The following is a 72,089-nucleotide window of genomic DNA, read 5'->3' as shown; positions in this document are numbered from 1 at the left end:
ATATAAAATTTTATGCAAAGAGATATTCGGATAGGCCAAAGTGTGGATGTTATTGACTCAATTTATGTTTTGGTTAATGTTTAACCATGTGATCTTGAATTAGAAAATTATATATGTTTTAGGACATCTTTTTAAACCATGTGATGGTTTAGTTTGAAGATCACATGTTTATAAGTCATAGATCAAAAGGTTAATCAAAACAAGTTAGAAATAAAAATCAATGGAAATAGCATATGGAAATTTCGGCCCTATGGAGTTTTAATAGTTGTGATTAGTTTTAAATTGATATTTGAGTTGAGGATAAAATTTACATGAGGCATGTAAATTTTGGTGACTTTTGGAGTTAGTATGCAAAATCCTTAAGTTATGGGTTAAACGGTCATTTTCCTACATGCAAAGAGTAAAATGGAAATTTTACTCTTTGAGTTAGTATTTTTCATATTTCAATTTATTAGTCATTTAGTTCTAACTTTTAGAATCACTAATTACAGTTTCTCGTGATCGCGCTTAAGGTTTTATAAGAAACGCGAAAATCGAGAATAGTTAGCTTTTAATTTACTAGCAGTCTAATGTGTATGTGTGCTAAGTAAAGGAACTACAGTGTATATATGTGTGTTATCATATATGTCATGTCATGCCAAGTCATCACGTAATTGTCTGTTATACAGAATTTATTCTGTCATCAATTTTTATCTGTTACATAATATATTCTGTCATGTATTGCTGTACATTACAAGTACATCATGCTAAGTATGACATCTATTACATGTATGTCAAGTCATGTAATATTCACTGTTGCAAGTATGTCATGTGAAATATATTGTCTATTATATATTATGCCATGTTACGAAATGTTTCTATCTCAAGTTGGTCATGTATTTCAAGTTATGTTCAAGTCACATTATGTTACGTCAGGGTTTCAGTCCTTTCGTATTCCAGTCACGTTTCATCTTGAGTTACATTCAGTTTCGTGGGGTCCACAACAACTGTGGCACACGAAGTATGGGGTCACAGCAATTGTGACGCATACACTACGTGAGACACAGCAACTATGACACGTAGAATACATGGAGCCACAACAACTGTGGAGTATGAATTTAACTGCATTGTGACACGTAGAATACATGGGGCCACAACAACTGTGCAGTATGTATTTACACGTAGAATACATGAGGCCACAATAACTGTGGAGTATGTATTTAACTACATTGTGATGTGTAGAATATATGGAGCCACAACAACTGTAGAGTATGTATTTACACGTAGAATACATGGGGCCACAACAACTGTGGAGTATGTATTTTTCATGATAAGTCAAGTTTTAGAACCAGTTCATGTTAAGACAAGTTTCAGATCAAGTTCATGTGAAGTCAAGTTCAGTTCACGTTTCAATTTAAGTTATGTCGATTATACTATATTGTACGTTAAGTTATGCTTTAATTACTTATGAATTTGATTATACATTCATACTTTTACTGTCATCCATGTATTATTAGCCTGTGTGGAAGTTTTTGTTAACTTACTGAGATTTGTAATCAAATCTCACTGTGGTAGTCCCAACTACCATTCCTCCCGAATGGTAGATCTTGTTACAGGACCTGAAGGAGGATCAGGAGTTGACCAATTAGACACAGTTGACTAAGTGACGGTGCAATCTCAATGTTAATATAGTAGTTAACGTAAATTACTACTTGTACGATGGAGTTGCATCTCTAGTACTTTTTGGATCATAACCATTTTGGACTAGTGTTGTGATCTTAGTTGTTTAATGGATTTTTATGTATGAAGTATGTTTTAAGCATTTGAGATATTTTCAATTTGGTGTATAGTATTGCTAAAGAAAAAATTTATCCGTTGCGAATATTGCATATTGTTAGATGCATGTTAGGAATATTGCATCTTATATATCACGAACGGGGGCAGGTAACCTTGTGTTGCATGTCTCGACGCTTCAAATGTCCGTCCGATCCCAAACGAAATTTGGGGGCGTCACAGATGTATTGTAGCCCAGTAACTGTTCACGCTACAGTACCCGCGGCTCACTTTGGGTTTTGGGTATTGTTATTTAAACCACTTGAGCCTCATTTGAGAGGGTAATATATTTTTTATTGAATTTTCATTGTGAGTGAGTTTTCTCCTCTTGTTCTTAATTGAACTCTTAAACTTATTAAAGGTAAATCATAACCTTTGTGGCGTTTCTTCTTATAATTTGGGTTCTTGAAACGGGATTTCATTGAGTCTAGATTTTAATATAATTTAGGTTCTTGAAACGAGATGTCAACGAGTCTAAATTCTCCATCCATAGACCTGAGTTTGACGTTTTTGGGTGAGTTTTTAAATTGATAACGTTCAAGGGATTCTCTTCCCGCGGGTTCATATCACCATGGTGTTTCTTTTATCCGAATGCACACACGGAATATTAGAATCAACTCTTGATTATTCTTCTATCTTGTGATTTAGGTCTATATATGCTTTCATGCATCTGTCAATTTTCAAAGAGATATATGCTATTTGACTCGTTGAAAATATGATAAGTAGGGGTGCTACCTGCCTGCTAAGGGCAGGTAGTCAAGGCTCCCTGTCCCTGTCCTCGCATAGGCGAGGGGGCGAGTTGGGCCCTTGGGCTTCGGCCTTGTCCCGCTTGGGCGGGTGCCCTCAGTTGGATGCGAGGCGGTGGATTGGCTCCCAAGCTATTTACCCACCATCAAACTTTGACGCATGCACACAAAGAGAGAGAGAGAGAGAGAGAGAGAGAGAGAGAGAGAGAGAGAGAGAGAGAGAGAGAGATACTTGGGGGTGGCGACGAGAAGGGGAAAGTTTGAAAGACCGAGCGGTGAGGATAGAGAGTGTGAGAGACCAGCAACAATAAGAGGATGAGATCATGAGAAGAGAAAGTGAGAAAAAGAAAGAAGAAAGAGCGGAAAGACAACCGAGAGAAGGTTAAGTTCTAACCTAAAACAAAATGACCTCATTTTCTTAAAAAAACCTTATTAATTTTATATTTATGGGCTAAGTGGACTTGTGAAACCCAAGTCGCCGAGTGAGGAAGTGGTAATCTCAGTTTGCAGGAAAATATGTTGGGAAAAAGGGTGCCCTCGGCTGGATGCCAAGGGGTGGATTGTCTCCCAAGCAGTTTACCCACCTTCAAACTTTGATGCATGTAGAGAGAGAGAGAGAGAGAGAGAGAGAGAGAGAGAGAGAGAGAGAGAGAGAGAGAGAGAGAGAGAGAGAGATACTTAGGGATGGTGACGAGAAGGAGAAAGTTTGAGAGACCGAGTGGTGATGATGGAGAGTGTGAGAGACTAACGACAACAAGAGGATGAGATCATGAGAAGAGAAAGAGAGAAAAGTAAGAAGAAAAAGAGGAAAGATAACCGGGGGAAGGTTAAGTTCTAACCTTAAACAAAATGACCTCGTTTTATTAAAAAAACCCTTATTAATTTTATATTTATGGACTAAGCGGAGTTATGAAACCCAAGTGGCCAGGCGAAGGCCAACCCAGAACCTACCCCTCACCATTCTTCATAGGCATGAAGGTGCCCTCCAGTCTGGCCACCCGCCCCAAGCGAGGGTCGAGCATAGTGGGTACAGGTACCTAGCTCCTAACCCTAATGATAGACTTTATATCTTCAGATGATTAAATATACACTTACATGATTAAAATACAGATTTATAAAAATAATATTTCTAAAAAATGATGGTTGCCCACTCCCAAGGGTGTGACACCCTGTCGGCCCCTTGCGGTCTTTGGACCACTCTAGGGCTAGATCAACCAGTACCTTGAGATGGCCAAATTTACTCTAGATGAGGAAGTTTAATGCTGGGTTAAATTTTCAATGGTTGCTCAAGGCACAATTGGAACTGTTGGTGGGAAAAATTGGTTTACAATGTGAAAATAATTTAACGTGATTTAGATTTTTTTATGAACCATACGATTTTTCTGCGTTAATTTGGAGATTGGCATGGAGGGTGTAAAGCTTAATTTTACACCATATCCTATCAGGAGGGACCCCCTTTATATATATATATATATATATATATGTATATATATTTTGCTCTAATCTTTGGAGAGAAACTTTAAAAATGTTCATGTTTATAAATAGTTAGTGAGTTTTGTATATGTAGATACATGTTCTAGGTTAGAGTAATGCTACTTATTATCTATTTTCTTATCATCTTCTTATCATATCATGATGTGACATTAGATCACGATTAAAAATTATTTATTTAATTTAAGTTGTGAATCTATCATTTAATATCACATCTCATAAAATGATTAGAATATAATAAAAAAAATGATGATGAATAGATTTATTCAGGCTATTATAAGCAAGGAACCAGCTTTATAATACTGATGTGGAAACAACGACGTCCCATTTCCATGCAAGATCAATTGATTCTGAAAAAGGAAGTTACTAATTTATTAATTTTGTTTCTTTCCCCTATTACTATATATGATTCTGATCTTTTAAATGGCTTTTCCAATATCTCCGACAAATAGAAAGAAGATAAAGAGCATTAAATCGGAAAGGTCAGCCTTAGGACCATCTTCCATCATGAAGATGATCTGTAACATATATACGAACATGTGTGGTCTTCTTCAGTACTCACTACTCAGCTTGCTGGCTAGCTATTATCGATATATCAATTAATATGATCCCTCACTGACAGTTACAAAACTTACTCTGTCATCTCATTTTCATAATATAATATATATATATATATATATATATATATATATATATATATATACATATATATATATATTCTAAACTCATACGTATTTTCTAGTACTTGTTGGAGAGATAATATCAAATTAATTTGTTGCATCTGTCAATTATATTTAATTATATCTTTCTATATATAAAGTGGCTATCTAACAGAATTTTATTAGTTTAACAGTTTTTATTGTTTTACCGTTAAAATTAACGTCATTAGTTATATGAATAAATTAAAGTGGCTTTCTCTCTCTTCTTAAAAGTTCTTACTTTTTTAATATCTCTCCCTAATCACTTATGAATAAATTCTTAGTTATTAAAATTTATGCAGCATGCATTGATCCTATAACCCATGCATTGATTATCATTTATTTATGAGGTATATTAGATATCTATATATATATATATCTATATAAATTATATACATATATATTCTATATTCTATTATATATATGATATTTTATATAAATTATAATTTATATATGTGATTTAAAATTTCTATTCATTCCTTATATAAACAAAGAGAAATGTAAAATAATTAAGTTTAAATCTATTTACTAACTACATTTATAAATACAATTATTCCAATAAAATACTATTTATTTATCAATTTAAATTCATTATGAACCATTAAAATCAAATAATAATATCTTATAAAAACCTTAGTATTTTATTTCTTTATAAAAATTATATCACATTTTAAAAATAATCGTTTATTAAACTAAGAAAATGTACTCTGCACATTACTTTACTGTTAACGATTTATCTTCTACGCTGCATAGTTTTGGTTCAATGTTCATTTTTTTTTATTCTAAATGCTTTAAAATTGATTTAAGTTTATCTTACTATTTGATGTTAGAATTTTTTTTTTCTAAAATCATTACATTATTAATCAAAATTTTTTTCTTAATAAAAATAATATTAATTCTTAAAAATAATATTTCTATACATTGGGCGAACATCCCTTAGACGTTGCCCAACTACTAGTTATATATATATATATATATATATGTTGCTATTTCAAGTTCATATTATCATATCTTCTTCAACATGTAAAACTGATCTATATGATCAAATTAGAATTTTTGTCTCATTTAAAATTTTATGGTAACTACATCTTATTCTCCTGTTTTATTTCAATAAATTAAATTAGAATATAATATTCACATTAGATTATTTTTCCTTTAAAGTTTGTAATTTTCTAGGTGAAACATATATAGTTAACAACAAACCACATGTTCATTGGATAGCTGGCTACCCAGTATGCAATTGCGATACTTTATTTTTTTATTTTCAAATATATGACGTTACTACTATATATTATTCAACAAACTATAAACTTAGTTTATGGTTTACATATATTACCTCTTTTTTATAATTCATATACAGATCGTTTCCATAGTACTTCAACATCTTCTCTTAATAATGCATTTAACTTCTTCTCTAGAGAGAGAAGCTCATCCTTCTCTCTAAGAAAAAAAGGGTTTTAAACTGTCGGGGGGTGGGGGGGGGGGGGGGGTGGGGTGGGAGCTACGGCTCCCCCCTCCCTCCACCCAGTTTGTTTGGTTTTGCTTGTTTTCCGTTTTTAATAAGCGTCGGTTGGAGGCGATCATGGTGGCCGGAAAGTGTTTTCACCACATGGTCAAGGATATGGAAGCTGTTTACCATTTTTTTTTTCAATTGGACGGGATGGAAGCGTTTTTACACGATGGAGATGGAGGGCTTTGACGTCCCTAGTCTAGGACTTTGAAGCCGTCTACCATTTTATTTCAATCGGATGGGATGAAGGCATTTTACACGATGAAGGTGGAGGGTTTCGATGTCGTTTTTTTGGCCGTGAGTGCGATTCGGTTGAAAGAGGGACCACCATGGACAACCACGTAGCTGGGCGTGGTGGTAAAGGGGAGGGCCTTCAGTGTGTGCAGAGCCATGGATTTTGAGTTCAGAAGCTTTGGTATGCATGTTGTTCTGGGGTGTTCTCTCGAGGGGTTCAGTGACTCTATTTTATCCATGGAAAACAGAGGTGATTTTTGGGATGAACGGCTGAAATGCATGGGGGTTGATGGAGGTTTCTGGCTTGAAGTCCAAGCTAAACTCACGATGGAGATTCTCTTGGATGGTGGCCAGATTGGGGGTGACGCACCGTTTTTATGTTTCTGGTTTTCTTTTCTTTGCTTGCAGGCTATTTTCGTTTGCTGTTCTTTTGGGTTTTTTTCTCTTTCTTAGTTTTGTTTTTGTTTGGTTTTATGTAAATAAGGCCCTCATTGGCTTTGGGTAGCTTAATAAGGGTTAGAGTTCCATCTCTATGGATTGCTTGTAGCTGCATTTCCAACAGAAATGGAGGATGTTTTGTTTGCAATGTCTCATCCCTGGGGCAAAGCTACCATTACTGACCCACCAACAGTTTTGCAGCGTTTCATTTATATGCTCGCATGCTTGTAGGCTCGTAGAAACGAAGATAATGCTTGCATCCATAGAAGCCTTGCGGACGAGCTGTAGCAGATGTGCAGACGAGCTGGATGAGCAAACGAGCAGCAGGACATCACTGCACGCTGTAGGCAGTGCAGAAAGGATGGCAAATGGACAGTACAGTGTAGTGCCTGCAGACGGGATGGGAAACGGACAGTACAATGTAGTGCCCTGCAGACGGGATGGGAAACGGACAGTACAATGTAGTGCCCTGCAGACGGGATGGGAAACGGACAGTACAATGTAGTGCCCTGCACGCTGTAGGCAATGCATGATGTTGGCAGTACAATGTAGTGGTTGGAAAACGATCAATATTGATGAATATATCCGAGGGAGATTTTTTAGTACCCGAGTGAGATTTTTGTTTGGGGCCATTAGTGTTTAGTACCTGAGTGAGGGATGAGCTGCTTGATTGGTCACAATCCGGGGTAAGAGTTGACCGAGAGTAGCGAGCAATGTTATGGCTAGTGGTCGTATGGCCGGTCTCTGTAGTAGAGGCTGCTGTCCACGCTTGAACTGGGTGCTTGTTCTGTTCTGGGCTCGTGCAGCTGATACTTGCGGTTGGTGTGCTACGGGGTTCAGGCTGGTGCTTGGGGTTCTGTTTTATGTTTTGTTTTGTTTTGTAGTTTTGCTAGTTAGTTTTTAATATCGTAGTTTAGGCTATTGGACTTGGTGTCCATAGTATCAGTGTGTTGTACTTCGCCTCTTTGGAAGGATGGAGGGTTCTCTCTCTTTTAGGAGAGTTTTAAAAGTTAAGACAATGTCCGCTATTTTGTGTGCGGGGATGCTTAAGAGATTATGCGTAGGTTGGCTTATAGTCTGAATTTTTCTGTATTGATAAGTCACACTTGTAACTTCGATTTATTGAATGAATTCAATAATCTTTCTTCAAAAAAAAAAAAAAAACATCTTCTCTCAATTCCAACACATGAAAATTTTAGATGTAAAATTACAGGTATTCAAGGAAGAATACAAGTTTAAAATTTGTTATGTTCTTTTTTATAATTCCTATATAGATCGTTTCCATAGTCCAACCTCTTCTATTAATTGCATCGTAAGCTTTTTTTTTTTATTTGGGTTTTTTTTTTTTAATCAATATGTTGAAGATGTTCCTAAAAATTTTCAATTCAGCTATTTATTCTAGACCTAAAAGTATCCGGCTCCTTTAAACTTATAATCCTGGCTTCGTCCTTAGTGTGATAGCACATACACTCACTAAAGCGTTTATACGGCATGATTTAATTTGAAAAAGAAATTTTAAAATTTTGAATTTTACATATCAAATTTTGCAGTCTAAATATATAGATGGTGTATTCTATATACTTGCTTAGAAAAAAAAAAAAAAAAAACTCTATAATTTCAAGAAAAGAATTAGCAGCAAAATTACAATCTTGGTGTAAATGAAGAGAACCAAAATGGAAATTTGCAGATCATTAATCTGTCTGTTGGTTTGAATGAAGGTTAGGGAAATCAACGACGGCATCTTTGATGCATGGCCGGGGGAATTAGATAGCTATATATGTTGGTCCAAAATAACTAGGTATGGATATAAAAATTCGTACTAGACAAGTATATAGACACCCAGGGACTATATTATTATTCGTATTTGTTACATATAATCATATTTGTATACTCTATATGTACTCTATTGATTTAATTGATCAAAACAATTATTTAAAAAAGTGACACAACCACTTATATTAGTGAAGTTAAACAAAGAATATGCAAAATGACTGCATATAGGGTTTTATATTTTTCTAAACTTAAAATTAAAATGGGAGGTAGGAGAGATCATGAGGGACAAATTAAATGGATTAATTTCAGGTGGTTTTAATATACTACAGATTAATTATGCATGCATGCATACTAACAAGTTAAAAATGGTATTTCCTCCTTTCATAAAAATGGGTGTAAGAACCCAAGACATATAATAAGAGTCGTTTTCGGTTTTACTAGTAAATTAGGGTGGATCGAGGACGGATCTTTCACAATGTTGATATAATAAAAATCTGTATTTATAAGAAAAGTTATCTATTCTTAAAATGATTTGTACAATTTTAGGCGAGGCACATTTGGGGAGTCGAATGAAATGAGAATTTTGTGAATAGTAATAAGATAGTTTGTGAATAATAGTGAGATAGTTTGAATTGAGTATTTTTTAAGTTTTGGGAAAGGAAAAAAAAGTTGAATAAAATATATTATAAAGTTAAAATATTATAAGAATATATTTTTATGATATTATTTTTGTTTGCAAATTTGAAAAAGTTAGAATTATTTTTTATTTTTTATTTGAAAGTTTGAAAAAGTTGTAATGGTTAATTTGAAAAATTTGTATGTGAATTATTTTTGGAAATAAGATAGTATGAGATGAAATGAGATAAAGATGAAAATTTTGTATCTCATCTGATACCTTAAATTTGCCCTTAGATCAGTCACTATAAAAAAACTAAAAATCTGTGGTAAACTATTTTTCTAGCAAAATTGATAATTTTATATCAAAATGAATTTATTTTCATCGCAAATTGTTATTATAATTACAAATAATTTGTCACAAATACTTATTTTTTTTAATATAGAAACACAATCATTTAAAAAAAAAAAAAGTAGGACCGTACGGTGTTTTTTTGAAGAAAGTGAAAAACACCCTAACTTTATAAAGAGCTGGTTTCGTATAATAATTATTTGTAAAGATAAATTATGTAGTGATGATGAGATGTGTGCAAGGAATTATCATATATATGTCGAAAACCAACCCTAACGTTGAAAATTAGGTGGTGCATGCATGGTAGTAGCTAGTACTGTTTGGCCTAACTCGCCTAGGGAAAATTTGAAGGGCCACAAACAATACGTACGTCTGCCTTATTTGAAATTTATATAAATTCCCCAAACTCTATTTACAGATTTGAAAATTTATATCGATCACATGCTGCGCCATCCGTGAAGGGGAAAGAAACTTTCAGATTAGGACTTGTTATATATGAGAATTATCGATCATTGTCCTTTCAATATTATGTTTAGAGAAATGCTAGGTAGGGTGATGGCGGTCCACCAAGCATTTGCACCGTGGGTCATCATCAATTCAGATCTACGGAAGAAATATCTTAATAAAATAAATTTATAAATTAACGTGATTTAATGTCATATGTTAGATTTATTTTATAGAGAAATGAATTTTACAATCTAATATATATACCATATTATATATTAAGTCAGGTTAGTTTTGTAAAATCCATTTGTCGATGGTGTATTTTTCTTTATAAAATTAAGTAATTTGACTAGCTTTCATGTATTTAGTCGATTGAGAATTTCTATAATTTCTTTTTAGCTCAAATACTTTATAATTCTTAGAAAGATAGATACGAGATGTGAGCCTCAATATATATAATGGACCCCATCATTTAATGCAATGGGGTTTGTATGCTGTTTATCTTTTTCTAAATTATAGATCAGATGGTCAGTATTTGAATCACATTAAAATTGTAAAACATCCCGATCATCACATGACATTCGTTGCAAACTTTCATTCGCATCTTCCCATTTATAGGCCGGTTTCAAGATTCATTAAATTGATGATGTTAGCTCTTCTTCGGTTCTTCCTCTTCAAGGATATTGATGCGTAAACATCGATCCCATGCAATTTGAATCCACAAGAAGTACTGCATGAATATTCTTGCCGGCTTCAATATTCTCTTGGTAAAGTGTTTCTAGCTAGCTAGGGTGTTTTCCAATCAGCATATACATGGTGGCCGGAGGGATGGCAATTGGGTTGGATTTTTTATTTTTAAGTTAATTGAAAATTATATCATTAACCCAACATATATATGTAAAGAAAAAATGTAATAATATTATTGAATTTAGAGTTTAATATTATATAGATTAGGGAACTTATTTTCTTTTAATGATTATCTGCAATGAAACATTTATGAAATGGGTACTTTGCAATTGAATATAAATGTTTACATAATATATATAATTCTTTAGATATTTTTGTTTTGTTTTTTTTTTTTAAATTGTATTTAGCTGATGTAGATCATACACATAACAGTGTGTTTACATGGCTTAATGTGATTTGGAAGAGAAATCTCATAATTTGAATATTAAAATTAAAATTTACCATATTACTATGATGCAGGGCTTCATATCATCGGTTTGATAATAAAATTACTTTTTTTTGTGAGCTTGTCTTTTTCGACTTACATAGGACTAATGGGAGATCAAATATATATATATATATATATATATATATATATATATTAATAATCTTTGAAACAAAAAATATGTGATGATCAACTAGTCAAATATATATATATATATCCCACTGTGGAAAAACTGAGCCACCAGATAATTAATGTCAGTAGCAGTCCCCTCAAGATAAGCTATAACAAGTCATGGATTGATGATATAAAAGTACTGAGCTGCCAACCCTTATCTTTTGATCTTTTTCTTCCCTTACAAGAGGTAGTGGAAGCCCCACCATGATCACCATTGTAGATCTTTGTCTCCTCCATCCAATACCGCTGCTTCTCAAATCGTTGGAAATTTCAAAGGACTCAATCATTTTCACTTGTGATCGAGATGATCAGGACTCTACAGCGGCCAGCACCCAGAATTCAAAATACCACTCGATCCATTCCATATATGCGCGCACACACATATATCCTTAATTTTACAGCAATATTCATAATAATATTAGATAGATATTCACACCTACCATGCTGATTTTATGGGGCACACCCTCAATTAATCCTTCCCCATTTTAGAGTCTTTTCCAACCTTCTTTCATCTTTAATTAAGAGCCACATCTTGCTCATTAATTGTTAATTAGTTGTCATAATCACAGGTTACATTATTGCCATTCTATTTTATCTGATTGGAGCATTAATGTGGGATTATGTGTCAGGCTATAACATGGTGATAAATTAGCATAATATTCCTTTCCAAATATTAATGCTGATGATCATGTAGGATTAGATTCATGAACTGATCTTACTTTTCTTATCTTTATCTGTACAAAAAGTCTTACATTTGTTGATCTATCATAAGAATATGACACTTTAGTTATCATTTAAGACTAGCCCAAAATGAATTAGAAGTCACAAGGTTTAGGTGTTTTCCCCCTAACTTTTTTCACGTATATGTTTGGGGAGATTGAGTGGATTCAAAATAGAATATTTTGAGAATATAATTCAAATAATTAATTTTATCATTTTCTTATAATCTTATTAACTTAAGATTTTGAGAGAAGCGATGATTTAGCTTTATCAAGAGTTTGAGTTCTAAGTTTACATTTTACGTACCTTCATTTAATTAAATATTTCATATGTTTAACCCATTTAAAAATGAGTCTGGTTTATAAGTGAGAGTGAGTGTTAAAATATAATTATTTAAATAATTAAATTTATTTCTTTCTATTAACTTAAACTTTTGAAATAATTGGTGATTACATAATTAGTGTAACTAATTAAGGTAGTGATCTTAAAGAGAAATTATTTATATAAATTTTAAATAGACAAATTCTCAACAAATCTTTATAAAAAAAAGTGAATTCATTTTAAAAAACTGTAAAAAAAAGGAAAATATATTAATTTTCAGTAAAATTCACTTTTTAACAAAAGATACATACATAATTTTTTTATTTAAAATTTATACCTAACGTTAGTACTCATTCTTAATTACTGCATGGCAGGTAAGTAAACCCCATTAATTGATTTATGTTTGGGTAGTACGGTTAGTAGCATGACTTTCTAAGAACCGTATACAGTACAGGGCCAGCCTTGTCCATTCCACATTGGAAATGACTCGAACCGGCCGGCCTCAGACTGCCAGTGATCGGTTTCATTAACTTCCCTGACCCACCCTTGTTACAAATATGGGTAGCTCTGATGACCCTTTTCAGTACTATGGAAATTTTAGAGAAAACGAGAGAGGCAAAAAGATTATGGGAACAGTGTCGTTCCAAGATATATAAATATATATATATATATCTCGCGCACACACGCTTATGGGTTTACATATATGCAAAATGTTTTAGTTACAAAGCTTTTTATAAAAATATACTCATAAATGTACGTATAATATTCTCCAGATTGGTGAGTTAAATTTTCAATGTGATAGTACTAATAAAAACGTGATACGACTGTATGCAATTGCGACTACATGCGTGGCCTTCATGTCGGCCATAACGTCTTAATTAACATGACATGTAACTTGGCCAAAAAAGATATGGGTAATATAATTAGGGTTTGGAACCCTTTTGATGTATATATATGTATCTATATTAATTTGTTGGACGTATTAGGATGTGGTGTCTCATTCAGTTAGGTGGGTTCGGCCAGATGTCGACCATATATAGATGGTCGATATTCGACGTGGACCCACAGATAAATAAGCACGTGGCAGCTAGCCTAGCCTAGTTAGCTAGTTACAAAATATTTACTGTTCAACCAACATGCCATTGTACAAGGATTGAAAGTAGTACTCAATAATGCTGAACCCTTTCCAGAGCCCACTGGTTTGGATTCCTTGCTAGCTATATATGACGCCATAGCTAGCTGTGTTTTCACCCAAAATGCATGATTATCTGCAAGACTGTCTATTGAAAACGCTTCACAAAATTTCATTGCAGCACCAAAAATGCTTGTAGTTTGCTTTCTTTCTTTTTTTACTGCTTTCTTGATTGGGCAGTGGACGTAATCATGCATGTTTAATTCTCATGTTGTTGGATCCGATAGATCAGTGTTTAGTTTAGACTGAGATGGAAACTGATCAAGAGAAATCAGATAAGAGAAAGATATTACATATATATATAAGGATGATCCTTTGCAATATTTAGATGGCACAATTCCGTACGTTATTTGATCGATGACGGCATGCAAAAACATACTGTTAAAAGATAAGAAAACATTAAACATCAATCCCTTAATTTACGTCTCAGCTTAAACAACTTAACCGACAACAAAAATCAACTGGTTGTTTCTTTGTGCTTTCTCTGACGTTATTATCATGTGTCAAGTTCGAGATCAGACAGATTGATTTGAGAAAACTGAGACGTTAACTCAATACATGATGTGTACTGGAACTGGTAATTTCATGCTTTATGATCTGCTCATCAAAAAGCTAGCCATCTGCATCTACACATCAAAAAGTTAAAAAGGGTATTAAACGAGAATTGCACTGTGATTGCTGCAGATCACAGCAGCATGTTAATCTGGTGTATGGCCCATCCATGTTCATGCTGCAGACTCTGCTCGTGGAAGTTGCTCCCTGGCCCACTGTTGCAACTAACAGTCAATAGTCCATGAATGGGAAAGGAGACTCTTCGCATAGGGTGAACAAAAATATGGCTACAGATCAATGATTCTCTGTCGAGAATATATAGGCTTTCATTTCTCTAGCTATCGATCTTTTGGTCCAACATAAATTTCAAATAATATCGTCATTTCTTTATCTTAGAATTAGTCGAAACAGCATTTCAAAAAAAAAAAAAAGAATTAGTCGAAACAAATAGTTCTTTTAACTTTGTTAGGCAGAAACATATATCATGTGTGCAGCATGCGCTCGTTCAACTTTTAAAACTTGGCTGCAAAAGGCTATTTGGCTTCTGTTACTACATACGTAATTGACTTTTTCCAGCTATTTCAAATTCGCTGAATGTTCGACGCAATTAACGCATCACTTTTACTCAAAGTAGCGATAGAAAAAAAAATTCGTTGCTAAAAATTCTATTAACAATGATTTTTTTTCGCTGCTAATACTCTAAACATCGTTGAAAATGTCCTGATCATTTTAAAGATAAATCATTAAAAATGATCAATTGTAGCAATTTACATCATCGCAAAAGAGTGTAAATTGCTGGAATAGATTCTTGTTTATTTCCAATGAATGTAGAAAAATCGTTGCAAATTTTTTTTTCAAATGTAATTGTAATGCTGCAAATATCCAAAATCGCTACAAATACTCAATATCAGAAGTAGCTTGCTTCCTTTGTTGCATTTAAAATTTTTCCCAACATGCAAAAATTGTTAAAAAATAGCAATTGCAATGATTTTAGAGCTATATCTGGTGATTTTTAGTCGTCGAAAATATGAAATTACAAAATTAAAAAAAAAAATTACTACAGTTTCAGTCGTAATTTTTTTCCACTTGTGTTAGAAGATCATAAATTGTATTAAAGTTTGGCATAAACTCTTTGGCTTAAATTATAAAATAAATCGATATGTATCATCCAAAACATAAATCATGAGGTATTAAGGAAAAAAAAATAGAAAATATCATATAGCTGGGAAAATACCATCAAGAAGATGGGTGTCACAAGAAATCAAACCATGCAGAAAAACCGTAGAACTTAGATTTCTAGCATGTTCAATTATTTATTACTGTGTAATAGATTATGTAACATATTACTAGATTATGAAACTTATAAGAACACTCTAGAAAAAATAGGAAAACTCTACCTTAATACATCATTAGGTAGTTCTTTCTTTCTTGGTTCTCCTACCTCTTCAAGGTTTTTGAATATTAGATTAAAATCCATGTAGAAAAAACCAGGCTACAACATATAGAACACCAATTCTCCTAAGCAAAGTTCAAGCATATAGAATCCCTTCAACATCTGCTATTGATCTGCAACAGCTTTAACCAATTAAAATAAAGCAATTGAATACAACTGATAAGTCCATAAATGTCAAAGGCAAGTGTCTCCATTCTAACAGTTTACGTCTTACCATGGTTTACTTCATATGGAGTGCCTGTATGTACAACTCTAGCTCACATTGGACTTGATATGTTTTGAGCTATTTATTCTGATAGACAGTTTGTGTCATGACTCTCTTTTAATCATCTTCAATCACTACAGAAATAGCAAAGACTTGGGGATGCTTGGATAATTTCCTTTGCTAAGTTAAATGGGTGGTAACTAGACCGATGTGATTACAATAATCTACAACCTAAGAAATATATATGTGCCCCTTTGTAACTTTTCTTAACTGCAATCCATGAACAGGTGGATGTACACAATGCATGTCTCATGTAATGGATCAATCGATGATAATTAAAGGTCTCATTTATCCTTCTTCCCCTGCCCCCCCTCCCCCCCCCTTTCCTTTTCTTATTTTTCTCCTCCATATCTAATACACTAGTCATTTGGCCCAAAGGCCATTGGCCCATGTTGCTTGGACCAGTACTAAAAATGGTATGTTCTCCCCTATTTTCTTTTGGAAAATGGGAGAGAACATACCATATTGGTTCTATGCAAAACTTTCGTGTTTTAATAAAAAAAAAATAGTTTACACCACCAGATATGGATCCAACCACAGTGTTTCCAACACATAGGCCTAATCAAACTGGTATAGTTTGCAATCCATGCAAATAGAAGTAAATATAACAAAAAATATCAATGAATCTTAACCAATAATGGCTTGTCTTCTCAACTCACTATTTACAACAAAGAAGATTTAACAACAAAAGGTTGTAAGGCACACACTTACCCTTATTGTATGGCATTCTAAGTTAGAAAACAATTTCTTTAATAAGTTGGACTAATATACAAGGCATAAACATGCACAAATTAGCCAATAAAACCAAATGCTTAAATCCTAAAACAATCCATTAAATGGAGAGGAAGGTCTATAACACTTGTTGCTATATTAAATTGAGGAAATGACCACCAAAATACAGTTTTTTATGCAAGCCCACCAAAATGGATAATGATGCATTGTGATTAAATGTTTCAAGGCTTCTGATAGAACTTTCTAAGCAGAGTTATGCTATATACAGTCACTTTTACGTACTCATTTATTCTACTGATGTGATTGATCAAAGCTATTATTTTATATTTAAAAAAATGATGTAACTAATTATATTAATAGAGTGCATAAAGAATATATAGCAGTGACTACAAATAGAATTTTTTATATCTATTTCCTACAAAGACTCAGAGAGAACAAATCACATAAGTGGTGCGTGGGCCTTATAATCTGGCTATGGTGTTGATCTGTGCTAGAGGCTAGTAGATTAGAAGGACGTTTCCAGCCCAATGAAGGGGCGAGTGACGCCAGAGATGCATCTTGGGCTTTTCCTTCGAAACAAAAGTGAGGGGGGGGGGGGGGAGAGAAGTAGTCCAAAAACAACTAAAATAGTTGCAAAGACACAAATAGGGTTGGCAGAAAATCAGAGAAAAACTAAATGCATTGGATGCACCGTGAGTGGGCGGCGTGTGGCCTTCACGCACACCGTGGTGGTTTTAAGTTAAAAATAATTTTTATTATTAAAATATATTTATTATTTTCTAAAAAACATTATTTAAAAAATAACTTGCCACATAGCACTATATAAATGTTCCACATGGTTTTTTTATATATAGTAGTAATAATGGATGAAAAAATAGATGGAGGGTCGTATTTCAGCAAAGCATTGCACGAGTTAAACGCACAGGCCGCCAGCAGGGTGCATATCAAAACAGGCCGAAGCATGCACAAGGGTTATCATCAGCTCATCAAAATTTCCTTTTTGTTTGATATGAAAAGTGAATTAAGCAAGTAATTCGTTCAACTTTTGGTCCATTAATGAGTACTATCAAGTATCAATCACGCTGACTACTTTTCATCCTAATTCCTTTAGCAACGCTTCTAAGTTCTGTTTGAAGTAGTGAAAATGTAATCCATGCATAGTTGACTACTCACCTGCATGCGTACGTACGTATATAACATCCTAAATGCCATGTTTTTTCTACGGGAGATCATGATACTTTGCCGCTCCACTCTTACTACTCCATTTGACTGCTCATCAATTTTTTTTATTTAATGATTAATAAAATGATTTTTAATACATTTGTGTATTTTTTAAAAACTATTTAAATATATTAAAAAATATGTAAAAAAAAAAAAATCTTAAAAGTATATTAGTCTGCACGCTCAATGTTCATTGTACGGTAGCCTAACATGACCCTTTTTCCACTACCACCCATAAAGGTACGTTGATATATGCATGATCAGGAAATACTATAGATATTCGAGGCATATATGCCTTCACCTTGTGCAATGCGCTGGTAGTTGAACTATGTAGAATTTTCTATAAATGAATACAAGGACCTCATACGCGAGGTAAGCCATTCTTCTAGATGGTATCAGATGCCATCGAGGTGGCCACAATGGATTTTCTTCAACCTCTTCGGTCCCACTTGTGGATGAATTTGCTTCACTTACGTTTTCTCCTGCCAAGACTAACCTCTCTAAGGTCTCTATTAAACTTGCCACCACAAATTAACTACCTGTTGTGGAAAGCCCAAGTCGTCCTTGTTTTAAGTGGGCATGGCCTTCTTGGCTACGTCAACAATGAGGTTCCATGTCCACCTGCAACTACTATCGGTGAAGATGGTATGGTGCACGTCAACCCAGAGGCAGCTCATTGGCTGGGCACTGATCACTTAATTCTGGACTGGCTAAATTGCTCTCTATACGATGTCCCTCTGTCTCAAGTCATCAATAGTGAGTCAAGTCATCCCATGATGCTTGGGATGTTTTTGAATCCTTATATGGAAGCCTTACACGTGACCGTGTTCAGCAGATGAAAGGTGAGCTCTAGACGCTCACTAAAGGAAGTTCTTCGTTGGAATACTATCTCCATAAAGCCAAGGCGTTGGCTCTCTACTTCATGGTGTCGGGAAGCCCATAGACGATGATGACTTCATTGTGTGTTTTCTCTGTGGCTTAGGTCTGGAATTTGACCCCATTGTTGCAGCTCGCAATGCCCGCGACATTTTTCCCTCTGTTGAAGGTGTTATCAGCAAGTTATGAGACTTTGAGCTACAACTCGTCACTACCCAAAACAGGTCTCCTGTTGTTGCTCTTTATACGAATCGCCGTGGTTTTTCTACCGAATCTGGTGGAGGTTGAAATGGACATACTCGTGGGTCTCAACAATGTTCCAATGGCTCTCACTCTTACTGTGGAACTGACCGGATTAATCATCATATACTTCAAATACTATTGATGTTGAATGTGTTCACCCTTACTTTGGAACTAATTCGGTCGTAGTTGGGAATGGAAATGGTCTATGTATTGGTATTCGAGGTTCTGTTTGGCCACTGAGAATTCTCAGATGAAAATTTTGAGTTTAAGATTAAATGTTAAAATATTATATTTTAATATTATTATTATTTTGATATTTAAAAAAAGTTAAGAAAAAGTTGAATTGTTTATTATATTTTGTATAGGGATTTGGAAAAATTATAATGATGAGATGAGAATTGTGTTTGAGATGAAAAATTCTAATGGTCAAACAGTACCTAAAGTTCCTGCCACTAATCTCAGATTAGATAATGTTTTTATTGTTCCTAAGTTCACTAAAAATTTGCTTTCAGTTTCTCAGTTTACACGGGATAATCAGTGCTATTTTTTATTTTATCCATGGGGCTTTGTTGTTAAGGATCTGAGAATGAGCAAGGTGATGTTTAAAGGCTCTATGGAGGATGGCTTGTATTCTCTCACTTCCAAGCAATTTCAGCACCCACCTATTGGTTTGACGGAAAGTTTGAAGAAGGGTCTAGCTTTTCAAATGTTACCAGAGCCGAGAAGATGATTTTATATATATAGTGTACACAGAATTAATCAGCCAAGTAATGGCCAAATATTTACAAAAGGAAAGAAATAATATCTGCAACTAAAAAGGAAAGAAATAAAGTGAAGTCAACTATACTATATATACTGTCTAGGATAGCTGCTAAGAATTCATTGCAAGATATGCGTGCCTTGATCTGATTTTGCTTAATTTAAGGGAGTTTGACTTACATTAACATCCCCCTGCAAGCGAATGGGGGGCTCGCAAACCATGAGCTTGTCTCGCAAAAATCAGAAACGTGAGGAGGAAAGTCCCTTGGTAAAGAGGTCTGCCAACTGGTCAACAGTGGAAATAAAACAAAGAGCAACATCCTTGTTGTGGACTTTCTCCAGAATGAAATGAATATCAACTTCAACATGCTTCGTACAAGCATGGAAAACCAGATTAGAGGCTAAAGAAATAGCGCTAAGATTATCGCAATGAATAATAGGAGGAAAAACTAAAGAAATGGACAGATCTTTGAGAACCATCCAAATCCAATAAACTTCAGCGACAGTCGTGGCAAGAGCACGGTATTCAGCTTCCGTGCTTGACCGAGAAACAATGGATTGCTTCTTAACACACCAGGAGACCAAACAAGGACCCAGAAAAACACCATAATCCGTAGTAGATCGGCGATCATCCGGATCACCTGCCCAATCCGAATCACTAAAGGCCTGTAAGTGAAGAGAACCCTGAGAATAATATAATCCATGATCGATAGTGCCCTTTAAATAGCGTAAGACACGTTTGGCGGAGGACCAATGTGCAGTGGTTGGAGAATGGAGATGCTGGCATAATTGATTGATTGAGTAGGAAATCTCAGGCCGAGTGAGAGTGTAGTATTGAAGAGCCCCTACAATTTGTCAATATTCGGTAATATCAAGGAGAGGTTCACCAAAATGGGAGGAAAGTTTGCTGCCTGCAACACAAGGGATAACATAGGGCTTGTCTCCGATCATTTTAGCACGATGCAACACATCAAGAATGTATTTTCTTTGACGAAGATGAAGACCATGAGCATCTTGAACTACTTGAATGCCAAGAAAAAATGCAAGAGGACCGAGATCCTTCAAGGCAAACTCTGTTTGAAGCATAGTAATTAAAGAAGAAATGAAAGCGTCACTAGAACCTGTGATTAGTATATCATCAACATATATTAAAATGTAAATGATAATACCACTTTGGTGAAAAGTGAAAAGTGAGTAATCTACCTGAAAACCAACAAAACCAAGATTGACTAGAGCTTGAGAAAGCCGTTTAAACCATGCTCTTGGAACTTGTTTAAGGCCATAGAAAGCCTTGTTGAGTTTGCACACATAATCAGGAAAGTGGGGATCAACATAGCCTTGTGGTTGTTCAATATACATCTCCTCATCAATGGTCCCCGCCCCCGCATATGCGGGGGAATGGATATTCTATCCCGCACCCCACTCCCGGGAGGCTGAGGCGGGGCCCCCCACCCCAGTGCCGGGGGGGTGGGACGAACACACCATCCGCCCGCCCCCACCCACTTCAGGAACACTATGTTTCGTTGGGTTTAAAAAAATATTTTGGGTCTAAAAATTATTTTTTTAGACCTAAATTATTATATAATTAAATCGTAAATTAAAATTTATATATATAATAATAATTTAAAAACTATTAACATAAAAATTATGTTATTAATTTTTAAATTTGTTAGACTTGTTCACAAGAGTCACAAGAGAGTGAGACTTGTTCACAAGATTGCAAATGGCATAGGCACCCTAGGCCACCTTATATAGAACTTCAATGCCATACAAGAGTCTTACTTGAGCAATGTGGGACTTACTGACTCTCTTGTGACTCTTGTGAATAAGTCTAACAAATTGTAATATATATTTATATATATACAATTTATAAAATATAAATATATATATTTATAAATATAAACTAAAGTGCGGGGCGGGGGAGAAGCTTAGCGGGGTTGAGCCTTGCCCGCCCCCCGCCCCCGCTTAGTATATTTCATGTGGGGTGGGGGATCCCACCCCGGCATGTGCGGTGCAGGATACCCCGTTCGCCCATGCGAAGGCGGGGCGAACGGGGGCAGGGTAGCAGGGGGCGGGCCCCCGCTGCCCACCCCTAATAAGAATGCATTGGAAACATCCAATTGACGAATGTTCCAACCAAAATAAACGGCAATGGCCAATACAAGCCGGACAGTGGCATAGGGCTAAAAGTCTCTGAGAAATCAATGTCAGGATCTCGTTTACAACACTTAGCGACCAATCGAGCCTTGCAATGATCAGAAGACCCATCCTCATTTTGTTTAGTTTTGTACACCCATTTAGTATCAATAATATTATGCTCAATGGGATGTGGACAAAGAGTCCAAGTGTTATTTTTCACCAACGCAGCATATTCTTGGTCCATGGCATTTCTCCACTCATCAGACGTTATGGCTTGAGAAAAAGTTTTGGGGTCAGGTAAGGAAATGATTGTATTAAGAGCAAGAAGCGGATATTTTATTGAATAAAAAGAAGATTAATCAGGGAAAGATTTGGAGAGCTGGTTGGGGAACGAGTGGTCATGCGTGTAGGGGGAGGAATGTCAGGTATGGAAAGTGTGGAAGGATAGGGAATCTCGAGATTGAGGGAAAAGTTTGATTGAGGGGAGATTGTATCCGAAGATGGAAGGATGGAAGAGGATGTTTCGGTGAGGGGAGAGAGATTTTCGGTTGATTGATTTTCAGTGGAGGGATTTATGGTTGGGGTGAGGGGTAGGTGAGTTATTTATGGGTGAGTGAGGTATGGTGGATTAATTTTCAGTGAAGGGAGGTATGTGTGAGTGATTTATGGGTGAGTAGGGTACGGGTAAGTGAGGGGTAGGTGAGTTACTTATTTGTGAGTGATTTATGGGTAAGGGAATTTCGGTGAGATCATGTTGGCTTGAAAAAGGAAGGTGCGTTTGAGAGATGGAGGAAGGGATTACCGTAATTGGAGATGAAATTGTGCAAATCGAATGTGAGGATGATAGAAGCAGAGTTTGACTTGTGGGAAAATAAATAGGATCATGTTGGGATGAGCTGGAGGGTTGAGAGACGCCCATCTTTCTCTGTGCAAGAAATAAATGCTCATCAAATACCACATGTCATGACAAATAAACTTTTTTTGATATTGGATCAAGACAACGATATCCCTTTTGGATGGATGAATAACCTAAAAAGATACATTGTTTGCTTCTAAAGACAAGTTTATTGGCAGCATATGGTCTTAACAAAGAATAACATGCACACCCAAACGTCCTAAATTGGAAATAATCCGGCGGTTTTTTAAACAACTTACTGTAGGGTGACTCAAAATTTAGAGTAGGGGTAGGAAGACGGTTGATGAGATGAATAGCAATGGAGAAAGCATCAACCCAAAAAGAGGAAGGGATATTAGATTGAGCTAGAAGATAGAGGCCAATCTCCATGATATGCCGGTGTTTACACTCAGCAATTCCATTCTGTTGTAACGTATAGGGACATGTCAACCAATGGTAAATCCCACTACAGTCCCCTAATGATTCCCTGAATACTTCCATCTGTCTAAATGGTCTAAGAGCAGCACGAACTTTCTCATCTTGAGACATGATTTCATTGAAGTCTCTCATACATAGCCAAGAGACTTGGTCACTAGGATTAATGAGCCTTAACAGATTCCAACTTTCCACCCTTTTAGCAACCATAGGGTTCCCATGAAACCCAGTCAACACCCATTTTTTATCCCACTCTTTGAAATGCATATTCAAAGAGATATGACTCTAAGAATAGGTGTAATTCTACACTAATCTCATCTTTCCACAACACTATTAAGCCACCACTTGTCCCAACACTGTCTCCTACAAAGCTATGATCAAACTTTAGTTTATTACAAATGACTTCTACTTTAGAGCGCCTACACTTGGTCTCAATGAGGAAGACCATACTGGGGAACTTATCCTTCACCAACAAGTGAAGTTCACGAACTGTCCGAGAGTTCCTAAGCCCTTCGCACTTCCAGTACAGTATATTAATTTAGTTTGGCAGAGGCTACTTTAATCCATACTTGTTAACATTCCCAACCAACTTTTGTTGTTTAGTTTTCAAAGAGGACCCCATGTGTTCCCCTATGTCCACAAGGGTTCTCTTTTTTTAGCCCTTCAAATTAGCCAGAACACCCCCACGAGACTTCAGACCCCTAGCTCTTCTCTTCCATCAAGAAAGGGTTTTAGTTTTGTCTTTACCTATGGAAGTGTTTAAAGAGGAATACGTGGCCAGGCTTACTTGGCTACCTGATATGGACTTCTCCTTAAATGATGACAAAATGAAATAGGAGCCTTAAACTAGTCTCCCACATTTAAGGAAGAGTCTTCTCCTTCTTTTTCCTTGAAGGGTGTATACAAGATATCTTGATTATTAGAGAAAGGTCTCTTCTGTGTCAAGTTAACCTGCATGCCATCTGACAAAGTATCCTACTGCTCTATAATAGGCTCTGTCAGCTTTGTCTTCAGCAAATTACCAGAATTCTGCATGCCTTCATCCGTGACAATAGCTACCGAGGACTCATTTCCTTTTATGGAAAGGTTAGCCACTTGGAGCCTCCTTTCTGAGCTCCCCTAGTGGTGTCTACTGGCTGAGCTTCCTCCATGGCACATTTGAAGCTATTAGTTTTAAGTGGTGGACTAACTTGCAACCATGAACATTTGTCTTACAAGCTATCCACCAAATTCCTCTGATCACCCTTCTTGAGGCATCTCTGGTTCGAGTGTTTGATGAGTCCACAATGAAATCAAAAGTTGGACAATCACTCATATTTAAATGAAATCCAGAACCTTTTATCTCCTAGATTCAAGAACCTTCCTCTCGCCAAAGGTTTTGAGATATCAACTAGGATCTTGACTCGTAGAAACTTTCCTCATCCTGTGCCACTTTGATCTGTATCCACGAGCAGTACTCTCCCTATAGTTGCACCTAGTTGTTCCCCAATCTTCCTGTTCATGCCTACAAAGGATATATTATGGAATTGTATCCAGAATAGTTCCATAGAAAACTGGATGACATCTAGGCGCAATGTTGCCATAACACTCTTAGAGATAAACCAGAAACTTATCAAAGGACCAAGGTCTCCCTTGCAGCACACTGTCCTTGTCTTCATTCTTTTGAAACTCTAACAGGAACCTGTTCCATCCAAATCTCTAAGGAATATTCGCCCCTCTCCATGCTAGAATTTCGACATGGTTGCACGAACTACACTCCTATTAACCTCCTTGTCCGATACTACAAGAGCCACCAGACACTTCCTTACTCTCTCAGCGGATACTAGGATATCTTCCTCAGCTACAACCACTTCTCATCTTTTTTCATCAGTGAGTTTAAGCCCTTCACACAGTTTGGCAATCTCGTTATCCATTCCCCTAATCTCTTCAGACATTCTGTCTAAGAGATTGAGCTCTACGTTCTTCACAAATGAACTAGAAAGAAATCACCACACCCTCGCAGAGGAGAGGACCGTCTTTGAGGGCACTAAACCAATTCACTACTATGTATTCATTTATAAGCTCATTTTGGGTTTAGAAGCTTTAATATTGTGAACTATGGCAAAATTAAACTTTACATCCACAAACTATCAGCTATTTAATTTGCACCACTGTCAATATGTTTCACTTTACACCTTCAATTATAATCTGAAGATTAAGATAAATGGAGAATTAGTCAAGTGGTCCCCTAAATACCAATTGATTTCAATTAGATCCCAAATGTATTAAGAGTCATGAGAACCAAAGTATTAGAAGCAAATGATCTTTTTGTAATAGCCTTTAACTTTCCAAAATTTATGATGAGACAGGGAAATGGATTCTGTCTCAACTAGAGCAAACATCCTAGAAAATTTAGATTTTTATAGATGTATGACTTCCAATGCAACTAGAGTCGAGCAATACAGAGCAAAGCACTCGTTATAAAGTCAATAAAGCAATAATAATTTATTATGATAATTACCAATGTCATGCTTAACAATTATCTCTGTGGTAAAGTGGAAATAATTATTTGGATGTGCTTTTTTTGTCGTCCCCCTCCAAAATGAATACAAGGATGGAAGCTAAGATAGAAATCCCATATTCCTACATCACAAACACAAATCTATAACTTATACATGCCATCTCTGAGGATCAGAACTCTTCGAGTACCTACGCATCAGAGCAAGTTGGTAATTTTGGTGCTAGACTCTTGCTTCCAATCACCACGAAAATATATCCTGGTTTACTGGTCATTGGATGTGCTGTTTCCGCTACTGCCGACCCAATACTGTTTGAATGCAACCAATATCTTCTCTGGCACAAGGGGTCCGTCCTCATGATCTATCAATTTGGTATTCCATCTCATGCCTCCAGCAATTTTCTTAACCTTATTCAGGACATCAACTCCGTCCCTCAAGATGACAGACCCTTCAGGCCGCAAGATGCGATCCATCTCCAGAAGGATGTCTTCTAGTTGGCACCTATTTATATATTTCCATTAGAATTTAAAGGCAGTAAAACCTTATAATAAATTATGTTGCCTATCAGAAGAATCAAGGTGAATGGAGGATATAGGCCAGATTTGGATTCAGAGATGTTGAAATGATTTTAGATGAAAGTTAAATAAAATATTCTTAGAATATTATTTTTTTAATATTATTATTGTTATGAGATTTAAAAAAGTTAAATTGGGATTTAAAAAGGTAGAATTTTTTATTATATTTTATGTGAGAATTGAGAAAAAAATTATAATTATGAGATAATATGAGATAGGAAAGTTAAACGCTAATATTAGGTGCAGCAACCTATTTTCTGAGGGAATAAAGGAATAATGACTGGGTGAGTCAACAAGAGAATTTTGTTGTCAATAAAGTTTTGATTCTATTTCCACTTCAGCCCACAGAAAAATTCAAGCCATTTAAATTATGTTATCATTAATTCAAAACCTCTCATGGAAAATAGTGGGTTTTACAAATGGAAGAAATTCATGCTGGAAATTGAGGATCTTTTAAAAACATAAATGATTGGAATGCTTCCATGTAAATGTTTTAAAGATGCCCAAGCCAGATATAGTTCCGGTATACACAAAGAAAGGAGGACGTGTCTTACGTGTTCTGATACAAGCTGAATACACCACTCGCATGAATAAGGTCGTATGTCCTTGGGTAAGTAGAAAAGCCTTCACACCTGAACAAGATAGACAAATAAAAAGGTAAACAAGAGTCAAAACCTTTGGCATCGTGAGGAAGGATGGAACTGGTACCGTGCATGATTCTTGCATTATTTGACATTCTCATATCTCTCTTCATAGTGTGATATGAAGAATAAAAAAAATGTGACAAGAAGAGTCAGAAAATTTCAAGTCAATATGCTGTTAACAACAATGATAAAAGGGAAGCTTATGGAAAATAATTCCTCTCAGAATGTACCGATAAATTTTAACATGTAATGGCCTTAGAAGCAGTTAAACTTCAAAGTTGATGGTACATAACATATTTTCATCTTCATAAAAAATGAAAATAAAACTCTAGAACTGCAAATTCTAAGCAAATTCAGAATATAAACAATGCATGCAAATGTACAAGGCTTTTAAGGGGAAAAACAGTGAGAAATTTGTAGGGCCGTACCAGTTATGATATATGCCGATTAAACCTCTCTCATAAATGACACCTAAAGTGTTCTTAGCAATTGCAGGCACCACATTCATCACCCAAGAATTTCGTGATTCAAGTGCAGCAGCAAATCCTCCAAGGCCTGCATTCATATCTATGACATTCCGATATCTTGTAGTGCCAATCAATCCATTTATCCTTTTGTAGACATCTAAACGTTTTCTCCAAAGTTTATTGTCCTCTTGGTAAGATACAGTTGTGACACCTTCAATGGATCCTTTAGCTATTCTAGGAGGGACAGAAAAAAGCCTAGCTGGAAACTTCTTCAACTCCCCTCCTGCTACTTCATCTGCACTGGTTACCTCAGGGAAGGGAGTTATACACGTGTCCATTTTCTTGTACCTGATATGCACCAAAAAACTTAAACTTAGGCTGAAAACAAAGCAACTACAATACCAATTTTGGGAATACAAGAAAAAAGGATTATGAAATTACACACACACCATGATTTGTTTTAGTAAACTAGATCAGTACTTCAAATTGAATATGAGAAAATTATGCTTATTTCTAATTGCGAATAAATCTTCAATATTATGATTTGTAATATAAGAGAGATTGAACCAAAATAGATAGGTGGAAACAAAGGCCATGTTTGGTTTCCCCATCTATTCTGTCTCCATGAGCCCTAAAAGGGGAACCTTTCCTCTCACCAGCCATTTCGGTTTCCCCATTTTTCACAAAATATCTCAAAAGTTTTCAACATCGAACAAAAAATCTTCAAATCTCAAAGAAGTACGACATTTCGATTTTTCAGCTTTTCATCCAATCATTACCCAAACACAAAAATCAAAACAAAAACTACTCTCATAAACTTATATTCAAACAACTTTACAACTCTACCATCCACTTTCACTAACCCCAATTATTCACAAATAAATAGACAATTTTTTAAGATGAGTTTTAAACACTTTATCCAAGTATATAGGGAGTACATGACAGACACTAAAGTGGTAATAATAAAGAGATCAAGAAAATCCTGGAAGCCATGGCTACATAAACATGGATGAGCTGTCATCCAATGATAAAGTGAACTGAAAAACAAATCCTTCAAGTCCACAGCAGTATTAATGCCAATCTTCAAAGCTCCGGTCATTTATTTCTCTCCATGTGCACCCCATCAAATGGATCGGGATCATTTTCCATAGGGTTTTGCTGTGATGACTGTCAGATTGCCCTTTCCAGCACACTAACAAGTCTACCACCCATACAGGCATCCATATCACCTAGTCTAGCCCAAAGAGGCTAAAAACTTGTCATAAAGTGCTAAATACCGGTGGAGCAAAAGATGATCCATGGATTCCTATACCTTTTGCACATATAGCATCATTTTATTATGATGATATGTCTATTTCTTAAAATGTCCAATGTAAGAATCTTCCCAAGGTATATACATGACCATAAAGCTTTTTACAAACATTTAAGTCATAGAATGAAGTATTGAAGACCATATAGACCTCTGACTATGAATACATATAACAGAACTTGACAGAAAAATTTCTTCAAATATGAATAACTACTACATGATGACCGATGGAAGAAATACTGAACATTGCATACAAGTAACTATATCTTATCTCTGCCAATTTCAAATATCAGAGAAACTTTTATGGTCCCAAACTAAAATAAGAAGAGAATCTCTAAGAAAATACTAGGAGGAGCTGAAATGGTAGAGAAAAAGAGAAAGTCTATCTGGTAACTTTACTCACTGAGTAACCAAAAGATAGATTTCTATTTCTACACAGAGGCCCTTTATTATAAAACATTTTCAACTATTTTTACTAGTATCTGATCATGATCAGTTATGATTCGATTTACTAAATCCTAAAGAACTTTTAAATATCAAACCAGGTGTCACCGGTTCGAGTCACAAACTGCACTTTTCAGTTATTACCTATCAAAAAATATACATCTTTATAAGCTCTATTCAATTTTTTTTGGATAAGTAATAGAGACTTTTATTAAAATTTACTCAATTTTAAATTAGCACAGAGAATTTTGCATGATTTGACTAGATGTCGGCCAGCTTATAACATTCCCTCATCCCTAATTGTGGCCTTGTTATCAAGAACATAACCAGGAATTATTTTTCCTTCTTTTTTCTCTTCTTGTTATCTTCTTTGTCATCAATTTTATCCTCGATTTTGCTTCTAATCAACCAGATGCTGGGATGGTTTGTTAGATTTTTTCTTCTGAGAGAGGTCAAGAACACTAACATATTTTTAGTTAGACCTCTCCGACTTAGATGTAGAATCTTTTGAAAATTCAGCATTTGTAGCTTTTCCTACTTGGCAAGCTTTCTCTTTTGTATTGTCATTGTTTTCCAGTCACAAAACAGTAGCAGTAGTACTAGTACTATAGCCTTTGGAATCAAAGCACTCTTTATCTCAACAAATTGATGAGCGTTTCCAACACCTTTAACAGAATGGCATGAGTAATGTCTTGTGATCGTTCCAAAAATTTCAGCTGTCCTTCATACAGTGACCTTAGAGTATGCCCCACTCACTTCATTCATTCTTACACTCCTAGGCTCAGACTAATTGTTATGGTCCCAAACTAAAAGAGGAAAATAATATTAGAGAGAGGAATTATGATAAGCCGAAACAGTACAGACTTGAGAAAACAAAACCACTCTGGGTTGCTTTGAGGGAACCTAAGTATTCCTTTGATTCTGTGAGTTAAATTTGAGAGTTGAGACTTTATTTTTTTTTTTTGAGAAAAGTAAGAAGATATATTCAAAAGAATAGGCAAAATGCCACGTTCAGTACAAAGAATGTCCTACACTACGTAGGATCAAAAGAAGTAAGAAACTCATGTAAATTCTGGCCATTAAAACTAACAGCAATAGCCCAAGTACAGAGAGTTCTAAAAAAGAAGACTTTCAGCTCCTCCCTTGATCTCTCTTTGTCCTCGAATGTCCGCTCATTGCGTTCTTGCCACACACACCACATAATGCATATCGGGATCATCTTCCAAATTGCCTTAATCTGGGTGTTGCCCCTCAAACCTGTCCAGCTAGCAAGAACCGCCACAACTGATTCCGGCATAACCCAACCCAAGTCTAATCTACAGAAAACCTCGTTCCATAGCCCTCGAGCTACCTCACAGTGTAATAAAAGATGGTCAACAGATTCTCCCCCCTTCTTGCACATACAACACCAATCTGCGATGATCACCCTTCGTTTTCTCAAGTTATCCGTTGTGAGGATCTTGCCCAAAGAAGCGGACCACACAAAGAATGCCGCTTTGAGAGGCGCCTTGTGTCTCCAAAGCTTTTTCCAAGGAAACTGTGAGGGTTGCCCTTGTGTTAGAGCCTTATAGAAAACACGGACTGAAAACATACCTTTTCCCGACGGTACCCACCACAACGAATCTAGAAGCTGAGCACTTGGTTTGGTTGAGTACAAGAGGCTGAAAAAGGCTTCAAAAGTATCCACTTCCCAATCTTGGGCAGCCCTGCTAAAACTGATATTCCACTGAATTTGCTCCCCCATCACCACCATGACTTCCGCCACTGATTTTTCTTTGTCGCTTGCAACCAAAAATAGTGTCGAAAATAAAACCTTAAGCGCGCAATTACCACACCAAGTGTCATACCAAAATTTGATCCTGTTCCCCTCTCCTAAACGAAGCCTCGTATAGTGAGAGAAAACCTCCCATCCCTGTCTGATATGTTTCCACAATCCAGCACCATGAGCCCCTCACACTTCCTTAGAACACCAACCACCCCATAATTCTCCATACTTATTTTCGATCACCAACTTCTAGAGAGCTTCTGGTTCTCTGTGGTATCTCCACAACCACTTTCCAAGTAGAGCCTGATTAAAAATTCTCAGCTTTCTAATGCCCAACCCCCCACTTGAGATGGGCTTACAAACCTGTTCCCACCTGACTAGATGAAACTTAAACTCCTCACCTATTCCGTCCCACAAGAAGTCCCGTTGTAGTTTCTCAATTCGAAGTGCCACCCTTGATGGAAGAGGGAACAGGGATAGAAAATATGTTGGGAGGTTAGATAGCGTACTCTTTATAAGCGTAACCCGACCCCCTTTTGATAAGTACATTCTCTTCCAACCTGCTAAACGTCGCTCTACTCTCTCAATCACTGTATCCCCTCCTGGGGTTCCATCTGCAAACAACAAATGGGAAATGTTAATACTACCCCCTCCTGGGGTTCCAATCAAGTAACCAGTCATATGCCCATTTGCAACCAGGACTGAGATCATTCTGCTCAAAGCCTCCATTACAATGACAAAGAGTAATGGTGACAACGGATCTCCCTGTCTTAGTCCCCGAGTGCTATTGAAAAAACCTGTAGGGCTTCCATTGACTAAGACTGAGAATTTCGCCGTAGAAATGCACCATCGGATCCAAGTACGCCATCTCTCCCCAAAACCACACTTCCCCAAAATGTCAATTAGAAAGTCCCAATTAACATGATCATACGCCTTCTCCATGTCTAGCTTACATATAATCCCTGGATGACCCGCTTTTAATCTACTGTCCAAGCATTCATTGGCGATGAGCACTGCATCTAGGATCTGTCTATCCTTTACAAATGCATTTTGAGGCTTTGAAATAATCTTTCCAACGATCTGACTAAGGCGATTTGCCAGTACCTTGGATAAAATCTTATAGACCCCATTGACTAAGCTAATGGGGCGAAACTCTTGTATGTCCTCCGCTCCCGCCCTTTTTGGTATTAAGGCTATAAATGTGGCATTTAAGCTTTTCTCAAACTTTCCAAACGAATAAAACTCCTGCAGCACCTCCATTAAGTCCTCCCTTAGGATCTCCCAACAAGTTTGGAAAAAACCCATCGAGTACCCATCTGGACCCGGAGCCTTGTCTTTCGCCATTTTCCATACCACTTCTGTCACCTCTGCCTCTTCAAACGGCCTCTCCAAACGATTAGAGTCCGAAGGTCCAATGGACTCGAAAGCCAACCCCTCTAGCTTAGGCCTCCACCCCACCTGCTCAGTAAGAAGCTGTTCATAAAAACTAACCACATGATTGTTAATCGCTTGCACATCCCTGCACTCTGACCCATCAATCTTTAGCATATCGATGTTGTTGGATCGCCTGTGAGAATTGGCAACCCTGTGGAAAAACTTAGTGCTACGGTCACCTTCCTTCAGCCATAAGGCTCTAGACTTCTGCCTCCACGAGATCTCTTCCATTAGAATGATCCTCTCGAGCTCTACAACCAAAGCTAATTTTTGGGCTTGTTCCTCCTGATTCAACGGCCTTAACTCTTGAACCCTTTCTAACTCTTGTATCTCCCACTGTTTTGTTTTCTTGAGATCCCCGATATTACCAAAGGATTGCTTATTCCAAAGCTTTAGATCTTGTTTTAAAGCCTTTAACTTTCCAGCAAAAACAAAACTAGGAGTACCCTGAAATTGGTATGAAGACCACCACTGTCCGACCCTCTCCACAAAGCCTTCAGTTTGCAGCCACATGTTTTCGAACTTAAAATGTTGCTGCCTTCTTCGAATCCCCCCACTGTCCAGCATGATGGGCCAATGATCCGAGCACAACCGAGGCAATCTCTTCTGCCACGCCTCTGGATAGTGAATTTCCCATTCCGGGGAGATTAGAAATCTATCTAACCTAGACCATGTCTGATTATTCGCCCATGTATATATGCCCCCCGCTAGTGGTAAGTCCACTAGATTCAACTCAGAAATGCATTCCGAGAAATCTGACATTGCTGGACGCATTCGTCTATTTCCAAAACTCTCGCTTGAGAATCTTGTAACATTGAAATCACCGCCTATGCACCAAGGAAGATCCCACCAGCTGTGTAATCCAGCTAGTTCATCCCATAGAAGTCTTCGGTCACTATCTGCGTTGGGTCCATAAACACCTGCAAAGGCCCACATAAACCCATCGATCACGCTCCTAAAAGAACATGCCACTGAGAACAACCCCACTGCCTCCTCCAATTTCTCCACCACCCGTCGATCCCACATCACCACCACTCCTCCCGATGCTCCTTTAGCTGCCAAATACACCCAATCGACATGAACACAGCCCCATATACTATGTATAATTTTTGTATTGACTATTTTCAATTTCATTTCCTGTAGGCAAACAATATCCGGCTTCCAACCTCGCAGTAAGTTTCTTACTTGAAGCCGCTTACCGGCATCATTTAGACCCCGGACGTTCCACGATAGAATTTTTGGTTTCATTTATTGGAGTAAGCTAGCCCCTTCCCTTTTGACCTCTCCCTACTTGAGCTACCTTCCGAATTCATGGACCATGTTAGCCTATTGAGTTCCCGCTGTTTCTTGGACCCCGTTTTCCTTTGTTGTTGATGACCCACTTCAATGGTGGTGAGTAATGCCATAAATTGCTCTTCATAACCTTCACACTTTAGACCCACCATGTCCTTTATATCATTCACTGTTTGGAACACCCAATCTGAAACACTAGATGGATCCGGGTACATGCAGTTAAGAGGAATTGGATTTTGTATCCTAAAATCCTTCTGCCCCTCCAAGATCACTCCTCCAATCTCTGAACCCCCTTCCCCTTCATGCTCAATAATCCCCTGTAAAAGCCTTTGAGAACCCTCTTCATCGGACAGAAAAAGTTCACTGGCCGAATCCTCTTCTTCTCCTCCTTCACTGTGTTCCACCATTACAGTAGCACAGATTACCCCTAGGGGACTCGCCGGACCTTCCCCTTCCTCCCCAAGCCCCGTCGGCCGGTTCTGCACAGACCCCCCAAGAGTACAACCACTCGGTGATGAGGGGAGAATCACCAGAGGCTCTATCGGCGTGGTCTGAGGCTCCATAAAATCTTCCCGGCTTTTCGTCGCCGTTGGATGATCCACCGGCATGTTCTGATGCCGTCGGGGTGGAGAAGGAACCACCGACGGCGTCGTCTCATTCCTCTGCCCAGAGCTCTGCTGCTGGTTGCTCTTCATATCAACGTTGAGAGCAACTTCTGGTAGCTTCTGGTGGTCGGACGGGGTCATCGGCGCCGTCTGATGGACGACCGGCCGATTCTGTTGCCGGCGCGACGAAGATTCTGGTAGGAGTCCGTCTCCCGACCCATGACCCGGTGGGTTACCCGTGACCCGTGCCCATTCCTGCCGGGTCGAGGTCTTCAGCTGGGGCCCGGGCCCAGCCCAGGGCCGGCCCACCTGAAACCCATTCCAGCCCTTCCCCTTATATCCTCTGACCTTCCTATGATCCATGGGCTTTGGCCCACGACCAGCCCAGCCTGCTCCCCCCTTCCAGCCTAAGCCCCCTCCTGCCCAACTTAAATTGTTGCCCCTAAAACTCACCGTTTCCACACCTTCTTTAAAAGCCTCGACCAGCTTCCTCACCAAGGACACCTCCTCCTGCACCATCCTCAACTGCTCCTGCATATCGCGTACCAGAGACAAAAACTCCCTCACGTCTCTGCCACACTCTGTCTCCCTAGATTGATCACTATGGGCTCTATGCACAGTACCCCCTCCTGCACCATTTAACCCCGCATGCGTCCCCTCCTTCAGTAGAGCTTCTCTATAGGAAATTACCTTCTCGCCCCCTCTCTTCAAAGCTTCACCAGGTTTGCCATGGCTGTTTTCCACCATCTGTAAACTCTCCCTCAGCACCTCTCGTAGTTTACTCCAGCCATTACTACCTTCCTCTTCAGGGATGATAATGCAACAGTTTCTTCCTCCATCACCATACACCGCCACCTTAACAAAACGACCACGACTATTTGAGGACCTTTGCATGATAAAACTCCTGTAACCCTCCCTCCTAGATGAAAAGAACTCGTCTCTTTTATCTGTCACACAGCCCTCCAGAGCTCCACCTAGCCATTGCGCAATCCCCAGTCCAAACAATAATTCTTGTTTAAACCTCCTTCCTCTCTCAGTAATGCGAATCAAACCACCCTCTCTCACAACTGAAAAAAGCTTAGAGTCCATCACAAACTCCCGCTTGAAACCCATCCTATCCCCCGTCAACGTAAAAATCAATAACAAATCATCCTCGACGGCAGAACTTGCAAGCAGAAATGCTAAAAATTTGCACTTGTACGGAGAGAGAAATTTTCAACAATCAGTTGTGATCAATGAAAAGTTTTGAGACTTTATTTATAACTGGAGATAATTTTATGCACAAAGTTCCCATCTACTACAAACATCTGGCCATGATAAGATATGCTAACGCCACTTTTCTGGGATGTATTAAAGGAAGATCTCATGAGGGTGTTCCAAGAGTTTTATTTGGCTGGAAAATTTGAGAAAAGCCTAAACGCCACTTTTATTGCTTTGATACCAAAGATGCTTGGGGCTGCGGAGATTAGAGAATTTCGACCTATTAGCCTAGTAAAATGGGGTTTATAAGATTCTTTCCAAGGTTCTTGCAAATCGCCTTAGCGAGGTCATGGGAAAGATCAAAGCCCCAAAATGCTTTTTTGAAGGATAGACAGATTTTGGATACGGTTCTTATTGCAAATGAATGTCTCGACAGTAGACTAAAAGCTGGCAATGTAGGGATCATATGCAAGTTAGACATGGAAAAGGTGTATGATCATGTTAATTGGGACTTCTTGCTTGACCTTCTTGGTAGGAGTGGTTTTGGTGAAAGATTGCGATCATGGATCCATTGGTGTATATCTACGGTGAAATTTTCAGTTTTGATAAATGGAAGCCCAACTAGATTCTTCAATAGCACACGTGATCTAAGACAAGGAGATCCGTTGTCCCCACTACTCTTTGTTATTGTGATAGAGGCTTTGAGTAAAATGATCTCAGCCCTGGTTAACAATGGGTGTGTGACCGGTTATTCGATTGAATCCCTGAGTAGGGGACTTATTAATATTTCTCATTTAATGTTTGCAGATGATACTCTTATCTTCTGCGAGGTTGATCATAATCAGGTCTGAGTATTGAATATTGAAGGCCCTTTTACTTTGCTTTAAAGTAGTTTCGGGGGAAAGTGAACCTGGACAAATCAGAGATGGTGCCTATTGAAGGTGTGCAGCGTATAAGGCACTTGGCTAATACTCTGGGGTGTAAGATCGCCGCACTTCCTACGACATATCTTAGCCTCCCGTTGGGGCCCGCCTCAAGAGCTGCTTTGTTATGGAATACAGTAATTGAGAAAGTAGAGCGTCGATTAGCAAGTTGGAAGAGAATGTACCTGTCAAAAGGGAGTAGGATTACCCTGATCAAGAGTACCTTATCTAACCTACCGACCTATTTTTTAATCCATGTTCCCTATTCTAGCAAGTATGGCGCTTCGTATTGAGAAACTACAGCAGGACTTTTTGTGGGGTGGATTAGATGAGGAGTTCAAATTCCACCTAGTTAGGTGGGAGAAGGTGTGTAGTCCTCCTCTCTCTAATGGTGGTTTGGGCATTAGAAATTTGAGAATTTTTAATCAGGCGGTACTAGGAAAATAGTTGTAGAGATACCATAAAGAACTAGAAGCCCTATGGAAGTTGGTGATTGAGAGTAAATATGGTGGCCTTTGGGGGGGATGGTGTACCAATGAGATGAGAGGAGCATATAGAGTGGGATTGTGGAAACATATAAGAAGAGGATAGAGGCCTTCTCTTGTATGATACTGGTATGATACTTGTAGGAGAGGGCATCAGGATCAAATTCTGGTATGATACTTGGTGTGGTAACTGTGCTCTAAAGGATCAATTTCCTACTCTTTTCAGGGTTGCAAGTGCTAAAGAGGTTTCAGTTGCGGATGTCATGGTGATAGTGGGGGAACAAATCCAATGGAACATCAACTCTAGCTGGGCGGCACATGATTGGGAAATGGACAGTTTTGCAGCCTTTTTTACTCACTCAAACCAAGCAACCAGCATGCTGATTTATTGTGGTGGATTCCTATAGGTAAAGGCTTGTTCTCGGTTCACTCATTTTATAAGTCTCCTCCACAAGAGCCTCCCATTCAATTTCCTTGGAAAAGGATTTGGAGACATAAAGTGCCTCTCAAAGCAGCATTTTTTGTGTGGAACGCTTCCTTGGGTAAGATCTTCAGAATGCGTAATTTGAGGAAAAGAATGGTGATCATCGCAAATTAGTGTTGCATGTGTAGGAATGGGGGTGAATCTATGGACCATCTTCTACTACACTGTGAGGCAGCTCGAGGGTTATGGAACGAGGTATTTATTAGACTAGACTTGGGTTGGGTTATCCTTGAGACAATAGCGGTGGTCTTGGCTAGTTGGACAAATCTAAGAGGCAATCAATTCAAGGTTGTATGGAAGATTATCCCTATTTGTATCATGTGGCGTGTGTAGTAGGAGCGCAATAAACGGACGTTCGAGGACAAAGAGAGATCTTTGGAGGAACTAAAAGCTTTCTTTTTTAGAACTCATTGTACTTGAGCCATTGCCATTAATTTTAATGGCCAAGATTTCCATAATTTTCTTGTATCTATTGCCCCTATGTAGTTAGGGCATTCTCTGTATTGAACATGGCTTTTGCCTATTATTTTAATTAATATACTTTGATTTACTTGTAAAAAAAAAAAATATATGCTAATGACCTCTAACACGCCTAACAAATTCTAATATCTTGATAAGTTTCACATAACTTGACCGGATGTCTACAAGCTTGGAACAGAAACTAAGTACGTGATGAAGCAAAGACTTTCTTCAAACATAAATCATTTAGTGAAGAGCGGTGGAGGTACAAAACATGTTATGCAAGCAAAGACTTACGCCTCTAATAATAAAACCTCAAGAAAATTAAGTACGTTAAGTTTTAGGTGCATGGGGACTTACCACACGTCATCAGCATCCATTGATGCACATATATTGGCTGACTTTCTTCTGCATGATTTGGCGTTTATTTTTTTCCTCCAAATAGCAATATCTCCCTTCTCATACTTCTTTTCCCAGCAAAGAAGTTCCGCCAGCTCTTCAATCTTTCTTTGTTCAGCCATGACATCCTCCTTAGATCGTTTCCATGTTTGGTAGTAGGTCTTCCAATTGATTGGAGGGCCAGACAGGATCCAGTATCCACCAGGTCTGAGGACTCGGTCAACTTCCATCAGGTACATGCCATCTGTATAGAGGCGAAAAGAACATCAACTTCACTGAGTACACAAAATTCTACAACTTCCATCCCAAATTAAGAGATGCTCTTTAATGCTTGTTCCCTAATAGCAAAATCAGTGAATTGCCAAAGCTAACCCTCAAAAGATGAAAAGAACATTTTAATTTTTTTCTATATATGGATAATTTTGTAAATAAAGAACATTTCATATGTGACTTTTCAAATGGGATATGCATTTTGGAACATCCCAAAAGGGAACAAAGGCCACTGAATGTAGCACAAAGGGAGTAAACAAGATTTTCGATTTTGGTAGTGCAATTTGATATCCAATATAATCAAAATGAACGTAAAATATGTAAGGAAATCGGTACCTCAGAACCAATTACAGAAGGCATGCAACATATTTTCACAAATAAGCCGATTTGTTTCTATGGAAACACAAACTTTTCAATTGATTCACAACCAAAGTCATCAGTTGGAGGGGCCTACAAAACATACAACTCAACAGAGCATTGATCACAGCTAGACGGGGTTGGCCGCTCAATTAACTGCAACCTCAATGGAAACCTCAAATACTTAAGCATCCTTATAGAAACAGTTTAGTATGGAATATCTCCGGAAAAAGTTAAAAGTTTCCTCACCTATAGAAAGACTTGAAAAATATGGGAAACAAATATATTTTTGGACATAAGTTTCCGCCTAGCATCTTAAATGAACCAATTGTATACAAAGAAATATTAGAAAAACCACGAGTGCATATATCATCCACTAGTCTTTAGAGATATATTGAAGTACAACAGAAGCTTTGGCCATGTCCTACAAGCAAAATTATACTAAGCAATAGAAGTAAAAGATATTTTAAGTAAACAATATGCTTCTCTGGGTAACTAAGATTCTTTGTTACTTCTTGAGTTCTTTCGTAAAAACTATGAAATAAACCAGGCTCTTTTGGGAAAATTATTATGTGCTATGCCAATGTAAAGACAAGCATGTGGAGGACAATGATAGACATGAAGTATGGTAGCTCTTGGGGTGATTGGTGTTCCCAAGAGGTTAATGGTTACTTTGGAGTTGGATTGTGGAAAGACATTCATAGGGATTGGGGGAGTTCTCTAGAATATCTAGATATGAGGTGGGAAATGGTTCCTAGCTAAAGTTCTAGAACAATGGATCTAATCACGGGGAAGTGGATTTTATTACAGCTGCAAACAATTAGGAGCTGAATCTCATGGCCTCACTTTTTTCCCATTCGGCTCAAGTTTGAATAAGATACGGAAGAGAAGACAAGATGCTTAGGGCTCTTTCCAAGGAGGGGGTTTTGATGTGATATCAACATCTTTAATTTTTCAAACTTTAGTTCTTTGGAATTTTTTTAATCTTTTCTCTCTCTACCTAGGTGTCTCTATATATACCATGGTATTGCCTTTGGATCATTAATCATATTACCCTACTTATATATAAAAAAGGACAAAGTACCAACATCAATACATGATTGTTGACCTAAATATTGGTCATTCCTAGCACTTACCATTTGCAGTCCACGGTATCAAACATCGAGAGCACTGAGCCATATCAAAGGCTCTTGATGGGTATGGAAGATGTATTGAACCGAGAACACCTATAACAGCAGGTACACCTCGTTCTAATGCAAACTGTACCTGTGCTTCATGATTGTCCCTTGGTGCGAAGGACATTGCCAATACATTTTTCTTTAGCAAGTATGCACCCCAGCTTGCAACCTGTATTATGAACACATTTTTTTTTTTTTATAAGTAATGTATTATGAACACATTTATTATTCCAGCAACCATTACCCAATTGTAAAGCCAACCAAGACTATGCAGTAGATTAGGGCAGCTGTGATTTCAACAAGAAATCACATTCTTATTGGTAATTCAAACCTAAAAAAGAAAGATGCATATGCCAAGGGTCCCAAATAGAGCCCAGAAGATTAGTATTTAAGAGCATAAAGCTCAGGCTGAATCTCAAATACAAAGCTTTCAAATAAGATACATGAACCAGTTGTTTCAGACTTCAGTGCAGGCATAGCAAGTTAAGAATAACATCAAGAGAGACATTATGCATTAGCATGACCATCTTATAGTTTCCATGTAAAACATTGAGGAAGATGCCTATGTGGTTAAGTGCTGTATCAAGCAGCGACAGGTTTTGGGGTGCTTGACTTCATCAGCATTGTACCAAAACCAAAAGAAAATAAATGGGTGTGGGTGTGGGTATGTGAGCATTAGCTCATGCATATGCATGTATTAAACAGATACTGGAGGATACCCAAAAATTTAGTTGATCAATGTTATGCACACAAGCTCAGAAGAACAACAAAAAAAAGTGATCTAGACAGGCTAAAAGGGCAAGGAAAAGAAAGGGGAGAAGGGGGAGACAACAAGAAAGTATGAAACAACTGAATTCTTAACTATGACCACAGAATAATGAACATACTCCACAACCAGTATCCAGTGCTGTTCTGACAGAGCCATCTGCAATTGGAATAACTGATGCAAGTTCATTGATATATGCATCTGCACCTTGAGGGAACATTGTTCCTCCACCTGGAAATTTGAACACATCTCCCTGAAACTGCACCCAGTTCTGGACAGCCTTCTCAACCGTCAGGCTTTTATAAGGAACATTAGCATAGTGGGCATAATCACGGCTTTTAGGCCAGGGGAAAGGAGTCGCGTATCCTTTCGGCGCTGGGATAAGACAGCGCAATTTTTCTTCATCAGGAGGGCAATGTCTTTCCCTGTATATCATATTTTCCCTTGGGAATTTCATTGCTCGGTCTTGTTCTTGACAAGGAGTATAATCTCTGTATCGAATATCACATGGCTTGAAAACTTTGGCTTTAGGTGTGTAAGGTTGAATAATTTCAACGAGATTGTGGTGAGCCTCGAAATTTAAATCCGTAAAGATGCTGCAATCTGTCTGCCTGGTTATTTCCAGAGCTATGCCATCCCCTTTTCCAAAGCCACTCTTCTGCCATGCTCCCAAAAGGTAAAAGAAACAGCAGAGACCAATAATAACAAATATCGACAAGGGGCGTGTTCTATTGCCCGATGAGTTATGCTTAGACCCCATGATGAGATTGGGATAAATCTTTGATGCCTACAGTAATATGCTGCAAAATTAGAAAGCAATAACTCAAGTAGTTCGTCTATGGTTGAGAAATCAAAGCTAAATAGTAATATTGACCTAAGAGAAAATAGTCAATCAGGATTGCTTGAACTCTAATAAATTATCTATGATTCCGTAGTATACATATTTATAAAAAATTAAAATTAAAATTAAAATAAATAAAAATTAAAATAAAATTTAAAAAAAAAAAACTTATATTCATTAATCATGTACCCTTGAAGCTTCAAGCAAAGAAAAAATAAATAAATGACTGTCACAACGAAATTCTATGAATTTAGATAAATTTACATCTCAAAATAATAACGACCTCAAACAAAAACCAAAGGCTTCAGCCCTGCCCTGTCCTCCCTCTCTATAAAAAGCAACATAACGTATCAAAAAAAAAAAAAAAAAAAAAAAGCTACATAGATCTTCTCCTAGTTTCACCGTTTTAGAAACCATGTTTGCTACCACAACAGAAAGTGGGGCAAACTCAAAAACTGCTCGAAAATAACTCAGAGATCTCTTCTTTTGCTTCATCAAGTTGGAACCAGAATTTACTACCTCAAGCCAGCAACAAAAATACATTAAAATCTTGCCTAAAATCAACCTCGCACCTCCCCTTGCTTGAAAAAATTCAAATAATTCAAAGAAACAGATCGTAATGTAAATGTGAAATCACAATGAATAAATCACGAGTATTTACAACCAAATCTGACATAATTGAGCCTAAAGAACCAAAGAGAACACCATAAGCAACAAGCAGGAAAACAAAAACAAAGTACATGCCTTTTCTTTTCTTTTATTCTCTTCCTTTCGATAAATTTAACATCTCTTTTATTTTCCAATACCCAGAATAAGAAAATAAAAATGGATGAAAATACAAGCGCATAGATCTTATGGAAGTATCTGCAAGTAAAACGAAATAAAAAGAAAAAGGATACCCAAAAAACAGTACAGCATAAATCGAGTTGACGTACTTCAGCTGGAAAAGAGGAACACCCTTCTGTAGATCCAAGAAGAAGAATACTTCATGCCCAGCCACAAAGTTGAAGCTCTCTCTCTCTCTCACTCTATCTACAAGATCCCCTCCCAAATGCCGGAAAAGGCTCAGTGCGTCTCTGGTGAGCCAGTGACAAACTACGCAAATGTAGGCAAAATAGGAAAGAGCGAGAATCAGTGCACAATTGGTAGTTAAAATGGAGTAGTCCTTCACAGTAAGAAGAGATTTTGGAGGGCTCTTCAGTCTACTCTGCTTCTTGGAGTTATCCGCCGACAGAGAGAGCTATCATGCACTTCGCTCTCGTCAAATATTATATGCCTTTGGAAATTGCGATTAGTTTGGATGCTCTCGTTTCATCGTATTTTATTATTCAAAAATTCTTTGCGTAGTTATATGTACGTATTTTAGTTAGTCATGTGTTGATTTAGGCTGCTTTTTTGGAAAAATAAATTATTTTAATTCATCTCAAATTAATTATTAATAAAATTTATTATTTTTTTAATTTTTTATAAAAAAATTAAAACTTATTTTAATTTATTTCATACATTCAAACACATATCTCAAAATATTTATATTCAAATAAATTTTAATAAGATCTATAAAATATTACTAATCACAGATCAATTCAAATCATTTGAAATCATTTCAACAATTAAACACAATCTTAAATTAGATTATTAGAATCGACAAATAAATATGCTCCTCGTATTATTAGTCAAAATGTGAATCCTCGAATATAAGGTTAAGGCTTAATTCAGAAGAGCACCTCGTATGTATACAATCGACAACTTTCATAAATCCTAGTTCCATTGTTATAGATTCATTACCGACATAATAATTTATAATAATTAATAAATAAATCTATTATGAATATTAGTAAACAAAATAAAAATGAGAAATCCTATTTGGATCTGATCATCAAAGTCGTAAATGGTCCAAAGTAATACTGTTAAGACTAACAAGATCTTCAAAAGTCAAAATAGGTGGAATTTTGCTATTTGCAAATCGGTGAGCAAACATAATAATGTGTCGGATGCGTAAAAAAACCAATCTTGTAAATAGAATTCTTCTGGTTCTAAAACACATACATTATAATAAGAGAAGTTGTATAGATACAAAATGATTACGTAATAATAAATTTACAAACTGACTCAGTTTCATGTGATCTGTTAAATTTACTTTATAATAAAAATAATTTTATAATCTAACATATCACGTCAATTCAAAATATTTGTATTTATTTTTATATAATTTTTTTGCGACAAAAGAACTTCTCTTATAGAGAATAAACAAAGATGCCAAAGTCCATACTGACATAGCATGCCCTAACAAATCTTGTCTCCAATCCCAACTGTATGCTTAAGCCATTTATTTCTAGCATCCTCTGGCCCTTCATTCCACAGATTTCATAGAGATCCAAGAAATCATTTTTCCTTTTCTTCATTTGTTCTGCGCTATTGAATGGAAAGAATCAAAGCAAGGCAAGAACCATCTCCCACCTGGGGGTACATGTGGGGTCCCTCCACCAGCCTAAGCATGTGCGGTGCGTTAGTGCCATAAATCGAGTAGGCGTGACCCACATGCCTCCTTTCCCAAGCCAACGCATTTCCCATGTTTCGGAATCTAATGTTGGTTTATCTGCTTTTTGCTTGAAAGCAATCGTCCTGCTTTATAGGGTGGACACGTTTGTAGCTTTATCCCAGAGGGTGTGACATTTCTTTGTTAAAAATGGGTATCTTTCTAGGGATGGGTTTTTCTTTTTATCAATTAATGTGGAGACATCTGATTAATACGTGTAAACCACCATAGTGGTACCCTACAAAGAAAATAGCCCAAAAAACCCAGCATTTGTTGTTTTTATTATTAGTAACTACAAGGCTAGCATCATGACTGACTATTCATACAAGTGCCCGCTATAATGCATTGCTTTTTGCTTCCTCAATAAAAAGAAAGCACAGTCAAATACAAATCCGTAATTAGCATGCTTGACATGAATGAAACACATAATCCAAATACCATGGAAGAATGGAAAAAACACTAGTGATTGGCTTAAAGATACATGACATCCATACACAGAGAGAGAGAGAGAGAGAGAGAGAGAGAGAGAGAGAGAGAGAGAATTTCAGAATATGATCATCGCTCCATTGAATCTGAATACATAACCCACAAGGAAAAAGCTATCAGCAATATATTGATTTTCTTCTCTAGCAATTGGCTCGATGTGGTATCATTGTTCCTTGTCACAATCAAGACTAGTAAGCTCGTGAAAACACATCTAAACTTGTATTCAATCATTATTCACAGGGCCCAAACAGAGCACAGATGTACAAGACATGACTGCACTTCCTGAAATTACCTCTAAACATGATACAACTTCTATATTCTTCCAATAGAAGGTCCCAACATTTCAATCGGTGAGACATCTCATTCAATCCCCTATAAAGTACAAAACAAAGAGCGAGACTTGAAATTACAAAAGACCTTGGTTGGGTCCTAGTTGTTTCAGCATTCGGTGGGGAGAGAATCCCAAGCCCACATCAAAAAATCAGCGCCTTAGGCTCTGCATGAAATTTGTGGTACAACACATCATTCCAGCCATATCAATCGAGAAAAATTTTCCATTGAGATGTCGATTGATCTGCAACATAAATGCATTATGTGGAACACCAACAAATAGTTTAGCAACTCACCAGCCTTCAATGTGTGGCATCGTTGCTGAGAATTTATGTCAATTCCTTCATTGGACTTCAGTTTGCTTGCCTCTACTTTTTTTCTCATCCTTGCAGAGCTTAAAGAGCCTTCAACTATAAATAAATAAAAAATTAAAAAAAAGAGAGAGAGAGAGAGAGACAGAGCACATGTCAAAGTTGTAGATGACACGGAAAAATAAGAAAAACATGTAGAATTCCAAAAAGTCACGATAGCATGGAATTGAACACTCAAATGTGATTGAGAACATCAGAGTTAGTCAATATAGGCCCCCGGATACTAAGAAACTAGAAAGGCTAAATTAACTATCAGCTAATCTGTTCTGCAGAGTTTAAAAGAAAAAGGGGGGAAATTTTGTTCATTTTAGAGAACGTGTGAACAGAACAGCATGGTGAGAACAATCCAAATCATAGATAACAGGTTTTGTTTGGTTCTCAACTGAGAAAACTAAAGTTGACAAAGACTCAATCCCAATTAAGTTGCAGTTAGCTCTAGAAAGATACATGCGAACCACAGGAAGTATATAAGAGAAACACCTAACTAGGAGTAGAAAATGATACGATAAAATTTTGGAAAAAACACAAGAAAATTGTGAAGACTATGCCCATTAAAATCTATATAGGCTATCCAAAGGTGTAAAATCTTGAAGAAAAAAGTTTATGCTCTTCCATTGAGTGCCTGTGATCCTCAAAATTTCTTTCATTCCTTTCCCTCCATATAAACCACAATAGACATAGGTATCCTTCCATACTGCTGCAATTTGTGAGATGCCATATAACCCTCTCCAATTGGTAGAGGTCTATTATTCTTCTGGGCATAACCCAAGCCAACCCAACTTGGCCAAAGATATTGCTCCATAAGGCACAGCAATCCTGCACATACAGCACTAGTCCATGACAATGATATGGCATTTCCTTGGGTTATCCACACTGAGAATCTTCCCTACAGAAAGCCAAAAAAAAAAAAACTACCCTCAGAGAGCAACATAAAGCCTGAGAGAGTGAATCACCCTGTCTCAAGTTTTGAGAGTTACTGAAGAAGCTAACGGGAGCACCAGTAATCAATCCAAGATTGTCATTTCTTCCCAAATCCACATCTGCCAAACAAATGATATATAAACTCCCATTTAACCTGACCATATGCGTTCTCAATATCTAGTTTGTGTAGAACCCTTGGTTCACCCGAGCAAAGTCTACCATCCAAATATTCATTAGCAATAACACAGTCTAAGATTTTTCTACCTTCACACACACATTTTAAGGCTTTAAAATGATCTTCTCAACAACACTGCTCATCCTATTCGAAAAAACTTTGTGAATTTCTCATACACCCCATTCACAAGGGTAATGGGAAGGTTATCTTTAACATATAATGCCCCAGCTTTTTTAGGAACAAGGGCCTATAAAGGTGGAATTTTGGCCCCAGCTTTCATACTTTTACACCATTTTTCTCTTTATCATATTCCTCTTCAATAAACTTAAGCATGTTTTTTAGGCCTTCCTTTCCTTGATCTCCTTTCACTCCACCAATTGTTCTAAATCACCTATTCTCATTGGCACATTTCCCAGCAATAAAACTTTGGACATAATATATTTTTTTATTAAGTACTTTTTGGACAAAATCTTACAGAACTTTTGTTTCCTTTAGGCCCAGTTTGGTTACCCAATACAGATGAAAACATCTCATCTGGAGTTGTATCATACAGTAGTTTTGGCTATCCAATCTCAATATTTCATCTCTCAAGTTTTAAAAACATCCACTTAAATGGACAGTAATTAAACATAGGAAACTGACATGAACAGTGCAAAATTCGGTGCTCTAAAATAGTGGGACCCACACCTTTTTCAAATCCCAAAAATTTAAAACTATTTCACCTAATCTCACTATCCAAACACTTTTTTTTTACAAACTATTTCTTCTCATCTTAATTAAAAAATTTCACTACTATTCAAAATATCTTATCTCATCTAAATTGTGTATCCAAACTAGGTCAAATGTTTCTCAAAATGTTAGTTTGGATGTAATAACTTTTTGAGTTGTAAGAAAAAATGACAACTAGGTAAGAGACTGGACCAATTTGGAAAACCCTGTTTATTATTTTCTAAAACAGTTTGGTACACTTGTATACCTTGCCATTCCCAGACTACTTTTGATTCAGCCTTCACCAGCTTTGGATAACGATCTACCCGAGAATCTTCCTGAACCAATTCTTCTACCTGAAAATAGTATGGAAATGGTTTGAAAAAATTATTATAAACTCGATTAAAAACACATTATTGTTGATACAGCTGTCAGTACAAGAAAAAACAATAACAATAATAATCAATTCTAAATAAATACACTGGTGGTCCTCAACAAGTTGCCTTGAAACTTGCATTTATTTCAGAAGGTCATATAATTGCTCCCAAAGATTTTGGAAAACTACAGAATTTAGGAGACAACAAAGTAGCTATCTTCATTACCAGCTACTGAAAGGGTTACAAGCTTTGCAGAAATGATGGCTTAAAATTATTTACTGTAGTTTAAATTGACACAAAGCACCATAACCTTTAAGTGATATTGAGATGTACACCAATAGACATCTAAAGGAGAACAGGAGTTCTCAATGTCCTGGTACAAAAAAAGCTAGCTTTGGTAATAAAAACAAGTCAAACTTTTATTAAAAGTGCAACAACGGGGTGCTACACAAGTAGATTGTCGGTTACAAACTGTTATTCAATATAAGAACATTTCAGGGTGCCTTAAAATTAAAATTTGCCCAGATCCAGACAGAATAATATTTGAAACCGAGTGTTACAAATTTAAACATGGAAATAGGCTGGCTGCTTCTATCCTGATACTCTGGTACCACCAAAAACTGGTCAGTGCAACGAGATTATATGAACAAAGGCAAACTTCTTTTTTCTTTTTCTTTTTTTGATAAGTAAACTTTTTACTTTTTTCTTTTTTTATAAGAACAAATGCAAATTTCAGAATCTCACGAAAGCATTTCAGTCAATGAACACCTACAAAACTCATGCACAACTTTGACTTCCACTAGAGTATTGAGATAATATACTGCTTAGGACACCGGTAATGTATCTGCACTGCACCACAGCAGAAAGAAGTTATTTAAGCAGAAATTGGCTCCAAGCACGAGGTTACCTTTTTCCATAGCACAGGGTCCTTCCTCTCTCTTGGCAAAAGAAGATGATCTCGTAACCTAGAAGCAACAACCCAAGGATCACATTCTCCATTTACTCTCTTTGACATCAATGCGTTTTCCTCAAGTACTTCACAGACCTATCATATAGGCCACAAAGAATTTAATGTTTGATTAAAAATGTTAATCAAATTGAATAAACAGGGGATAAAGAACATAATAACTTTTCACGAACTAACATGTGGATAGATCGGTAACTGGTTAATAAAAGGGGATCGATATGTTAACAGAAAAACATCCACATCTACCCATGCATTGCTAAAGCTCCACTAATAAAATATCATCAGAACAGCTTGCAAGGTAAAGAAGAGACAAATTCCAGCTGTTCCTAGACCCCCAAGGAAGACAAGGTTCCATATTTTGGCGATAAATTTGTTTAAATAGAAGGAAAAAAGAGCCCAAAGCATGCCATGCAAGTAGAATAGTATAAAAAGGTGGGGCACCAGTGGCAAAAGTTCAAGAAAGAAAGAAATCCATGAAGGAATATATGGTATTAAAACAAATCTGCCATTGATAATCATGTGAGTGTCACCTGAATATTCTTTATACGATGTCTTAGTCCTTCAACCATAAAGGGGCATTCTCATTACACTTAATGGCTACTTCATTGCAAGATTTTTATGCAAAATACAGATCCCAGTATACCGACGTAAACCTATAAGAATGCCAGTGCACCCATTGAGGTAGACCGAACAATCTGGTAAGTACTCTGCATTTTGGTGAAATATCTACTATCTTTGATGTAAACAGAGCTTTTTCCTATTAAAAAAAAAAAAAAAAAAAAAAAACAGGTATTGGATAGAGTCAAACAAGGTCTGCTTACTGATTTACTTCTTTTGTATTTTGCTCAGACAATTGTACTTAGAATGATTGGTCAAGTCAGCATCTTGTTATCCAAATCTAAATTGTGTACCTTGGCTTTAATTAAGTAGATTCTAAATGCTCAGTAAAATTATAAAGGGTGAGATATAGCCTTCCTCAAATGTGTTTAGTTTCATCACTCTTAGTTCTAATTAATAAGTTGACTGGCACCCAAAATTGTGAATATATATTTATCAAGGAAATGTGGATGATGGCTAGGAAGGCAGCTGATCTAATATTTCAGGCCATTTATGCTCTTCCAAGGAGCTTTCAATTCTTGAATTTACCCTTTTTTTAATAGTTAATAAGATTTTTATTACCATAAATAGGCATTGCCCAAGTACACAAGAGGTATATACAAGAGGAAATACCTACATACAGCAGCTAAGAAGAAAGAAAAAACTAGAAAAGTTCCAACATTTCATCACTATTCAATACAAAAGCCAGCCAAAAGACAAGAGTTTTGAGAAAAAACTCCCTAATATCTTCCATCGAACATTCTTTGTCTTCAAAACATATTCTGTTCCTTTCAAGCCAAAGACACCACATCAAACACAAAGGGATCATTCTCCAAATGGAAGTGAAAGAAAGAACCCACCCAGTATACTTCCAGCCAGCTAGTAAACTCACCACGTGTTTTGGCATCACCCAAGAAATACCCATCCTTCCAAAAATATGATTCCACAGACTTAAGGCCACCTCACAATGTAGAAACAAGTGATTAACTGATTCACCATCTTTCTTACACATAAAACACCAGTCAACAATAAAAAGACCACGTTTTCTTAAATTATCAGTGGTCAGAATTTTGTCATGAGAAACAAGCCAACAGAAGAAAGCAACCTTATTCAGCACTTTAACTTTCCAAATACTTTTCCAGTGGTAATCACTTACACCATGACTGGTTAAGACATCATAACAGGAATGAACAGAAAATCTGAAATTTCTCTCAGGGATCCACATCAAACTGTCTACGCTGCCTTGGACAAACTTCATCCCATATAATCTGCAGAGAAGATCTGAAAATGCAGTGACTTCCCAATCATTAGCATTTCTCACAAAATCAACAGTCCATTGCATACTATTATTAAAAAAAGAGTAAGAATCTGCCACTGTTGCATCTTGCTGCCTTGCAATCTGAAACAGAAGAGGAAATTCACTCTTGAGAGTTAACTCTCCACATCAATGATCATGCAAAAATCGAATTCTTGATCCATCCCCCACTTTAAATTTGACATGTTCAACAAACTCCCCCCAGCCCGTACAAATAGACTTCCATAAACCCATCCCATGAGCACCTTTTACTTCATTTGAACACCAACTACCCCTCATACCCCCATATTTAACATCTATCACATTTCTCCATAAAGCATCACCTTCTAAGTGATATCTCCATAATCATTTCCCACAAAGAGCTTTATTAAACAGCCTCAAATTATGCACTCCCAAACCACCATTTGAAATCGGTTGACATACCTTATCCCAACTCATCAAGTGAAATTTCTTTTCCTCCCCTTTACCTCCCCACAAGAAATTCCCATGTCTTTTCAATTTTCGAAGAGACCCCAGCCGGAAAAGGGAAGAGAGAAAGGAAATATGTTGGAAGATTGCTCAACGTACTCTTGATTAATGTACTCCTGCCCCCTTTAGAAAAATATATTTTTTACCAACTGGCTAGTCTCCTCTCAATCTTCTCAATCACACCTTCCCAAATTGAAACAGATTTATGCTTTGCACCTAGAGATAGACCAAGATAAGACATAGGCAATGACAATATTTTACACCCCAGAATATTAGCCAGATTGGCAATATGAGGAACAGAACTCACTGGAACAATTTCAGATTTGGATAAGTTAGTTCTCAACCGCAACACGGCTTCAAAACATAACAAGAGAGCTCTTAAAGACCGAAGTTGTTCTTGATTGGCTTCACTAACCAGTCAAGAACAACAATTATGTGGGGGTCTTAGTGGGCTTGGTGCATCCCTGAAGGATTCACCAAGAGATCTGTCTTCATGACCCACTTGGGCTGGGGCATCTCTTAATCCCCCGTCCTTGACGAGCCACTCTGTAAACTCTGACCAGATGACAGATCCACCAAAGCCTTGGACTGGGGCTCCTCAACTCCTGGGTCCTTCGAAGAACACTGCCCATTTGGAGACTTCTTCCTCCATTGTTCTAAATTATTATCTAGGCCTTGGCGCAGTCCATCTCCTTTAATACCCAATAGCCCAGCTGACTTCCCCTTAACATCCTTTACTTCTTTAACACCTGAAATGACATGGCCCAATTCCATCAACAAGCTCAATCCCCCCATCTACTGTCTTCAACAAAGAATTGACCCTTTGTTTCCATCTTGAGAGCTCTGCCCAAAGTTGCCAAAGAGACCCTTCGACTTCTCCAAACCTCTGCATCACCATGGAGGGAGAAGGCCAACCATTCTTCCAACCCTTGAACTGCTTCCACCCCAAAGCAGCATTTCTTTTACCACCAGCTAGCACTGACTCATCCTTCCTGAATTTACCATTGCTGTAGTGCTGTTGAAGTTCAGATTTCTCCTTCCTTGGATTCATTAAAGCCGACAAATAAGAAGCTTCACTATGATGGTTAACGCATTTCAAAGATGTATCAGAAAACGCCTTCTTGTTCCTGGAATCCCATTCACCGCCATCATTCACTGGGGCAAGTCTGTTTTCAGAAACAAAGACAGAGTTCCCAGAATCAACCATCTCCCTCATTAATCTCGCGAAACCTGCCCAGCCACCCCCTTTCCTACCTTCTAGAATTACTAAAATTCTATTCCCCGTACCAGTGCCAAACTCAATCAGCTTCACGAACCTTCCAAATGTATTTTGACACTTTTGAACCATAAAAACTCTATTACCCTCCCTTTTTGTCAGGAAAGAATCATTATTTCCCGATGACCTTGGACAGTCCTCCATCACCTTAGACAGTCCTCCATCCAAATGACCATTCCTCCACTAAGATTAAGGGACTTGGACAACTTCTTACTTCTCTCAGTAATACAAAGCAAGTTGCCATCTTTCCTACTAAACACAAACTTCTTGGCTTCAATACAAAGCTACGATCTATCTTAATAAACTAAAGCAGGAAGTAAAGGAAAAAAGAGAAAACTAATCTAGGAAGCAAAAGAAGATTAAGGATTATCCCAGGTGAGAATAGCCAAGAATGGAAGATGAAAGGTCATGTTGAGAGAGATGTCGGTGAAACAACATCTTGGTCATTACTGTTCCTCCTACTGAAACGACATCTTGAGAGAGGTCGCTTGAATACGGTCTTATCCTTCAGTATTTTTCCATCAAGTAGTTGTTTTCAAGACTCAAATCCATGTGCTAGCATTTGACAGACCAATGCTTTGACAATCCACCAAATAATATAAACAAGGGCTATAATACTACATGGTTGTTCTTGAATTCTCCAACACTATCATTTTTGCGCAACGGCTCGGTTTTTGTGATCAAACAAGGAGAGAGCGCTACTCAGTTCGAGGGAAGCATTGCCCTTCCTAACCTTTCAATCTAAAGGACTAATCAAATTTATTAAAGGTCCTTAATCGACCTCAATGAATTCTTTTTCATTCACCTTCTCATTGATATAATGGATATAGGGTTTCATGTCTAGCTTACAGCTTAGATGCTTCTTTGGGCTCCTTCCAAGAAAGGGATGTTCACTGTTCGCCCTTTCTATAATGCTCACATCCCTCATGACAACAATTTCATTCCTCAAAGGTAAGAGTTGTTCAGCGGACCCCCACCTGTATCTATTAAAATACCATAATCTATATAGAAACCTTAAAATCCATTTGGTGCTTATACATTTTAGGTTACAGTCACACTTCCAAAATGCAGAACTCTCTCTCTCTCTCTCTCTCTCTCTCACACACACACATTTTGAAGCTGTTTGGCATTTTGATTTGTTTGATCTGGGTTTAGATTTAGTTAATTTTGGTTCCAATTGCAATCTCATTCTTTCTATTTGTAATCAATTCGGTTGAATTTTGTTGAGTTAAGATTTTCTATTTCTCTATCTGTGGATTTAGATTTCAATGGTAGCCGCACTGTTTGGTTGATTTTTCTCTGTATTTTCAATTCAGTTTTTGGACCTGGACAAATCTCACCTTTTACCTGTTCTCCTGTAGAGTAGAGGTGAACAGTTGCTAATGGGGTCAGGGGAAGTATCTTTACTTGGAAGAGTATCTAGCAGACTAAGGCCCCTTTGAAAACTGGGTGTTTTGCATGACCAGCCTTTCTAGGAAAGATACTCACCATGGAGAATCTTAGGAAAAGGCACATGATGGTAATTGATTGATAGTGCCTGTGCAAGAGGAATGCAAAATCTGTTGTTCATATTTTGCTCTATTGCAAGATGGCTAGTACTGGCTGGATTGGCCTGCCTTGGGTCATGCCCAGAAGAGGGAGTGGAAATATAACCAAACAACAAAATAACATTCAGTTGGCTGTACAAGAAAAAAAGACAGCCTTGTATACCTGGTGGTATAGCTCTTCAGCTCTCCTTGATAGATATTGTCTACGAAGGACTTTCAGAAGCAACAATGTGCATCCAACAACCTGTGAACTTTGATATTATCAACAAGCTTCCAACTCATTTATACTATAGCATAAGCATTGAAGGGAAGTCTTTTAGTTACGGAATACCAGTGCACAAACTGGAAAAATGATAAGAATGTGCTCAGAGAACCACTGACGAATGCGACAAGAAAATGGCTTGAAACTCTCTGCTAGCAAGTCTGGGCACTTCAAATCTTTGATCCTAAATTAAAAATAATAATAATAATAATAAAACATAAAGCAGATGATCAGGGAACATCCAACCTGAAGACCCAAAAGATTCACTAAATCTTAAGACTACAAATGAAGATGGAATGCAAACCCATGAAGATTGGTCCTTGTCTCCAACAATCTGTCAACAGTGTCCATTGCCCTTTGTTTTGTATACATATAGGTAGCATTGTCCAGGCCAACATTTTTCATCAGCTCGTGTCCATTTAATTCTTTCCATAAATCATCCTCTCTTACCTGATAATAGGGTATATAATCAGAAATACGATCATTGGTGACAAAATTCAAGCATGTTGTGTTTAGTCAAGAAAATATAACATAATACACAATCAATTTATTAAGTTAAGAGAGTTAAAAGGTGACAGACCCAAACTGTTCCAATTCCATCACACAAAAATTGAGCATGTGCTTCACAAAGACGGATTTCTATCCACTCTGACTGCAAATGTCGATATATATAAATCACATATCAGAAATATACATACCAAATTCAAAATTACTTTCTATCCCTAAAAAATAGTACACCAAAATGAAAAAGCTTTTTAGGACACACAAGTTTCTTAGCTGTTTCATTAATATCTCCATCTTCTACACATAACCTCCCATGCTTTCTATAACCACGAACACATTCCAACTTCCCTTGATAACATTCTCCATTACTTGGACAAGGCTCACAGAAATCTGTCAGTTATCCAAATCGATTAAAACGTAACATCAATAAGTAGTAAGCATCACACTGCAAAACACGTCTTAGGACTAGTGTAATTAATATAGGTAGCAAAAATACTAAACATGGTACTGAAGAGTTACAAGAACAAGCTTAGAGGTCAAACCAACAATTATTGCATAGGGCTCAGATGTAAAAAGATATAAGATTACTAGCAATTCAAATGATGCAGGAATACAAATGTTAGACGTTCCTTAAGGAAAGTGTACCTGAAAATAATTAGATGGCACGGATCTCAAACAGGCATAGCGGGTTGAGTAGGTGTTTCAACGAAATACAACAAAATTTCAAGATTGAATAGGCCAATATATCTACACAACCACAAATACAAAAGCTAGAATCTAAGAAAGCAGTAAAAACAATTAACACAAACATTTTGGCCATGAAGGGAAAACTTTAAGAACTTCCAAAGAAAAACCTATCTGGTTGTTCAACCACCAACTATAAATCCACTATAGAAGTAATAATCACAATTGATTTTAGTAATTTTTAGACACCTACGAAACTTATGCCGACTCAAAACTTGAGTTGTAATACTCAAAAATGACCCACTTGATCTTTAGATCAACAACAGATCCAAAACTTCAGCCTTTTGCCCTTTTTTATGACTTCCCCCACCTAAGAGCTTCGGCCAATCTACCGAAACTCTAGCAGTACCAATAATGAACTCATGAACTCATCGGCTCTCCAAATGATCAAAAACCAACAAGGTGATAATCTGTGTATGGGAAAAAAAGAAACTGTTTGGCTTTTAAGGCATAATATCCCAGTCTCTCTCGCCAAAAAAAAAATAAATATTCTCAAACTAATGCCCATGTCTATCTGAAAATTGTGTAGTAGGGCTCAAAACAGTTTTAATTCGGAATTCCAAAGCTTGGCAGGATTCAAATTCAGGCTAGTTCAATAGATGCATGTAGGGCATAAATCAAGTTTAATTTGAATTTCAGAAACCTGGTAGGATTCAAATTTGCGCCAGTTCACTCTATTACTGCTCTCGCTGGAGTCTAGCAAACTGGTCCACCACAGTTAGCTAGAGCAGGTGTTGCATGCGTGTTGAGTGAACAGTGAGGCCAAGTGAGATTCTAGCAAACCCATTGGGTCTTAAATTTTTTATCCGATTTCAAGACGAAACCAATTACACTCAATTGAACTAAGTTTTGTCTTAAGAATATATCAACACATTATTTTGGCACTAACAAAACACATATGGTGGATGAATTTTAAGACATGATCTTCGTACAACCATTCATAAACATGTAGCAGATGGAAAGCTTAGGTATGATCTCAAAACCAATGGACGATGATCCATCCCCAACATATTATAATTCAAAGAAGTTGCAAAAGAATTCTGGCACACTTCACTATCTTGTTGTTTTATATTATTAAAAGAATACCTAAATAATTTTATTAAAAGAATAAAACAAATCAGTTCCTGTTTTTTTTCAGAAGGCATATAAAAATTATAAAACACAAAAAAAGAAAACATCAAGATTGCCTAAATCAATCGCCAATGACTTTAGTGTTGAACATGATAATAGGTAATGATGCGGGTACAGCTTTTTTGATTGAAAAAGGCTTTAGATTGGACCCGCTTTCATGAGCTCGATAGTACTCAAAGACTGAGTAGTTCTATTTGTAGATTTTCGCGATTCATTGTTTAAAGTTATTGATTTATTTTCTATGTTCCATGCGTTTATTCGGTTAATAAACCTAAGTGATTGGATGAAAGGGTTCTTTAAGGTGAAATCTTCTTTCTACCAACTGGGGATCAAGCATCTACAGTGCACGTGCCCACCACACTAGTGAGATAACAAAGTCCAGCTAGAACCACCTACCACTCCACTTGGCTCGCTGATAACATAAATTCTATCGTTTTATTAAATAAAATTTGAGTCACGGCCCACTAAATAATACGCAAACATAGAGAGAATCAATCACATTGTGAACAAATTGAACCTCACCTACACACAGACACAGAAATACGAACACACGTAACCGCAAAGATTAAATTTTTAATCCATAAAAATAAACACAGAACCAAGAAACTACTCCATCAACCAACCAACCAGAGAGCATGTAAATCTGGCTCTGAAACCAACATATCGAGTGAGACATCATTCAGAGAGTTTTTCGTTATCTTTTCTTTTCCCTCAAGTTTCTCAAGAGCCGAAAAAAACAACAAATTAAAAAAAATAAGGGACTCACCGGAGACTGAATCAGGGGAGTCTAAGTCACGATTATCGCAGAAGGGCTTGGATTGGCGGTTGATGAAACTGGTGGCCAAAAAGTTGCAGGCTAAAGCGACGATGGTTGCGATGGCGAGCACCGACATGAGCCTCAGGAACTCGTCCCTCGAGGGGAATAAATTGTGTGGGGGTTCGATCAGAGACTTCAGCGAAGAATCTGAATGAGGAGGAGAAGGTTTAACATTGGGTTTGGGTTTTAGTTTTGGGCGCTTCCTTGGGGTAGAAGACATCATGGTTTCTTCCATGGTTGCTACTTGCATGAGACATGTAATGGAGTGGTCTCCACATACAACATTTTAGCAGCCTTCCTTCCAGACTGTTGCACATACGATCTTGCTGGAATCTGGATGGGTCGTCTACCGAACGAGGAAAGATGCATTTCCGTGTATATTTCCGATATTTCAATATGTAAGTTTGTTGCTACTCTACTATTTTCATTTATATTTAAAATTTAAATTAATAATATTTTTAATAAAATTTATTTTTTAATCAATTATATTAAATTGATGTATATATTAATACATAATTATATTTATAATTAAATTTTTTCAACCAAGATAACACCCCCTTAGTATAACCACGTTATCCTTTTTTAAAGTAACTTTTTTTTTAATTTTTATGTAAAATATAATAAATAATTTAAATTTTTTTATATCACAATTCAAATTTTTTTAAAATTTAAAATAATAATAATATTAAAATAATTTTTAATAATATTTTATTCAACTTTTAACTTTTAATTAAAACTATCACATCTCTTCTCACTGTCAAAACAATCGTTACACAATCAAAAGTTGAAATTTTAAAACATTAAAAACTAAAAAAATATAAAAAAGGCATGGCTACCGACCTTCGAGGAAGGGATTGATTAGCAGACCCCTTAGGGTTGTCGAACCACCCTAAGGTGGTTTGGGCCACCTCATAACACCTTGGCACGAAGTGGCCCAAAGAACCACGCAATCTATATAGGATCTAATCTAGCCAAATCCATGCCAAGTTTGACTTCAACTCATTGGACCCACGCTGAATCCAACCAGATCTTGTTGACGTCGATAGTTTCTGACGAGGGGCGATTGGTTGTCACCTTTAGGAATGATTGACTAAATGGGTGAAAAATAATAATAAAATATTAAATAATTATAAAAAATAATAAATAGTAATAAAAAAATATATGAAAAGTAATAATAAAATAATAAATAATAGTCAAATATGTTGAGAAGTAGTGAGATACTCTCAACACCCAAATATAATCTAAAAATGGTAAAAAATGGTCGAGGGTTAGGGTGGAGTTTATGAAACATTGATATGTCCAGTTGAGATTAGGACTGTTCATACGGGGCAGGAACCCGGATAACCGGGTGTTCGGTAATGGTTTTCGGCCCGGATTTAATCCGGGCCGAAACCTGCATTTTAAAAACCGGCTCAATCTAGGCCAGTCATGGGTATTACACCCGGGTACCGGATTAAGATCCGGTACCCAGTTTTTAGGGTTTTGATTGTGAATGTGATTTATTTGACTCCTCTCTCTCTTTCTCGCGTCCGAGCCCAATGAAATGTAACCTCTCTCTCTCTCTCTCTCTTCTCTCTCTCTCTCTCTCTCTCTCTCTCTCTCTCTCTCTCTCTCTCTCTCTCTCTCTCTCTCTCTCTCTCTCTCTCTCGTCCAAGCTCGACGAATGTTACCCTAGGCTTTGCCTTCAAGTTTTGCCGCCATCTCTCTCTCTCACCGCCGCCGAACTTTAGATCGGTAGTCTCTCTCCTCTCTCTCTCTCTCTCTCTCTCTCTCTCTCTCTCTCTCTCTCTCTCTCTCTCTTTCTGAATCGATCGATCGATCGACCCAAGTTTATTAAACATAGGGTATTTTTTATTAACGAGTTGGGCTCATAGCAGATCAAGAACAGAAGAAGGTAGATCTGCTATTTTTTGTTAAACATAGGGCTTTTTTTTTTCAAGTTTATTAGTCTTTACGTTTGGTTCCTCTGTTTCTCTTTTTTGTATTCTTTTATTTTATTTTTTGTTGGATGAATGCAGTGAGTGGCTATATAATTTTCTGGGATGCCACATATATTTCGTTTCTATCATCTCTTATGTTTTTTGCTTTGTTTTTATTTAGCTTGTTGTGGGTTTCTTTGTTTGTTGCTTTGTTTTTAATTAATTAACGGATTGGAAATAATTTTCTTAGTTATTTCTATACTGATTGGCATTATATTTTTAGCTTAAGTGTTTCCCATCCCATCGCCAGGTGAGCCGTGCGCTTTTAAAGTCCTCCAAATACTTATAATGCCATGATTTACAATTTTCTGCAGATTCTAAATAATATATATAGTGCAGAAACATAGGGTCTGCTTTTCTACTTTTAACAAGAACAAAAACAGGGCATTATATATCATTTTCTCAGAAAGCAAATAATTTGTTGTGGTTGGATATTATTTCTTGAGTAGAAACATCCTCTGCAAGGATCATAAATAGAATCAAGTAAAATACAATGGTAGTATTGACGGTAGTTTCGAATTGGTCTTGGAAGCCAATTGCAAGCTTGACTTTGAGCTATATATATATATATATATATATATATATACACACTTAAGAATTCAAGGTTGGAATATGTGTGATCATAAACAGACGAGTTCTATTCAGGAAATTCTGGTGGAAATTACTAATATTACATAGAGATCAATATATAAGAAGCCAATTGTTGTCCAATGAAAATGCTAAGGCACATTATGGCCTTAATGAAGCATAATTTCAGGGGAACCTATTTCAATTTATTTTTGCAATATTTGTTGTTTCTATGGAGCAAGTACGAATTGGCACCCATTCTTTACATTTGATCATGTCTATGGAAGCAGTGGAGTGGATCTTCTTCATCTGCCATGTTTGAAGAATGCATTGTTGCGCTTGTTGATGGTTTATTACTTTATCGTTAAATCTTCTATTACTTGGGTCTTCACTGAATGATGTTTATTTGCTGTAATCTTATGTGAGATGAAGTGGCTAAGGTCTTTTGGTTTTATATTGAAGTGGGTTGTCTGTTGTCTGTTTTCTGGTCTTTTGGTTTTATATTGAAGTGGGCTGTCTGTTCTCTATTTTCTGTTGTCTATTTGATTTGTTGGATAACTTCAGATTGCAAAGTATGCACACATAACACCGCATGAAAGGGCAAAAAGGTGTGGAAAAAAAGTTATCCTAAACTTTTGACCCTTTTTATTCAGTTGTTTGGTTGAATTTGGATGCACAACAGCTAAGTGATATTTTATTTCACTAAAACAGGAAATTGGAGAACCTTGAAGTATGACTGTCATTCCCCATCCTTCCAAAATATAATGTCTATGTTTGCTTCTTCTGTTTGTATCAGTTCAAGATAGAGCATTTATCCCTCCATATTTATTCATTTATTCATGTCGATGTTCTGTTTGGCAATATAGGTTCTAAAGAAAACCTTCAAGAAGTTGGACCATGATGTAAATATAGAGAATTTTATGTGTTCAAGATACTATTGTATTGATCAATCTGTAAATTTTATGTGTTCAAGGTTATTTTCATCCATTGTCTTGAAATTTTATGGTAATCTTATTCCTGCAAGTTTTCATTTTAACTGAAATATCTGAAAATTTTGATGCTGTAGAAAGAAGTTTCAGATGTGGCGATGGAAGAAGTTCAGGGTGATGGTAATCTACTGATTTCCAATCAGGTGAGATCAAGTTTCAGCTTATTCTTTCTCAATTGTGTCCAGTAGCTAATCTCTCCTGACTCTTCTGAAATACTGATGAAGAGTGAGCTGCTCTGTTTCTGTTTACTCCTCCTAAAAGCTCAAGTGTATTTACTACTGCTTATTAGAAAAACTCTGTTTTATTGTTTTGATGAGAATGTTTGAGTAGTTACAAACTAGGAAGACTAAAATGTCATTTTCATTCTATTTTATTTTTTGCAGGATCATTTTGAGGCCAATCACTTTGAAGTTGCTATTTGTTGTGGAAATTAAATCACTTATTTTGTAATTCATATATTGTAATTTAGTATTTCATAATGTAATGTATAAATAATAAATAATATAATATGTAGTGGATTGTATTGTAATGCATGCATACTTGCATAGATGAATATTGGAATTTTTTTGGTTTTACATGCATTTTTATTGGGAGGCAAATTAAGTGAAACTTTTTATATAGGAGTGATATTTTTCAACCTTTAAAGTGTACAATCAAATTTATTTATTTTTTTATAAAAAAAAAAATCAGAGCTATATGTGAAAATATTGGATACATTTAGGCTTTTATATGGGGTTAAAAAAAAACGGGTTTAATCCGAAACCCGGAATTTGGGTTGTGAAAAACCCGGATTCATCCGGGTACCGGCCCGTTTCTGACCCGGACTAATCCGGGTTCTGGTTTGGGTCTACTCAGATTTCTGGGTTGGAACCCGGATGAACAGGCCTAGTTGAGATTAGAGGGTGTCACCGTGTAAACCCAGAATGATTTATAGATAAATTATTTAATTATTATATTGTATGACTATGTATTATGTTTGATGCTATTATTTTATGTGCAGTTTTATGTCATTTTTTTATATATGATTTAGAGTCATTATTTTATGCTCGTAATTTTAGTTGTTAGGCATTTTCAATTTTCGTTACTTAAGTATTACATTTTAGAGTCTAACTAGGTTTTGGATATTTTTATTAAGTTTTAATTATTTTGTTGAAGTTAATTAGAAAAGGGTCAGAATATAGATCCTTAAGCAATTTTAGGGTATAATTCTTGGGCTTAGAACTTGGTTGGAGATGAAATTCGGTTAGAAAGTGGTTTAGAACTCAAGACCCAAGCCCATTAGAAATTGTGTATTAAGGAACTAAGACTCATGACCCATTGGAAGGCCCAAACTGTGTTCTAGTTACACCCTAAAACACCATACCCGCATACAAAATAAGGATTTTCGTTCAGTTCCAACAGCCTCAGTCGCTTAGCCTTTGCCTTGATCGTCCCCACAATGCCGTCTAGGTCCACCCAACACCCACTATAACAGAAATGGGTTTTTGCATTAAAATAAAATAAAAAAAAAATAGATACAAAAAATCTACTATATGTTGCCAATATCAATTCCCGTCCAAATTCGGTCGACACAACGTGGACGCTATTAATGACTCTCAAAAGGTTTATAGTGTTCAAACATGTTAATATTGCAAAAAATGAATGTTTGCGTCTAAATATTCATGACGCAATTGTTGGTTTCTATTGACGTAAAAGCAGTCGTCGATGGTAAAAAAAAAAGTACATTTATGGCATTCTGTGCGTGACGCAAATACACAGATAAATGCCGGAAAAATATTACTTTCGAGTTTATTTTATGATCGAAAAAAAAACGTTGCAATAATTTAAGGCTTTGCGTCGATTATCACGGTCACAAATGTTTAATAAGTGTTTCACAATAGTTGTATCTGTCTAACCAAACATTTAATTATATTTGTGACTAACTTATTTTTGTCTCAAATATCTTGATTTTTAGCAAGAATAAGTTTTATCCAATACATAACAAACTGTCGTAAATAAAAAAAAAAAAATGCTGATAATTGACCCTCTTTAGAAAATTTATACAATTGCCTCAAATGGCAATTTATTGTAGCAAAAGATTAATTATATTTGTATCTTTGTGACAGGGTCACAAATATATGGCCATATCCTAGAAAATCTAGTTAATTACATCTCAGTGGTATGGTTGCAAATACTCTAGAATTGCAATCTTGCCGAACTTGTCCATACGTAACACATTTGTAGTCGTTTTTAATTCAATTGCGTCACCAATTGATATGTGTTGAACCCAAGATTTTAAGTTTTGTGTAATTATATATTTATACATGGATTTTGATGATAACAAATGAATTCAAAGAATAAAGAAGTCTCAAACTCAAGTTGTCTACACAATAGAGTCAAGCACATCAAGGAAACAAGTATGAGCAAGAATGGAACAAGTTCACATTAAAATTATAGAGTAGTGTTGTAAATATCTTCAAAATTTGAAATTAGGATTAATGCTCAAAATTAATATTTTATTATAAAGCATTAAAATAGATTTTCCACATGTGCATGAATATTTTTGAAAATTAAATTTGAAAATTTTGAAAGATGATTGATTGTCATCTTTCACATGTGCATGCCTTGATTAAAGTGTTGAACTTTGAAAATATTAAAGATGATTGATTGTCATCTTTCACATGTGCATGTTTTATTTGAATATTTTCAAAAGTGATTGATACTTTTTTAGACTTATACAAAGGTAGATGATTTTGTTTAAAAAATTTGAAAAGTAAAGTGTGCTCCTTTTGTCATATACAAAAAGTAAAAGATTAGGTTTGAATTTTTTTTTAAAATGAAAGTGTGCTCCTTTTGTCATATGCAAAAAATAAAAGATTAGGTTTGAATTTTTTGAAAAGGAAAGTGTGCTCCTTTTATCATATGTCGAAAGTAAAAGATTATGATTGATTTTTTTGAAAAAGTGAATGATGTTGTCTTTGACATGTGAATCTTTTTAAATTTGAATATGAAATCTCATATGCCTATAAATAGATCATTTGAGAGCTTCACATTTACAACACCAAGAGCATACAACATTCATTCAAAGCTTTCATTCTCTCTTCTATAAGCATTGAGCCTTAATCATTGTTCATTTTGAGAGATATAGTTTGCGTTGTATTATTCTTATTTCACTCATTGAGGAGTGTTTTCTGATAACCTACCCACTATCAGCTCTTGTATCAATAAAATGGTGTGTATAACCCTTGTGCGTGTAGAAAGTGTTCTACACAGGGAATAGTTAAATCACCACGTGTAAGGTGATTGCAAGTGTAGAGGGTGTTCTACACGGATCCTTTGTAGTGGTGTTGTTCAAAGGTGTAATAGATTTCTATCTCCACCTGAAGGAGGTTGAATAGTGAATTTGGGGATCCTCAAGGGGTAGCTTGAGGCGAGGACGTAGGCAGTGGGGCCGAATCTATTTAACATATTGAGTTTGCTTCTCTTTCACTCTTACTCTTTATATTTATTACTGTTTCGTATTTTGTTTATATTTTATATTGTATATTTGATTTATAATTGTTATTTTTTTTAAATACAACTCAATTCACCCCCCCTCTTGTGTTAGTCATCTGGGCAACAACATGTAATGGACTCAAAACTCCATTTTTACGTCATCATGAAGCCCATTTTTTCAACGATAAATGATTTTCAATTCTTATGAGTACACTTAGGTAGCCACTTACAAAAATTACTAGTACTAGTAGACAAACTATTTAAAAAAGCTCTTTTAATCATATCTCATCTGTAAGCCAAGTATATATATTCATCCATATATTGATTGTGAGATACCCATAATAGTAGACATCATACGAAGTTTAGGTACAACCATAAAACCATGTCACAAAATATACATCCAGAATGCTAAGTGAATTTTACGACAACCATGGTGTAAGCTCTAAACCTATACAGGTGTGGGAGACAACCTTTATAATCATAGGGAAGAGGAGCACATAAGCCATGTAGCGCAAAATACCCAACATATGATGCTAAGTTTCTTAAAACAACCGCATTAAAGTAAGCTCTAAACTTATATATATGTGGGAGACAACCTTTATACTCATATTGAAGAGTGTGTAAGCCATGTACCACACTTTGGGCAATCGAAATCATGTGCTTCTTCACTCCAATTGTACATGCAGCTTCAATATCTTCTTTTTGATCGAATATTCATGTTAAGTTCCATTTTTCCTACTTTCATTTTGAAGAGTGAATCAGTAAGCAGACCAGACCATTATAAGTCATGAAGTACTAGGAACATAGCCCATCCAAAGAAAAATAGCCCAACATTGTTAAAAGAATAGCTATAAAACTGATATACACAACATGTGATTCCTGCCTATCCTCATCAACACCTAGTACTTTACCAGTTTAACTAAAATAATTAATATATCTGCCTCACCTCAGATGACCAAGTTGAATTCCTATAAAAAAAAAAAAAACAATGTTACTTAGAAAGTTTAAATGGAAAAGATCATTTAAAATACTACATGAACAGACAACCACCAGTATATACACATACTTGGAAAGAGAAATTCTAGTCCTAAGCAAGTCCACTAATCCAACACCACACTTTGTGACGTGGCAAACCCGGTCTGGTCACCATGTCACGATTTCAATCTGCCCGCAGCCCTCTCTCCCTCACGATTTCAGAATGCAGAAACCATAAGCCTTTAGGAGTGTAACAGGTCCAGTTCGGTCTGGTTTTAGACAAAATTTAGGACCGAACTGGTATGCACTGGTTTTGCATTTTTCAAAACCGATTATGCACCGGTTACCCTCCTAAACCGATACTTCAGTTTTACTGATTTTCAGTCCAGTTTTACCGATTTTAATGTACTATATTATATATTATATAATATATATATATATATAATATAGTATATTGTAGTATATAATGCTATAATGATAATATATTGTAGTATATTATAATATATATTATAATTGTATTATAGACTATAATAATATATTATAGTATATTATAATATATAGTGATATAGTATTAGTATAATTATTAATATGTACTATATAATATTAGTATAACTATTAATACAATAAACAAAATGATATAAGATTTTAAAATTTAATATTATATTAATTAGTAATTTATCATATAATACAAAACTATTTTATATATAGTTATATATTATATATAAATATTATATACAATATAAAAAATTAACAAATATATACAAATCAGTCCAGTCTGGTCTAGTTTGGTTTTAGAAAAAGAAAAATTGGAACCGGACCAGTTTTGACCTGTTTTAAGAAAAAATAAAACCGGTACCGAACCGAATCAAACTCGGGACCAGACCAATCCCACCAGTTTGGTCCAGTTCAATCCGGTTTACCGGTTTATCGATTTTGTTTTTTACACTCCTATAAGCCTCCAGAAATTCATCGAATCCTGCTCGAACCCTCTCTCCCTCTGAGTTTAACTTCCCCTCTGGTATGAGTCTCGAGCCCTCTTTCCCTTACTTCTCCTACATGCAGAGTATGTCTTCCCCTCCCATCTCTCTCCATCTCTCACTTCCATAGCCCTCTCTTAGTTTCATAGCGTCGCTCTCTCTCTAAAGCTCGATCTGTGATCTCAAAACAATTTGGAAGAAACTACCACGTCCAAATCTATGATTCAAAGACATACGTTGCTTGTGTGTTTAGCTCATCTCCAAAACCCTACATCATGATAAGTTTTCAGCCGAATCCTTCGGTTTGGTTCCCCAGTACAATGACCATTTTTAAGTTGGGTTTTCTGAGTAGAAGAGAGACATTGAGTTGGGTTTTCTATTGTGTTTAATTTTATGTATGGAAATTGTTCCCTAGTTAATCATTTCATGAATGTAAGTACGTTTTTGGTTATGCCCATCAACTATTTGATGGAATTACTGACCAAAATGGACTATTTGATTCCTACCATTTTATTGTCATCATGCTTCTACTTTCATCTTTGTGTGCTTCTCTTTCTGCATATCGATGTTATCTCTGGTTTGTGATGAATGAGAAGGCATAAAGTGTCAAAGCTACATGAGGCTGAAATTCCTTAACCCCTTTACTGAACACTTTAGCTGCTTGAGCGAGAGCAAATGGTCTTGGTGAAAACCATGTGTACTTGAAGGAACTTTGATAAAGTTCTTAGGCTTTGAACAAAGATGCATTGGGGAGATATTTGATGTAGTTCTGAAGATAGTGAGGTCGATTTTTTAATTGACTGCTAATTAATTGCATAGTTGCAATACCCAAAATAAAAGACTGGCCTTGTTATACTATTTAGCTATACCCAAATAAAATCCGTTACAAAATCAGGTAATTATTGTGAGGAGAAATGTGTTTAATTTCCCAAAATATTCTAAGGTCTCTCATTGATCTTATTGTGAGGAGAAATGAGCTACAATCATAAACTTAGTCACTAAATTGATCACGAGAATTAACAACTTGATGATCTAAAGTTAGTAGATATTTTAGAGATCCTAGTTAGCAATCGTGAATTTGAATTCTCCACTGTAAGTACTGAAGCTCCAATGGAATTTCATGAACAAGTTTTAAGAACTAATTTATTCAGTCTTCACAATAAGCATATATAAAAATGAAGTTTGAAGCGTATGCATTATGATTCTGGTTACAAGCTTCCCAACTTTGAGGTTCCTAGAAATATCAAAATGAAGAATCAGGAGAACTGTTTAAGAACAATTAACTATCAAACACTACAAACACCCCCAAGTTTTTCGTTTTGCATTTAAAACATGATCAGGAGTTTTATATCCGATATTGTATAAAAAAATCTCTGAGGCTAGTTTGATATAATATTTATGAGTATCTCTCATGTATAATAGTATCAATACAGTTATTTATTTGTTTGGTCTAAGTTTCATTTAATATCACATTTAAAGAGCTTGTTGAACATCACATTATGGTCATTCTACTTACTTTCATGAACTAGTTTAACATTTTTGTGCACTAGTTTGAGATAGATTATCTATGGCATCAAGTGCATCATCATGTGTAATTGATATTTTTTGAAATCACCAACCTGTTGGTGTGGTTTGAAAGCCCCATTAAAGACATCCCAAACTAACAAAAATCCTGGAAGAAAGTTTTACGCATGCCCGAAGTACAACACGTTAAAATATAGATTTTTTTGTCTTATTTTTGTATTGCTTTTTAACGTGTCATATTTTACATTAGTCAAATTGACCTTTTGTACTACAGGGAGAAGCAAAGTGCCAATTTTTCATATGAGCAGATATACTTCAACTGGTAGAGGATAAAATTTACACAAGAGAGAATGTAGTTCGAAAAAGGGAGGAAGATGTATTGTTGCGTGAGTATAAAGTTAAAAAAAAAAAAAAGATAAACTAGTTGAGAGAGAGAATGTTCTTTACAAGTAAGGAGAAAATTGTGAAGCAGGTCGTAGAGAATAGATGTGCACACATATCTTTGTGTATGTATTTTTTGATATCGATTGTAATAATTTTTGGTTGGCTTGGACCATAAATGTATTTTGGTCCAACTTAATTGTAAATGGATAGTTTGGATTAAAATATATTAGTGTATTTTTCTTTTTCTTGTGAAGGGAGATCTCAAGTGTTACTGGACTGTAAACTTTTGGTATGTAAGACCGATCGATCCTAGATGTTGAACATGACCCAATGTATTTTGAATTTATTGGTTGTAAACTTTTGGTATGTAAAATGGATGGTTCTTGGATGTTGAACATGGCTCGATATTCACTTGATTTAGAACCTTACTATAATTCACCTAATTTGAACCAAATAACCATATAAATCACAACCTGATATAACAAATGAGTAAATTATATATGAGTAGGTACACCCATAAATAAGGACACATTTTCAAATCAGATAAATACCACTAGTATCAATATAGAAATTTCTCCTAGAATTAGAAAGTAGAAACATCCAAAATAAAAGGCGACATATATCACATCATCCAAAATTCATTAAAATACATCACAACCCCCAAAATACATCAACATACATCACAACCCCCAAAATACACTAAAATACATCACAAAAATCAAAATACATCAATTACATCACAACTACCAAAATATTTCAAAATACATCATGAACCCCCCCCCCCCCCCCCGGCACATCAAATACTTGCTTCCAACGAAAACCTCACTTCTCCTCATTGTCTGATGGTGTTGGGTGTGTGAAAGTACTGCACTGTGTTGGAACAATAAAATCATCCTTGCTTGCACTAAGTACCTAAAAAAATTGAAAATAAAGAAATACAAACCCATTAGAAAAAAATTCTAAATCAGCGAGAAATCAGTGTTAATCTTTTAAATTTATTCTCAAACTCATCCAAGTGGCTTGTGACACCCCGTTTTTACGTGTATTTTCACTGAAGGAATATTTTAATTTAATTAATATAATAGTTCCTTTATTTTAAATTATCAGATTTTAATTGGATTTTAATTGCTGTTGAATTTAAATTGCTACTTAATTTATTTTAGCTTGTCTTTGGATTTAAAATTAAATAGTTTATTTTTACTAGTTATTTATTATATTTTAGCTTTACGTTGTGTTTAAAATATTTTCTTAGTTTTATTGCTTTTAAACTTATTTTCGTTGGATCAGTTGTTGGACTCCAGAGGTGAGGATTGTAACTCATTTCTTTTCCTCCATCTTTTCTTTTCTCTTTTCCCTTTTCTTTTTTTCTCTTTTCTTTCTTTTTCCCTTTCTTTTTCTCTCCCTTCCCTCGCGGTTTCCCCCTCCCCCGTGAGAATTCTTTCTCTCTCTATACCCATTTCGCCTGTTTTCTCTCTCCACCCTGTGCCTCCGCTCGCCGATGACTTGGCCCACACCACCACCACCAAAATCTTCCCCTCCCTCCGATGAACTACCCCACCAAATTTCATCCCCATCAAGTCACGGCGTCAAAGTGCTCCAGTGCCGTCGTCGCTCCACCTCCGGCCACCAACTCTTCACCACTTCATCACTGACTCCTTGCCGTCCTAATCCACCCATTTCCGGCCTCGATCTGTCGCCGGAGCAGCTCCCACGAGCTAGTTTTCGATTTGGGCATTTAAGCCCTTCTTCCGCCGTTTTCGCCGCCACCCACGGCCAAACTCCACTTTCCTTAGCTTCATAAACATCCATAAACCATTCCCTATCAATCCTGAGCTTTAGTTTGTTCCCTTTCAAAAGTGGTTATTTTACAAGCTAAGGCCACAGTGAAATTTCACTGTTACGTTGCTTTTCCTTCACCGTTTGCTACACGCTGATCCTTCGAAAATTAATATATAGCGCTGTAAGTATTTTCTAAACTTCATTTTAGATTTAAATATATTATTGCCTTTACAATAATTATTTATGATCTGGTTGGTTATTCCGGACTAAGTCCGAGAAGTCGGGGGTCGGTTGGATTTGAGGACGGAGTTGTTTGTTGGTTGTTTTGGATGTTTGGAAAGTATTAGTGAATTGTGTAATTTTATTGGCATTGCATTCTGCACGCATATGCATGTGGTAATTATTGATAAATGGGTTTTCATGAGTTAAAATGGATTTTGGGTGCGTGTGTATCACAACCCCAATGCCGAGATAGGGTATTATCTAGGTGGAGCTCCTCTGATCACTCGGGAGTGTAATATACTGAGTGATGTTCCCTGAGTTGTCGCTAGGCGATGAAGGGAGCGGGGGCTAGAGGATGCTTGGCTACGAACGTGCCGGGCACAGAACTGGGCATCGCTCTACGCACCGACTCTGTGGCCCTTCGCTGGCGAGGGCTAGAGGATGCTTGGCTACGAACGCGCGGGGCGCGGAACTGGGCATCGCTCGTTTAGGCGTCACATGCGTGGTCATTACCTGCGGTGTGGCACAGGAGCTAGGGTGTGCGGATGACCCCTAGGGGAGGTCATGTTGCATATGGATTAATTGGTTAATGGTTTGAGTTGGATATGGGCCAAATGTGACTTTTGGCGGGATATTTGGAAAGGTTATGTTTTTGGGCCAAATGGGATTTTGGCGTGTGTGTGGAAAAATATGTTGTTTTTGGGACATGTGCATTGGGCATACTTCATGCATATTGTTTTGGTTGTAATATGTTTTTATCTTGCGTCGTTTGGATTATTACTTACCTGCCGCACAATTTTTAGTACCGTAGATTTTGGTGCAGATGTAGATGATGAGGAGGCTGAGCCGGAGGAGACGGCTCCGACGGAGGAGTATTTTGGAGTGCTTTTTATATATATTACATTCGTCGTTAATTTTATTAGTATGTATTTGGATTTGAGATGTTGAACATGTAATATTTTATTTATGCTTGTTTTAAACTGGTTTGTAGTTAAACAAAAAAAATTTTGGTACTTAGTTATATGACTTTATTAATCCGCTGAGTGTTTTTATTTGTACACATATTGCTTGTACACACACTTTTGGCACTTGGCGATGGGATGTGTGACCGTGTTATCATTGTCTCGACGTCTCAATTTCCACGTGGTCGTACGTGGGAGTTAGGGGCGTCACATGGCTCATGAATGCAGTAACATGGTCATCACTTGGGCAAACATAGGTTGCTAATTTTAGACATCGTTTATACATGAACTCATACCTCTGTGAGTCCGCATTCTACTGCAAGTCATCGTAGCTACTTTTTACCACCGTATATCTCCTCTTTAAGTCCTTCCTCCATCGATCCAAGATGTACTAATCCGACAACGCATGAATCTTATTCATTTGGAAAACGTTCAATGCATGACTACAGAGGATCCCTCTTATCTCAAACAATGCACATATGCATTTCACATCAACCTCCTCCTCGTTAAAGTAAACAGTGTACTTGATGCTCTTGACATGGTCATCATTCGTGCTAATTTCATCCAAAACATCTTAGGTGGAAATGCAACCCCCATAACTGATAAGTATGCAGTTACATAAAATCATTCCCTACACCTCTCTTTGGACATTTTTAAATTTTGCACTCGTATACACCACTTGAAATTGCTTCTCAATGCAGAATGCAGATGAACATGGGATGGTTTGGTTGGAGGAATTGAAATCAGCTGTCGTCTCGAGCCCTACCTTCTTCCTGAGTGCATTGTCAAATTCATCAACAAATTCTTTCAACGTCGTGCTAGAATGCACAAACTCATCGAAAAAAGCATTCATACTTTCAAACCTTTGAATTGTTCTCATGCTAGCCCAAAATACTCTTTTAAGGTATGCAGGTACCCAAAACGACCTCAAATTGTACAACCCTTATAGCCATGCGTTATCACCAAGTTCATACTTCTCAATAAGTTGCCCCCACTTCATCTCAAATTATGCATATGTCTGTGAATCATTTAGGGCACTTTGGATGGAAGTATTCAACCTTGCATTGA

General features: G+C 36.5%; 2 protein-coding genes and 1 long non-coding RNA gene across 10 annotated transcripts; 1 reads left to right on the top strand and 2 right to left on the bottom strand.

The window, feature by feature from the left end:
* Window positions 1-25,721: 25,721 nt before the first annotated feature.
* LOC122280895 (probable methyltransferase PMT14) lies at window positions 25,722-42,942 on the bottom strand. Of its 5 annotated transcripts, none has more exons than XM_043092002.1 (7): window positions 42,557-42,942; window positions 40,938-41,616; window positions 40,009-40,219; window positions 38,207-38,489; window positions 27,407-27,793; window positions 26,889-26,966; window positions 25,722-26,260 (listed from the first exon to the last, which is right to left on the bottom strand). In XM_043092002.1, the coding sequence occupies exons 2-7, from the start codon at window positions 41,574-41,576 to the stop codon at window positions 26,023-26,025; spliced, it is 1,836 nt and encodes a 611-aa protein (XP_042947936.1). In that variant the 5' UTR covers window positions 41,577-41,616; window positions 42,557-42,942; the 3' UTR covers window positions 25,722-26,022. The 5 variants fall into 5 exon arrangements, with proteins under 5 accessions (XP_042947936.1, XP_042947939.1, XP_042947938.1 ...); XM_043092005.1 differs by having other exon boundaries at window positions 40,938-41,603; XM_043092004.1 differs by having other exon boundaries at window positions 42,571-42,942.
* Window positions 42,943-44,776: 1,834 nt separating this feature from the next.
* On the bottom strand, window positions 44,777-57,579 carry LOC122281843. Of its 4 annotated transcripts, XM_043093653.1 has the most exons (11): window positions 57,139-57,579; window positions 54,760-54,887; window positions 54,574-54,645; window positions 54,298-54,443; window positions 54,063-54,177; window positions 53,895-53,975; window positions 48,469-48,606; window positions 47,453-47,540; window positions 46,334-46,420; window positions 45,306-45,419; window positions 44,777-45,175 (listed from the first exon to the last, which is right to left on the bottom strand). In XM_043093653.1, the coding sequence occupies exons 1-11, from the start codon at window positions 57,437-57,439 to the stop codon at window positions 45,153-45,155; spliced, it is 1,293 nt and encodes a 430-aa protein (XP_042949587.1). In that variant the 5' UTR covers window positions 57,440-57,579; the 3' UTR covers window positions 44,777-45,152. The 4 variants fall into 4 exon arrangements, with proteins under 4 accessions (XP_042949587.1, XP_042949588.1, XP_042949585.1 ...); XM_043093654.1 differs by lacking the exon at window positions 46,334-46,420; XM_043093651.1 differs by lacking the exon at window positions 44,777-45,175 and having other exon boundaries at window positions 45,361-46,196; window positions 46,296-46,420.
* Window positions 57,580-58,483: 904 nt separating this feature from the next.
* On the top strand, window positions 58,484-61,253 carry LOC122282940. Its single transcript, XR_006230503.1, has 3 exons — window positions 58,484-58,923; window positions 60,802-60,867; window positions 61,108-61,253. It is a non-coding gene; the product is annotated as an uncharacterized LOC122282940 (long non-coding RNA).
* The last annotated feature ends 10,836 nt before the right edge of the window (window positions 61,254-72,089 follow it).

Source organism: Carya illinoinensis, chromosome 11 (assembly GCF_018687715.1).
Source record: "Carya illinoinensis cultivar Pawnee chromosome 11, C.illinoinensisPawnee_v1, whole genome shotgun sequence".
In the NCBI taxonomy this organism is placed as follows: domain Eukaryota; kingdom Viridiplantae; phylum Streptophyta; class Magnoliopsida; order Fagales; family Juglandaceae; genus Carya; species Carya illinoinensis.
The sequence above is the reverse complement of the archived record's forward strand: the minus strand, read 5'-3'. Positions and strand labels throughout refer to the sequence as shown.

Bases quoted from the DNA above. Each gene is read 5' to 3' on its own strand.
- LOC122281843 (XM_043093651.1), bottom strand. From the start codon at position 57,439: ATGCAAGTAGCAACCATGGAAGAAACCATGATGTCTTCTACCCCAAGG. The intron at 54,646-54,759 runs GTGTGTCCTAAA...CGACATTTGCAG, and splicing joins ATGAAACAGCTAAGAAACTT to TCAGAGTGGATAGAAATCCG. The intron at 46,197-46,295 runs GTAGTTTTTTTT...CTGTATGTGCAG, and splicing joins CTTTATGTTGCTCTCTGAGG to GATTGCTGTGCCTTATGGAG.
- LOC122280895 (XM_043092002.1), bottom strand. From the start codon at position 41,576: ATGGGGTCTAAGCATAACTCATCGGGCAATAGAACACGCCCCTTGTCG. The intron at 40,220-40,937 runs GTATGTTCATTA...TTCATAATACAG, and splicing joins CACTGGATACTGGTTGTGGA to GTTGCAAGCTGGGGTGCATA. The intron at 27,794-38,206 runs GTAAGTCCCCAT...GGTGCATATCAG, and splicing joins ATGGATGCTGATGACGTGTG to GTACAAGAAAATGGACACGT.